Below are 52,409 nucleotides of genomic sequence, written 5' to 3' on the forward strand. Positions count from 1 at the left end.
CAGTGACGGTCAAAGGAGGTAATTCAGGAGTACAGGAGTCGTCGAACACTATACAAAGTACTCTCCTTAGTACGCCTTCGGTCGTCACGCATGGACTCGCTGTCCTTAAAGCATTTGAATTTTCAGATTCCTTGGAGCAAGTTTAAGACTGGAGATTCCCATGCAAATCTCCCGAAGGTCCTTTGAATGGGATCCTGCTGGGATGCAAGGGGTTAAGAGGAAATGGCCTATTAGGGTCTTGCTAATCTGAGAAGTCCAGGACCTCAAAAGTATCCAGAGCGCCACTAAAAGCCACGACGCAGAGCTAGGATGGTAAACCCGACGAGGGCCCGGAGGAGCAGAACCTAGAACGGGGCATCAGCATCCTGATGTGTCACACTGGACCCAGGCCTCGGCGGAGCGCACGGAAGACAACTCCCCAGCTCGCAGGACCAACCTAAAATACCCAGGTAAGGCGTGTCCTCACGGCGCCGTTAGTAGCCCGCCCAAGTGAGGCACTGCGCGCCGGGGGACTGCCGTCCCGAGAACCAAGCGGGAGGAATGAATTGTGCGGGAGGCGAGGTCTGCGCCCACCCGGGTCCGGACTCCACGCGGGTGGCACCCACACGCTCTGCACCTCCGGGACCGCCCGGGAGCGCGCGAGGGCCCGACCGCAGAAAGTTGGGACGCTCGCGCCGCCGCCCGCGCGCTCCGGGGCGCCCCCTCCCACCCGAGCGCCACGTGCCGCGCTCCCCCTGCTCCCAGGCCGCGGCGGGACGCCCCCGCCCCCACCGCGGCGCGTAGTGCGCAGGCGCCTCCCCGCGGGTCCGGGCGGCGGGAGCGGGAGGCGGCGGCGGGAGCGGGTTCGGCCTCGGCTGGAGACTGAGGCGAGGGCGGCGGCGGCGAGAGTTGGAGGAGAGGCGCGGGTGGCGGCGAAGGCGATGGCGACGCGGGGCACATGAGGCGGCGGCCGGCGGGACGGGCCGAGGCCCGGCGGAGGAGGCGGCTCCGGGGGAACACGCCGCCCGGTGAGGGGCGGCCGCAGGGCCGGCTGAGAAGCGGGCAAGGGGCGGGGCCGGGGGGACGGGAGAACTTGTGGGGAGGCCGGAGAAGGGGCGGGGGAACGCGGGGGATGGGGGTCCCGGGAAGAGTGCGGTGGGAGGGGGGTGCTGCCGAGACTTCCCGCCGATCCCGGAGGGGCGTCTGCCCCGCGGCCCGCCGCTGCCCCCGTCGCGCCCTCCCCCTTTGTCCCTGGGCGCGCGGTTCCCAAATTGGGAGGGAAACGGCCCGGGGGTGGGCCAGGGCGGCGGCGGCCGCGTCGGGCGGGCGGGGAGCCCGGAGGACCCCGGGCGCGCACTTGGGCGGCGCTCGGCGGTGCTCGCAACTCCTCGGGGCGGTTAGGGGCGCAGGGCCGCGCCGGGGCCGCCCCTCGCCGCCGGGGCGCTTCGCGGGCTGGTCTTTGTCTCCCGACGCTCGGTGCCTGACATCTCTTCGGGCGGCGTGCGGTTCGTTTGACTCCTTCCTCTAACACCGCTGCCGGGACTCCTGCCTCCCATCAGTGTTTCAGACAGGATTTAGTTCGAGGGCTGGAAGGAGGGAAACGGGGGGCGGGGGGAAATGGCGCGGTCGCCTCTTGATGAACATGTTTCCTTTACTTAAAATGATTTTTTTCCACTTCGTGAAACTTTGGACGACTTGTTTTGTTTTCCCCTCGATCTCCAGATTCAAAATTAAGAGAAGGCGCTAAAGCTGTGATTGTGGCCAATTGTGTGGTTGGTGGCTGCGTTTGGAGCTGAGTTGAAAGGATTTACGTGAATGTGTGGTTTAGAATTTGCGTTTTTTCCCTCTTCCCCTGCGATTGTTTCAAAGAGTGGGATTAGTTTTTCTTTGCGAAGCGGGCGAGTTTGGATTATCATTTGAAGGAGTATTTGTTGATTGAAAACCTGCAGTGGTACAGATTTCATTGTGCTCACGCTTTATTTTGTTAGCCTGAAGACTGCACTTTGTGGAATCGAGTAAATCGAGTTAGAATAAGTTCTGAATTAGCCTTATCTTGTGCCTGAGTAGTCCAAAATTATTATATACGTTCCTGTTGTGTATACTTTCAAGTGAGTATATGTGAAAGCTCTTTAAAAATCAGGTTGTATAAATGAAAGGGATTTTAATTCTGATAAACGGAGAACAGTATATCTCAAATACATCACATATGTGTAGAAAAGGGGTTTAATAATGTAATTTAGGGATCAAATTCTTTACCCCCTAAAAAGAGTTTAGGTATTCAGATTAAGAATGCGGAAAATTAAAAATAAATAAATAAATAAATAAATAAATAAATAAAATTTTAAAAAAGCATTCAGAAAAATAAGCTTAATTCCAGAGCTCCTGACTAAATACACTGTGAATTGTGGTTCGTTTCCTGGAGTTTTTGTTGGTTTTATTTTTTGGAATTTAGTATAGTATATTACAGTTGCTTTGGATTTCTTAAGTGCTATATAATGGGAGAATTCAAGAAACATGAACTGACTCTTCTGGGTAAAATGTAATAAGCTGTGGTAAACAAATGTGCATCATTGTGTTGGCCAGGTCTTTGTGAGCAGAGTGTTGTAAGCAAAAGACATTTTGAAGAGAATACATAGGAGCTATATGGAAGTTCTCTCTTTTTCAGTTGTCCTGATTTGTAATGGTTTAATATTATATACTACTTGTCTTAAACTGTTGTGCACTTTTCCAAAGCATTGCAGACATCCTTTCTAAAAGTCAATGCTTTTAGCTTCTTTAGAGGTTGTGTGACTTCAGAATTGGTTTTCCATCTGTGCTAGACCACAATTCTCTGAAATAGGAGCAGAGGACCCAGTACCTTTCTAGTCAGTTAACGAAGGTAGAATTGACTTTTAGTCTTCAATCTGAAGGATTTAAGAAATTAACATATCTTCAGCATAACAATTTGACTTAAATACTGTTACCCCTTAACTTTTTTGTCCTTCTTTTAATTATTTGTATAAATTAGCCAAAGGGAAGGGATGGAGGGCCTGCCTCTGGTTAGCCACACACCTCCCACTTTAGCTCCAGGCTCTCCTGTCAATTCAGTAATTGGGATTCTACAATACAAAATACGTAATTAAAATCCGTAGTATCATTCTCTTAATAAATGGATGGTTTGTTCCATGCCTAATTCAATGCAGAGATGAGTTCCAAAAAGCTGGGGTTTTTTTTATTTGAAGTTTGTTCACATTTCAAAATAAATGAGAGGTGTTCCCTTTTTTAAATTATTATGAGTCTGAATAGTTAGTGCAACTGGAAGCATACTTATTTTTTTCTGAATTGGTGCTTTTTTTTTTTTTACTTGCAAATGTATTTATTTATTTTTATTAATTGATGCTTTACTTGTAGCATAGAAACGTGCGGCTCCTATCAGAAATATTGGATAGAAATTTAGGCAAAGAGGGGTGCCTCAGTGGCTCAGTCTGTTGAGTGTCCTACTTCGTCTCAGGTCATGATCTCACAGTTCGCGGGTTCGAGCCCCATGTCGGGCTCTGTGCTGACAGCTCAGAGCCTGGAGCTCGTTTCAGATGTTTTGTCTCTCCCTCTCTTCCCCTCCCCTGCTGATGCTCATTCTCACTTTGTCTCTCAACAGTAAATAAAAATGTTAAAAATTTAAAAAAAAAATTTAGGCAAAGAAAAATGGGATTACGTTTTTTGAGAATACATATGATAACAGATCTTAGCTGATACCATTAACCTGAAACTTAACAGTTCTGAACTGTTATCAGCTAAGTGCCAACAATTTTCATACATACTACTGCAACTGATGAGTTTAGTTTTTGTGGAAGTAAGGATCTATTAAGTCTGAGCATTGCTGTTTTCTACAGGTCTTTAGAATGAATGACTAGAGGGGCGCCTGGGTGGCTCAGTCAGTTAAGCATCTGACTTTGGTTCAGGTCATGATCTCACAGTTTGTGAGTTCGAGCCTCACGTTGAGCTCTGTGCTGACAGCTCAGAGCCTGGAGCCTGCTTCAGTTCTGTGTCTGCCCCTCCCCTGCTCATGCTCTATGTCTCAGTAATAAATAAATGTTAAAAAAATTATTAGAATGAAGGACTAGACAGGCAATACTGGCTGGCATATGGTGGTAGTACATTCTTGAGTCTCGCCAACATTGCAGGAGTTGACTGCCCTCAAGTTTGATATTTAGACCTATATGTGTAATGTGTTGCCCAAAGCAGTTTTTTTCCCCTAGGGATGAGATCTCTTTGCAGATAGCATTTTATTTCTGAAGAAAAGAAGTGTTCTGTGGAATGAGTAGAACCCTCAGTTAAAGCTGGTTTTTTTGAAGCTGTAGTGCATGTAGCACCAGCACAATTTGGACAAAAGTACTCTGGTGGCCATTCATTCTTCTAGTGAACTTTTTTTCTTCTTTCATTCAAGTATTTATGTTAGGCACTGAACTAGGTGCTGAAGATGAATACTATGTGGGTTTTGCTCTCAGAATGTTTATATTTTGAGCACTTTGAATTTAACATGCTGAAAGGTTTAGCAATTTGGAAATTATCTAAAATCTTTGGAACAAAAGAAACATATAGGATTTTGGAGTAAGTTTTTTTATTTTTTTCTTTTATAGAAATGGAATAAACTTCACACATCCTCATTACCCTCTAATCTCTAACTCGTTCAAGACTCATACTTACAGAGATTATTTTCATCTACATCTTTGTATAGTTTATCAGTTTTGACTGAATTCATTGTTACTTAACAGTGTTACAGCATTCTTTTTGGGAATGTTCAGAATAAAGTAGATCTGGACTTCTATTTTTATGGAATTCCCTTTGACTCATTCTTGGACCTCAGATTCCTAATTGCCTATTTCAGAATAGGTGTTTATTTGGATTCAGAAATGTCCTTTCTGAAGTACTCTTTTCTCTTGGGTTCTGATTTTCCCTCCTTGCTCTCTGGCTATTCAGGTTTTTGCCCCATCCTCTTCTACCAGATCTTTAATTGATGGTTTCTCTCAAGTCTTGATCCTCTAATCTAATCTGTTCTGTGGCTTCAGTTACTCCCAAATTTTTGCCTGTAGTTCAAACTTATTTTCTGATCCCAGCTGCCTACTCAACGTCTCCACTTAACCACTCTCAGAGGTACTTTGAATTGAGTTGCCCAGACTGACCTGTTGATCTTGGCTCCAAAGCTAGATCTTCATTGTACCATTTCATTAAATGGCTCTATCAACAACTTACTGAGGCTCAACTCTTGCGATTTCTCTTTACTTTTAGCCTCCCCATCCTAGTCTAGGCAGGCCACCTTGTCCTAAGACTGTTAGAATCAATTATAAATGGTCTTTCCTCATTCACTCTTGTTTTTAAAGGGGGTCAGTAATATGGGATATTAATACAGAAAAAGTAGTAAGTAATACTACAATAAATACTTAACCACCTTGCAGCTTAGGAAATAAAACATTACCACTACAGTTGGGGTCTTCTGTGTTTCCTTACCTGCTTCCATCTTCCTTCTTCCAGCCTCCATTGTGGGCCTCCTTACCAGAGATAATCACCAGTTGAATTTATTGTTCCTTTGCATTTCTTTATACTGTTACTACATATAGTATGTAACCTAAGCAGTATATCCTCATCTACTCTTCTCACAGCAGTTAGAATTATCTTTATAAAACAAATTTAGTCAAGTCACTTACCCGAAAACTTCTGTTTTCCCTCTAATCTTCATTTAACCAGATGTGATCTGGCCTTGCCTACTTCTCCAGCATCGTTTCTTTGTACTTTTTTGTTATGAATGGTCTAGCTTGCTGACTTTTTCCCCCCCTATTCCTTAAAGGTTCAAAGTTGACCCAAGGACTTTGTACATGCTGTAGCTAATTCTTCTGCCTGGAAAGCAGCTCCTCAGTTCTTCAGAATATGCTTAAATATCAATTTGGGGATAAATCTTTTCTGATAATCCTAGATTTGTGTAGGGAACTCAATGTATTCTGCACGTCTCTTTTATAGGATTTATCACAGTTTTAATTAATTATTTGTATGATGCCTATTTCACCATTAGACTCTTCTGTATATTCCATAAAATCAGAAGTAATAATCTAGGGGCGCCTGGGTGGCTCAGTCGGTTAAGCGTCCGACTTCAGCTCAGGTCACGATCTCGCGGTCCGTGAGTTCGAGCCCCGCGTCGGCTCTGGGCTGATGGCTCAGAGCCTGGAGCCTGCTTCCGATTCTGTGCCTCCCTCTCTCTTTGCCCCTCCCCCGTTCATGCTCTGTCTCTCTCTGTCTCAAAAATAAAATAAAAACCTTAAAAAAAAAATTAAAAAAAAAAAGGAAGTAATAATCTATCTTGGGTAGCCCAGTATCACAACACCTAGCTTATAGCTTATAGTTCATTTCTGTATTCAACAATTATTTGAGTGCTTTCTAATTTCTTTTTTAATTATAATTGCTGATTGTAGTAAAGTAACTTCTAACAAAGCTCTTGTTCTTCTAATTAGAAGCCTCATTGTGGTATGTTGTTTTTTGCATTATTAGTCTAATAGGCCAATATAGTGCTAGTTCCTTGGTAAAACTTACTTTTGTAAACTTACTAATAGCCATGGCCTGAGCAATCTTCAGCAGTTTTATTTATTTGTTTATTAATATAATTTATTGTCATAATTTAGCAGTTTTAATAGACCAAAAATACAGTGGTCACTAATGGTATAATGTACACAAAAGGGAGTTCTTGCCTCCCCAGAAAATAATCCTAGCCGGTTTAGGCAGACTGTCAGATGTAATAAAGAACTTGAAGATTAGTTTTTTTCTTTGACATCCTATACCTAGTTCTGATTTTCATTTCTTCCTGGGCCAAGGGTCAGTATAATTAGTGTCCCAAGACACTAGGACAGTTCTACATTAAGGCCGATGTCAACAGTTTTATACTTGAGAATTTCACTTTGTTGACTTTTTTTGGAGTAGGTAATACATTATGTAGTATAAAATCTGAAAGGTATAAAAGGATTTGCGGTGAAAAGTAAGTCTTCTCTTCGTATTCAGTCACTCATTTTTTTTTCTGCTGAAGCAATTATTATTTACCCTTTTTTTGTGAATTCTTCTAGAGGTACCCATACATTCAGTATGTCCCTACACACATACATAAATGGTAGCATACTATACACACTGTTCTTTAGCCTGCATCATTCACTAATGTATCTCAGTTTATTTCATATCATTAGAAATAGAGCTGTCTCATACTTTTTGCCTACCAGATGTGCTGTAATGTCTTTACCCAGTCCCTTCCTGATAGACTTTTAAATTCTTTCCAGCACATTATCAGCAGTGCTGCAGTGAATATTCTTGTACATTATTTTGTATGTCTGTGAGTGTTATTTGTTAGATAAACATTGAGAATTAGCATTCTGGCTCAAAAAGTATGGGATTCATGTACCAGTTCACCCCACCACTTGTAGTAAAGCACAAAGAATGACTTTATACATCCTTCCTTGCCAATAACCTGTTAGCAATTCTTATCTCTTTCCAGTTAAATATAAAATGATATATTGGTGTAGTTTTAATTTGTGAATCTTTAATTACAAGTGATATTAAATGTTTTCTCATGTTATTAAAAACCATTAATATGTTTCTGAGACCTCCATATCCATTGCATATTTTTCTTTCTTTTTTTTTTTTTTTTTAATGTTTATTTTTATTTTTGAGAGACCGAGTGCAAGGAGGGGAGAAGAGAGAGAGGGAGACACAGAATCAGAAGCAGGCTCCAAGCTCCGAGCTGTCAGCATGGAGCCCCATGCGGGGCTTGAACCCATGAACCGTGAGATCATGACCTGAGCCGAAGTCGGATGCTCAACCTACTGAGCCACCCAGGCGCCCCATTGCATATTTTTCTATTGAATGGTCTTTTTATTATTGATCTGTTAGAATTCTTTATGTGTTAGAGAAATTAACCTTTTACTCAGAATTGCAAATCATTTTAATTATTCAGTATATCTTTTTTTTTTTAAGTGTATTTGTTTTGAGAGAAAGAATCCCAGGCAGGCTCTGCAGTTGTCAGCGTGCACTTATCAGCATGGAGCCTGATGTGGGGCTTGAACTCTTGAACCCATGAGAGCAAGACCTAAGCTGAAGTCAGGAGTCTGACGCTTAACTGACTGAGCCACCCAGGTGCCCTACCTTTCAGTATATTTTTTGAGTTGTTTACAGTATTTTTTTTTTTGTTTTGTTTTCCAAAAATTATACTTTGTATAATTGAATTTGTCATTTCTTTCATTTGACCTCTAGGCTATATATCATTTTAGAAGTCTTCTCTACTCAGTTAAGAAAAAAAGAGGGGCACCTGAGTGGCTCAGTCGGTTAAGCGTCCAACTTCGGCTCAGGTCATGATCTCGCGGTCCGTGAGTTCGAGCCCCACGTCGGGCTCTGTGCTGACCGCTCAGAGCCTGGAGCCTGTTTCAGATTCTGTGTCTCCCTCTCTCTCTGACCCTCCCCCGTTCATGCTCTGTCTCTCTCTGTCTCAAAAATAAATAAACGTTAAAAAAAAAATTTTTTTTTTTAAAAAAAGAAAAAAATGGCCATGGCTTTGGCTAACTTTGAGTGTTTTGTTTTTAATTTTAGATCCTTGATTCATCTGGAATTTAAAGATCCAACTTCTAGGGGTGCCTGGGTGGCTCAGTTGGTTAAGCGTCCGACTTCAGCTCAGGTCATGATCTCACGGTTTGTGGGTCAATCCCCGTGTTGGGCTCTGTGCTGATGGCTTGGAACCTGGACCCTGCTTCACATTCTGTGTCTCCCTCTCTCTGCCCCTGCCCTGCTCGTGCGCTCTCTCTCTCAAAGATAAATAAATACACAAAAAAAGTTTAAAAAAATAAATAAAGGTCCAACTTCTAATTTTTTTCAGATAGCTACCCATAGTAATTCGTTATAATTTATTGAATATTCCATCATTTTTCCATTTGTTTGAAATGTCACCTTATCATACATTAAATGTCCAGATGTAGTTTGATCTTCTGGACTTTCTATTCTGTTACATTCATTCTATTGATCTGTTGATCTTTTTGCCAATTTCACCTTTTAAATTATTAGAACTTTACAATGCATATCTAGAGAAGCTTGTATGCTCTCCTTACTCTTTCAGAAAGTTCTCTACCATTCTTACTATTTGTTTTTTAACATTAAATTTATTTATTCATTCATTCATTTAAGTTTATTTTATACAGTAGTAATCTAGGGGCGCCTGGGTGGCTCAGTCAGTTGAGCGTCCAACTCTTGATTTCAGCTCAGGTCATGATCCCAGGGTTGTGGGATAGAGCCCTGCATCTGCCTCTGCACTGAGCCTGGGGCCTGCTTTGGATTCTCTCTTTCCCTGTGCCCCTCTCCCCTGCTCATGTGCACTCTATCTCAAAAAAATAGTAAATTAAAAAATAATAATAATAATCTCTACACCCAGTGTGGAGCTTGAACTCACAATCCCCAGATCAAGAATCTCATGCTCCTCCAACTGAGCCAGCCAGGTGCCATTTCATGTTAATTTAGAATCAGTTTGTCTGGTTCCTAAGAAATCCTTTTGGCATTGTATTTTAGATTACATTACATTTTAGATCAATTTAGGGAGAACTAATATCTTAAGATGGCTTTTGTATCCAAGAACATGGAATGTTTTGTCTTAAGAATTTAAGTTTTTGGTGTTCCTTGGCAGTAATATTTAAGTGTTCTTCATTTAAAATCTCTGTTTCTTGTTAGTCTTTTCCTAAGTATTTCACCTATTTGTTGCTATTTTATTATTTAATACTTTTTTAAGTTTATTTTTATTTATTTTGAGAGGGAAAATAGCAAGCAGGGGAGGGGCAGAGAGAGATGGAGACAGAATCCCAAGCAGGCTCTATGCTGTCAGCACAGAACTCAGTACAGAGCCCAGTGTGGGGCTGCAACTCAGGAACAGTGAGTCTAACTGCAAGATCATGACCTCATCCGAAGTCAAGAGTCAGATGCTTAACCTACTCAGCCACCCAGGCACCCCCTTTTTTTTTCCTTAATTTTTATTCATTTATTTATTTTTAATATTTGTTTATTTTTGAGAGAGAGACAGAGACGGAGTGTGAGTGGGAGAACGGCAGAGAGAGGGGGAGACACAGAATCCAAAGCAGGCTCCAGGCCTGAGCTGTCAGCACAGAGCCCAACTCGGGGCTCAAACTCATGAACCACAAGGTCATGACCTGGCTGAAGCCAGACACTTAACCAACTGAGCCACCCAGGCTCCCCTCTTTGTTGCTGTTTTATTTATTTATTTATTAAAAAAAATTTTTTTTTAATGTTTATTTATTTTTGAGACAGGGAGAGACAGCATGACGGGGGAGGGTCAGAGAGAGAGGGAGGCACAAGAATCTGAAACAGGCTCCAGGCTCTGAGCTGTCAGCACAGAGCCTGACACGGGGCTCGAACTCACGGACCGCGAGATCATGACCTGAGCCGAAGTCGGATGCTTTAACCGACTGAGCCACCCAGGCGCCCCTCTTTGTTGCTGTTTTAAATGAGAATTTTCTTCAGTTATATTTATATTGCTTGTATATTACAATCAGCTTTTTCAGTGACTTTATGCGTGGTCTGAAAATAAAATTAAACAGTACACCCACATAGTATAGCAAAAAGATCATTAGGTCCCAAGTTGTATTCTAGGCTTTGCAGCTTATTAGTTGTGTGATCTTAAGCACATTATCCTGATCTTTAATATCCTCTTAGGTAAAATAAGGATATAGCCTCATACTCAGATATCAAACAATGGGCCACTGCAGAATTATTGAAAGATAACCTTACAATCCATGCAGGTATTATCTGTGAACTATATAAATAGTGTCTTACAAATATATATGACCTTTTCAAATGTATATATAAATAATATTTTAAATAAATTACAAGTTTATTTTAAAACTTTAACAGTTTATAGTAAAGTTTTATCTTTTTGTGTTTTTTCCAAAATCAGATACTATATGTATCGCCACTATTATATAGGGCTCTAGAAACTCTTGTAATTACTACATAAAGTCTCTCAGACCCTAAAAATGAGGGGCTACTGGCCTAGCTGATCTTTTAACACTAATAGTGTGTGAGCCTATGTAACTGTAACTTAAAAAAATTTTTTTTTAATGTTTATTTTAATTTTGAGAGAGAGAGAGAGAGAGAGAGAGAGAATTGAAGCAGGCTCCAGGCTCCAAGCTGTTAGCACATAGCCCAACCGTAGCCGAAGTCGGAGGCTCAATGGACTGAGCTACCCAGGAGCCCCAAGATAATGATGTTTAAGCTTAAATGTCAAAAGTGTGTTCCTGGGATCTTTCTCTCTCTCCCTCTTTTAAAAAAAAATTGTTTTTTAATGTTTATTTTTGAGAGAGAGAGACAGAGTGTGAGTGGAGGAGGGGGGGGAGAGAAGGAGACACAAAATCTGAAGCAGGCTCCAGGCTCCGAGCTGTCAGCACAGAGCCTGATGCAGGGCTTTAACTCATGAACTGTGAGATCATGACCTGAGCTGAAGTTGGACGCTCAACTGACTGAGCCACCAAGGTGCCCCTCCCTCTTTTTTTAATAAAAATTTTATTTTTAGGTAATCTCTGCAGCCAACATGGGATTCAAACTCCCAACCCCGAGATCAAGAATTGCATGCTCTTCTAACTGAGCCAGCCAGGCACCCCTTAGGATCTCTTTTTAATAGACCTGAAGAGTAGCCTGTCTAGATTTGTATAGAAAATGCTTTCATGAGAAAAGACATGTAATACTTTCTGAAAGGGGTTTTATTGTTCATGTGTCTAACTCGACTAGCTTGCTTTGACCTTACATTCTAGTTCAGTAGTAGATGTTCATGTTATTCAGAGTAAAAGCTTTGTATATATTTATTGTATGTTGAGCAGGTCAAGCAGATGTGCACTTCTCAGATTGACTTAGGAAAGTTTTTCTTTGAGGTTGGACAAATTGTTAGGAATTGGGAGAGTGTCTCAGAGTGTCTCAGTTCTATTGAATTGTGTATCTGAAGCCATTGTATCCTATTATACTTGAACTCAGAAAAGAAGAGGATGGAAAAATGTGTTTATGATTTGAGGTATATCCTGGGAAGGAAACTATATATGCATAGCTTGCAAAGCATTCTACTGAATAGATTTATTTTGGCTACCAGTTAATTATGGTTACTAGTTCAATGAGAAATTTAAATCAGGCTTAGTATTTATTTATTTGTTTGTTGTTTATTTATTTATTTAGAGAAAGAGAGAGAATCCCATGTGGGCTCCGCACAGACAGTGCAGAAGTGCAGAGCCTGGTGCGGGTCTTGAGCCCACAAACTGTGAGATCATATCCTGAGCTGAAACGCTGAACTGACTTAGTCACTCAGGTGCCTGAAAATATTTTTAAAGTAAGCTCTTTGTGTAACATGGCACTCGAACTCACTACTACCTGGAGATCAAGAATAGCAGACTCCATAGACTGAGCCAGCCAGGTGCTCCCTGCCCTGCCCTTAGCATTTTATTTATTTGTTTGTTTTTTAAGGTGATTTATTTATTTTGAGAGAGAGAGAGGAAGAGAGAATCCCAAGCAGGCTCCACACTGTCAGCATGGCCTGACACATGTCTCGAACCCATGAATGGAGAGATCATGATCTGAGCTGAAACCAAGAGCCTAACGCTTAACTGACTGAGCCACCCAGGCACCCCAGAAAATGCTCTTTTAAAAAAAAAATGTTTAATTTTTTGAGAGAGAGCAAGCCAGGGAGGAGCAGAGAGAGAGAAAGAAACCCCAAGCAGGCTCCATGCCGTCAGTGCAGAGCCTCATGTGGGCTTGAACCATGAGCCATGAGATTGTGACCTGAGCTCAACCAACTGAGCCACCCAGGCACACCCCTACACACCCTGGAAAATGCTTTTAATAGAAGTTTGTTTCCTACTGGGGCCTTAGAGCTTACTTTTTTTAAAAAAAAAAAAAGTTTATTTTCTACAGTTTTTTATTTATTTTGCCTCAAAACTGTCATTTTTTTTCCTTCGTGGTTTGAAATTACGTAAATATCAGCATGGTTTCTCAAAGTAAGGAAATGGAGATGAGATCAGTGCTCAGAATAGTGATCTTTTAAGATTCCAGTTTAGCTAATCTTCAAAGCGTTAAAGTAACATGATTTTGGTTTAAATAATTTACCTAGTGTAGTATATTAACATTTAGTATTTTCTCTCAGAAGAAATGTCCCTTGGGTTTGTACTGAATATTATGGGCATATTCTTGTCCCAATAGAAGAATCCTTGATACAAAGTAGAGAAAATTAAGTAGAGTGATTAGGACAGGAAGTAAGAGTTTTATAACATTTTCACATGTCAAATAAACATTTAATAGAACTCACTTATAATGGAGACTGGTAAGTTTTTGGTGGCTACTTGAATAATCATTTTCTACAATAAAGGTGTCTCTTTCCAAATACTCAGTCTCAGATACTCAATAACCAGCAGGTAGCAATTATAACTATATATTTCAAGGGAATGTTGGATATGTTGATTTTCTATGTTGCTTCTGGACCATTTTATAGTGAGTTTCTAAAGGAATGAGAGGAGCAACAGTATGATAGTAAGCTGCTATATAAGCCATCATGTCAGAATACTACTCTTTTGGGGCACCTGGCTCGCTCAGGGTGGTGAGTTTGGGCCCCATGTTGGGTGTAGAGATTGCTTAAATAAATAAACTTAAAAGAAAATCTTAAAAAATATACTACCATCTTGTGATACACTCTTACAAATTAAGAATTACCCTCTAGACTCTCTTTTACTCTGGAGTAGAATTTTATATAAGTTCTGTCTTGGACCCCTGTATACGGGGGTGGGTAGTAACTGTATCAATGGCTCTATGAGATCGTTATACTTTTCTGTGATCTATCCATTACTTAATTAGGTCTTTATGAATGTATGCAAAATGAAATTTGTACCCGACCTACTTTTTAAATTTCCCTCAAGGCTTTTGTTGCATAGGAAAGCTTTGCCAACTCCATTATTACATGTTTATTGTAGAAAATACTGAAAAAGCAAATTGAAGAGAAATCGTTCATAGGCCATTGTTAATGTTGGTGTATTTCCTTTCAAGCATATTATGTTACTGGAGGTTTTTTGTTTTTTGTCTCTTTACTACATGTGAACATTTTCCCATATAATGAAATATTCTATTTATTTTAAAAAGTTTATTTATTTTGAGAGAGAGAGAGAGCGTTCATGCACGTGAGCCTGGGAGGGGCAGAGAGAGAGGGAGAGAGAATCCGGAGTAGGCTTCATGCTTTTCAGCAGAGCCTGATGTGGGACTCCATCTAACAAACCACAAGATCATGACCTCAGCCAAAATCAAGAGTCGGATGCTTAACTGACTGAGCCACCCATGTGCCCCTGAAATACTCTTTGTAAACGGGTCACAAATTGTCAGGGTATATATATTCAGCTATAAGATATCTGACTCAATATTATTTAAGTTTCTTTTTTTTTCTATTGCTAGCATGAAAGAAAAGGAGACAAGACTGTAAATTGATACAACTCCCTTTGGAAAAGTACTAACTTATTGAAGCTGACATAACAATTTTGCTTCTAGGTATTCAACAGGAATTCATACATATATTCACCAGAAGACCTATACGGAATGTTCATAGTAGCATTATTCATAATATCCTCAAACTGGAAACTGCTCAAATGCCCATCAGCAGTGGAATGAATAAATTTGTGATATAGTCACACAATGGCAATATAATAAAGCAAAGAGAATGAACAGACTGGAGCTAAATGCAGCAGGATTGGTGACTCTCAACAGATGCTGAACAAAAGCAGTCAGGCACAAAAGAGTATATTCTTTATGATTCTGATACAAGAGAGTCCATTTTGTAGGATTCCATTTATATTAAGCTCAAGAACAGGGTAAACCAGTGGGTCTCAGTGTGGTGTAATATTGTTCCCCAAGGGGCATTTGGCAGTGTCTGGAGGCATCTTTGGTTGCCACAACTGGAAGAGACCAGGGTTGCTTCAGAGCACCCTACAGTGCACACGACTGTCTCATAACAAAGACCTATCCCTGGGCTAAAGTACTCTGTACTGTTAAAGGTAAGGGTGGCGGTTTCCCTTGGGTAGGAAGGGTGTGATTGGTTTTGATTTTAGTGCTGGTTACATAGGTGTATTCAGTTTGTGAAAGTTCATTGAGCTGCATGCTTCTGTTTATCTTCCTGTAGGTATTTTACACTTCAATCAAAAATTTGTGTGAAAATCAGACTTCACATAAAAATCCAGGTCAAAGACATCTTGTTTTCATTTTTTAACCTTTATTTATTTTTGAGAGACAGTGCCAGCAGGGGAGGGGCATAGAGAGAGGGAGACAGAAACCAAAGCAGGCTCCAGGCCCTGAGTGGTCAGCACAGAGTCCGATGTGGGGCTCGATCTCATGAACTGCAAGATCATGTTCTGAGCCAAAGTCAGACGCTTAACCAACTGAGCCACTCAGGCACCCCTCGAAGACTTCTTTTGAAAGATAGGACAGTCTGATAACTCCCATAGTTGTAGCTAATAAGCAGTAGGCACCCCCCACCCCCACCCCCTGCCCCACACCCTTTGGTTGGTGCCTGTTTTCCAGGCCCCATTTTCTTGTTTCAGTTACTTGTATCCCCTCACTGGTATCTTAAACAGCTTGAGTGAGATAGAATTCATACACACCATACAGTTTACCTATTTGAAATGTACAATTCAAAAATTTTGTTATATTCACAGGGTTGTGTAGCCATCACCACAATTTAATTTTAGAATATTTTCATTCCTCCAAAAAGAAACCTCATACTTACTAGCAGTCACTCCCTCCCCCCACCCCACCCCACCATCTCTTTCAGGTCTAGGCAACCGCTAGTCTTAGTTTTTGTCTTTAAATAATTGTATGCATTTGAATTTTGTGGTCTCTTTTCTAAAACAGGATTTATAGTAGTTATGCAGTATTTCATCATGAAGTTATGTCATAAATTGTATAAAATTTATCTTATATTGGGCACTTATTTAAGATAAGTTACTAGATGTGGAATTACTGATCAAAGGACATAAACATTTTTAAATTCCTGATAAATATTAACCACAGTGCCTTCCGGAAAGGTTGTATCAGACTGCCCTCACCATCAGTGGATGATGGTATTTTTTTGCAAATTTTATGTTGTCATATTGGACAACATGTAGTTATACGCAGTCATATTGGAAATGTTACACATTTTTTATTTTGTCTTAGACATGTTCATTCTCCTAGACTGATGATTATTCAGACAGTTGATTTGACCTAAACTCAGGCTGTTTTGGACAAGTGTACCAATATTGTCCTTTTTTACATGAAGACAGTACCACTTAGGATGTGAATGAATGCATTATCCCAGGTTCCCCTTACTTCTCCAGCTGGTTCCTGAAGGTTCTTACATTTAAATAGAGTGGCTTTTTGCCAGCACAAATTGACACTTCAGCCCATAGTGATGTACTTTGTTTCCTTGTTGGTTAATAGAGCCAAGATTTCAAACTACTTTCCACTAGGTTTTATAATTTGACTCACAATAAATTGAATTTTGTGTTTCTCCAATAACGTCCATAGCCAAGACCTCTTTTGAAAACAAGTTGTTTGTATGTTTGTAATACATAGATTACTGTTTGCTAGTGAGCTGCCATGATGCTTTTGCTTAGAAATTGTCACTAGCTAGTTATTAAACCTCTATTATCGCTCATGCAGAATTAACTTCCACTTAAAGCATTCCAGTTAAACAAAACTTCATTGTAAACCCTTTAATTGATGCCTTGTCTCTGCACATAAAGCAGTCTCATTCAGGAGTGTGAGTCACTAGCACGATTCTTAGTGGATTGCTCAGCTCATGATCTGGGATGCCCAGATAGTTAATACTTTAGAATCATGGTGAGTCAATATTACATTTTTTTAGTTTTATTCAACCATAAATTTTCTGGGGGGATGACTTTGGGAAATGCCTTTTTGAAAATTTGACATCTTGTCATTGTTTCATTTCACTGCAGTTACTTCTTTCCTGCTCCTTAGAGTTCTGAATGCCACATAATTTGTTGGTTGTTTTATGAATTTTATTCTGCCTGAGGTTATTTTCATCAAATGTTAATAGCAAGACCTTAGAAATCATCTGATATTCTCCACTTATTTCACAAATGAAAAAAAAAAAACGGCGTGGGGTGGGGAGAAATAGTCCTGAAGTGCCTGTTAGAATCTCTTACCTCCAAGTTCAGTGTTTGCTCTGTCTTGTCATAAAATTCAAGGTTAGGAATCACTATTCTAGAATATTAGTTTTAGTTCATCCTGGACTTTGTTTTTATTAAGACACATTTTTTTTTCAATATATAAAATTTATTGTCAATTGGTTTCCATACAACACCCAGTGCTCATCCCAAAAGGAAGACACATTTTTTTAATGTTTATTTTATTTTTTTTTTTTAATTTTTTTTTTTCAACGTTTATTTATTTTTGGGACAGAGAGAGACAGAGCATGAACATGGGAGGGGCAGAGAGAGAGGGAGACACAGAATCGGAAATAGGCTCCAGGCTCTGAGCCATCAGCCCAGAGCCCGACGCGGGGCTCGAACTCACGGAGCGCGAGATCGTGACCTGGCTGAAGTCGGACGCTTAACCGACTGCGCCACCCAGGCGCCCCTTTAATGTTTATTTTTGAGAGAGTGAGAGACAGAGTGTGAGTGGTCATGACCTCACGGTTCGTGGGTTCAAGCCCCACGTTGGGCTCTGTGCAGACAGCTTGGAGCCTGCTTCAGATTCTGTGTCTCCCTCTGTCTTTCTCTGCCCCTCCCCCACTCACATTCATATTCTCTCTCTCTCTCTCTCTCTCTCTCTCTCAACAATAAATAATAAAAAAATTTTTTTTCATTTATTAAGGATTTGAGAGAGCTGGCCGACTGCGTATATGCCCAGAGGGCCAGAGACCAACCCCACTGGGGCAAGTCTCCAAGAGACTCCTGCTGGCATTAGATCACACTGTGGCTGGGCCCAGGACCCAGAAGCTGGGACCCCTGAAAGTTGGTAGCTCTCCCTTGCTCAGTCCTGCTCTCCCCAGAGCAGACTTTGCCAGATCCTTCCTGCTCTCCATGGAATTACTCTTGATGGTGCATCTCACCAGCAGAGCACACACAGATCACAGGCCTGACCCTCAGTTTCGAGGAACTCTGAGAAAATGAGTTGGGTTTCTTTTTATTTTAATTTTTTTTAATGTTTGTTTATTTTTGAGAGACAGAGTACAAGTGGGGGAGGGGCAGAGAGAGAGGGAGACAACAGAATCTGAAGCAGGCTCCAGACACTGAGCTGTCAGCACAGAGCCCAGTGCCGGGCTCGAACTCATGAACTGTGAGATCATGACATGAGCCGAATTTGGATGGTTAACCAACTGAGCCACCCAGGCGCCCCTGTTTTTAATTTTTAAAAGAAACTAAGATTTTAAAATCTGGTTTGTAATAGGCTTGGAGTGTTTTTTGTTTGTTTTTTAATTAGAGGGAGATTAAAACTTGGCTCTGACCCATTTGGACTTTGTTGTTGCATTTGTAAAACATTTAGAATTTAGCACTACTTACTTGAAAATTTTTAATTTCCTGTTTATTATAGTTTCGTTTAGATTAAAAATTGACAAGGGACAAATTATTGGGTTTTTTCGTTGTTGATTTGGAACCCTTGGGAGCTTTTTTTACATGAGTCTATTCCAAAGATATATATGAAAGTGGTATTTTTGGATTAACTTTTTGTGGCCAACGTTATAGTAAAGAGCTTGCAATGGAAAAAATGAATCAGATAAACTGAAAAGTAAAGCATTTCCCTGTAGTGTCACTACACTATAAAATATGTTGAAAGTTAACAGATGATTTTAGTTTGCTTCTTCTAGTTCTCTGTTGTTTAGCATATATAACTGTATAGTAAATATCTCTTGAATACAACTGTAGTTTTTAAAACGTGTTTGTAAATATCCTACAAACTACTACATTGCAAGCTTCTTGATGATAGATAAGTACCAATTGCATGAATGAATTTTAGTCTAAAACTTTTTTATCCTTTTGTGGTATTAACCTAAAATTTATCATTTTAACCGTTTTCTAAAGTGTATAACTTTGGGGCACCTGGGTGGCTCAGTTGGTTAAGCGTCTGACTTCAGCTCAGGTCATGATCTCTGGTTCATGAGTTTGAGCCCCACATCAGGCTCACTGCTGTCTGCACAGAACCTGCTTCAGATCCTGTCTCCCCCTCTGTCTGCCCCTCCCCCATTCATGCTCTCCCCCCTCTCTCAAAAATAAATGAACATTAAAAATATATTTAAAAAAAGAATTAAAAATAAAAAAATTAAAAAATATAATGTGTATAGCTTTGGGGCATTAAGTAAATTTATATCGTGTATGACCATCTCCTGAACTTTTGAATCTTCCCGGCAGAAACTGTACCCATTAAACACTAGTTCCCTGTTCCTCTCAGCCCCTGGCAATCACCATTTTATTTTCTGTTTCTATGAATTTGACTATTGTAGGTACCTCATGTAAGTAGAATCATGTAACATTTGTCTTTTGTGACTGACTTCTTTCACTTAACATAATGTTGTCAAGGTTCATCCATGTGTCAGAATTTCCTTCCTTTAGAGGCTGAAAAATATTCCATTGTATATTACAAAATCTCATGTTTTGTTTATTCATCTGTCAGTGGACAGTTGGGTTGCTTCTACCTTTTTTGGCTCTTGTGAATAATTCTACAGTGAACACGAGTATACAAAATCTCTTGGCATCTCTGCTTTTGTTTCTTTCACTATATACCCAGGAGAATTGCTAGATCATAAGGTAATTGTATATTTAATATTTTGAGGAAACTGTAACCGAACTGTTTTCTATAGCAACTGCACCATTTTAGATTCCCAGCAGCAGTGCTCAACAAGGATCCAGTTTCTCCATGGCTTTGTTGACATTTGTTCTTCTCTTTTCTTTTCTTTTTTGGTAATAGCCATCTTGATGGGTGTGATGTGGTATGTCATGGTTTTTGTTTGAATTTCCCTAGTGATTGTGATAGTCTAAAACTTCTTATAATTTAAACTCTTATTAACCCAGACTTTGTTTCTTAAAAAATATATTGAAATCATTGGTGAGGAAATGAGGGAACCAGATTCTCATACTCTGATAGTGGAAATATAAATAAATAGGTACCAGCTTTTTGGAAGGGTAATTTGGTAATACAAATCAAAAGCTTTAGAATTTTTGGAGAGCTAGAGGGCAAAGAAATTGACCTTTTTTTGTAAACATGCAAAAATATCTTTCGCAATGTACAACTGTTCACCAGCAATTCTTTTAGAAATGGGTGTGTGTACCGAGTTGAGTATTACAACAGACCACTATAAACAACCTACATGTTCAACCATAGAAGCTTGGTTAGATTCTGATTCGGTAGGTCTGGGAGTGGGAGTTGGGTAAATAGGATGTGAGAATGAGCGTTTTCAACACGCACTCTGGGTAATTCTGATGAAGGTGGTCTGTGGACCACATGTGAGGTTCCTTTATTCATCACTACTTACATGCTTTAATTTGAGGTTCCATGGTATGCTAAGACTCTCTTGCAAACTGGTCTTGGACTTCCCTGTTCAGCCTTCTCTATGGCTACTTCCCAAACATCCTTCATCATATTCTAGTCTAAGAGGCTTCTTCTTTTTTTTTTTTTTTTTAACTTTTATTTATTTTTGAGAGACAGCATGAATGAGGGAGGAGCAGAGAGAGAGGGAGACACAGAATCCAAAGCAAGCTTCAGACTCTGAGCTGTCAGCACAGAGCCTGATGTGAGGCTCGAACCCATTAACTATGAGATCATAACCTGAGCCAAAGTTGGATGCTCAACCAACTGAGCCACCCAGGCGCTCCTGACATTATTTTTTTCAAGGTTCATCCATGTTGTGTAACATTTTTAAGGGGAATTTGTTGGGGGGGGGGTTGCCATGGAATGTCTGCTTGTGTCCCTTGCCCCTCTCCTTTTGGATTGTTGGGTGTTTTGGGGGGTAGGTTTTTGTTGTTTTTGTTTTTGTTCTTGGAACTCTTTGTATAGTAGAGAGATTAGGTCTCTACCTAGGAAAGAGTTACCAAGGGGGTACCTGGCCGGCATGCCTAGTAACTGAGTTAGCCAGGCACCCCAGGGGGGACATTTCATTAAGGAAGTGACTTTTGAGCAGACTTGAATGAGAGAGAAAGTCCTGCCAGTATTGATGAAAACAGTGTTCCAAGCAGTGAAAATAGCAAGTGCAAGTGCAGAAGTCTTGGGACAAAAGCATGGCATATTTGTCTTTTCTTTTTCTTTTTTTTTGATGTTTACTTATTTTGAGAGAAGGAGAAAGAGAATCCCAAGCAGGCTCCACCCTGTCAGAGCAGAACCAGTTGCCAGCTCGAACCCATGAGTCCTAAGATCGTGATGACCTGAGCCAAAATCAAGAGTCAGACGTTTAACCGACTGAGCCACCTTTTTAAAAATTGTTTATATATTTTGTTTATTTATTTCTGCACTGTCGGTGCAGAGCCCGACTTGGGACTTGATCTTACAAACTGTGGGATCATGAACTGAGCCAAGATCAATAGTCTGATGCTTAACTGACTGACCCACTTAGGTGCCGCCACTTTTTTTTCTTTTTCTTTTTTTAAGAATATATATTTACTTATTTTTAGAGAGGGGGGACAGGCAGAGAGAGAGAAAGCATGGCATATTTGGTGCAGTCTGAGGAACAGTGAGGATACAGGTATTTCTGAGTCAGAATGAGCAAGAGGGAGGATGGAAGGAGATGAGACCAGGAAGTGAACTACGGTCATATGGGCATGTTGTAGACTGTGGTAAAGATTTTTGATTTCATTCCAATAGAGTTTTGAGCAGGAGAGGGACATGATCTGCCTTACTTTTTAAGAGCTTTATTGGGGTTACTTTTTGGAGAATAGATTTGAGAGGGATAAGAGCATAAACTAGGAAACCAGTTAGAAGATTTTGCTTTTACAGTAGTCCTGGTTAGAAATGAAGGTGGCTTGGGGTGCCTGGGTGGCTCAGTTGGTTGAACGTCCGACTTCGGCTCAGGTCATGATCTCACAGTCTGTGAGTTCGAGCCCCGCGTCGGGCTCTGTGCTGATGCCTCAGAGCCTGAAGCCTGCTTTGGATTCTGTGTCACCCTCTCTCTCTGCTCCTCCCCTGCTCACGCTCTCTCTCTGTCTCAAAAATAAATAAAAACATTAAAAAAAAATATGAAGGTGGCTTGAATCAGAGTGGTAGTAGTGGAGGCGGTAAGGAGTGGTTGGAAGGATTTGTCAATGGTTTGGCTAGGAGTGAGGCTGACTTGAAGGTTTTTGACCAGAGGAACCACATGAATAGTGGAGCCATTTACTTAGATTTGGAAAACTGAAAATGGAGTAGGTCTTCGGAGGATGGGAGGATTGTGGTATGAGAAATGTGGGGCCTATTAGACATCCAGGAGATGTAGAGTAGCAGTTGAATTTCAGGCCTAAAGTTCAAGGGAAATGTTGAAGCAAATGGGACATCATTTACAAGTTGAATTCTGGCTGGAGGAACGTGCAAAGAACACTGAAAAAGATAGGGTAACAAGATAGGATAAAAATCAGGACATGTATTTAGAAGTTTAGAAAAGGAGAAGTGACACTGAAATAGGAACTGAAAAATAAGAGCCAGAAGAGTATGGTACCAGGGAAGCCAAGTGGAAAAAAAAAAGCATTTTGGAGAGGAGGGAGTAATCAGGTATATCAAATACAGCTTAGGAGTGCCTGGGTGGCTCAGTCGGTTAAGCATCTGACTCTTGATTTCGGCTCAGGTCATGATCTCATAGTTCTTGAGTTTGAGCCTTGAATCAGGCTCTCTGCTTTCAGCACAGAGCCCGCTTTGGATCCTCTGTCTCCCTCTCTCTGTGTCCCTCCCCTGCTTGCTCACATGCTCTCTCTCTCTAAAATATTTTTAGAAATTTAATTTTTTTAAATCTTTATTTATTTTTGAGAGAGAGAGAGCATGAGCAGGGGAGGAATAGAGAAGGAGACACAGAATCCGAAGCAGGCTCCAGGCTCCGAGATGTCAGCACAGAGCCCGACGCGGGGCTCGAACCCACGAGCTGTGAGATCATGACCTGAGCTGAAGTCGGACGCTTAACTGACTGAGCCACACAGGCGCCCCTATTCTTAGAAATTTAACAGAAACAAATTAAACATTTAAAAAATATATATAGCTTAAAAGGTTGAATAAGAATTGACCATTGAATTTGGCACCATTGAATTTGACCATTGACCAGAAGTTATCATTGGCAAGTAGTTTTGGTAGATTGGTGGTATCTAGGCTTATTGATATGTGTACTGTTCCATCACACAGATGTTACCATAGTTTATTCACCACTCATCATCAGTTATTAGCCATTTAGGTAGTTTTCAATTCTTAAGGTATTTTACATATGCAGATTCAGATGGGCATGCTGTATTTGAGAGCATTGTGAAGTAATTTATAAATCAATGCCTTATTGGATATTGGAGTTAAGAAAATACTGCATAGCAAAAATAAAAGACTTTGGAGTTAAACTAGCCTGTTTGAACCAACCTGAGCCAGTAGCTGACTTTGTCTACATTACTCAATTTTCATGAACCTGATTCTTATCTAAAAGATAAGATTTTATGAGGATTAAAATAAATGAGCACTTTGTATGCTTCCTAGCACATGTGTGTTCAGCAATCCTAAATTGTGTCTTATTCTTTTTTTTTAAGTTTATTTATTTATTTTAATGTTTATTTTTGAGAGAGAGAAAGCGTGGTTGTATTTTATGCAAGCGAGGGAGGGGCAGAGAGAGAGGGAGGGAGACAGGATCTGAAGCAGGCTCAGTGCGCTGAGAGCAGAGAGCCATATTCTGGGCTCTAACTCACAAACCGTGAGTTCATGACCTGAGCTGAAGTCGAACGTTTAACCGACTGAGCCACGTGAGTGCCCCAAATTTGTTTATTTTTGAGAGAGCATGAGTGGGTGAGGGGCAGAGAGAGAATCCCATGCAGGGTCTGAGCTGTCAGTGCAGCACCTGACACGGGGCTTGATCTCACAAACCATGAGATCATGACCTGAGCTGAAATCAAGAGTCGGGCGCTTGAACCACTGAACCACCCACTGAACCACCGAGGCACCTCTTGTTGTTTGTCTTATAGGGAAAATAAAACTTTCTGAATAAAACTTTCTGAAAAAAAGTGTTAGTAATTGGTCTTGGAAATGTAAGGAGGTGTATTTTGAGGGTGGAGAAGAGGAAAAGAGTTCTTTTGGGTCATTCCTATGGAGATTTTTCGATGATAAGAGAGAGAATAGGGGAAGATAGTCAATTTGAGTGATTATCCAATTTAATTCTATTGTGATCAGAGCACATACTTTGTATGATTTGAATAATTTTAAATGTATTGCAGCTTTGATAATGGCCTAGAATATGGTCTATCTCAGTACAAGTTCTCTGTGTCCTTGAAAAAATTGTGAGTTCTTTTGCTGTTGGGTGGAGCATACTTTAAATGTCAGTGGTTTTGTGGTTTAGTGGTTGATAGTAAGTAGTATTTGTTTTTTATATGCTTACTGTTTATTCTGTGAGTTATTGAATGAGCGGTGTTGAAATCTCCAACTATTAATTGTGGATTTGTCGATTGTTCTTAATTCTATCAGTTTTTGCTTCCTCTTTTGAGGCTCTGTTAATATGTGTATAAATGTGAATTTTTATGTTGTATTGATGAATTGACCCCTTTATCATTGTAAAAGGACCTTTATTTAAGGCTATTCATTGCTCTGAAATAAACTTTTTCTGGTAATACATAGTTACTTCTCCTTCTTAATTAAATTTTTAAATAAAGTTTATTTATTTATATAAAGAATAGGTGGGGGAGGGGTAGAGAGAGAGAATCCCAAGCAGGCTGCACACTGCTAGCACAGAGCCCAATGTGGGGCTCAATCTCCTGAACCGTGAGATCATGACCTGCGCCACCCAGGGGCCCCTCCTCTTTTTTTTTTTAAAAACATGTTCATTTATTTTGAGAGAGAAAGTGAGCAAGCAGGGGAAGGGCAGAGAGACAGGGAGAGAGAATCCTAAGAAGGCTTTGCCTGTCAGCACAGAGTGCGACGTGGGGCTCAATCCCACAAATCTTGAGATCATGACCTGAGCTGAAATTAAAAGACACTCAGGCATGTCATTTACTCCTTCCTTTTCTTTCTTTCTTTCTTTCTTTCTTTCTTTCTTTCTTTCTTTCTTTCCTCCTTTCTTTTTCTCCTTCCTTCCTTCCTTCCTTCCTTCCTATTTATTTTTGAGAGAGACAAAGAATGTGAGTGGGTTAGGAGCAGAGAGAAAGGGAGACACAGAATCTGAAGCAGGCTCCAGGCTCTGAGCTGTCAGCACAGAGCCCGACACGGGGCTTGAACTCACGAGCTGTGAGATCATGACCTGAGCCGAAGTCAAATGCCCAAGGGACTGAGCCACCCAGGTGCCCCTCCTCCTTTCTTTTGATTACTGTTAACATGCTGCATCTTTCTCCATAGTTTTGCATTTAATCTCTTTGTGGCTTTATACCTAAAGTGGATTTCTGTGTAGGCAGCATATAGTTAGATCTTGTTTATTTAGTCTGACAATTTCTGCCTTTTATTTATTTATTTATTTATTTATTTATTTTAATGTTTATTCATTTTTGAGAGAGAAAGAGAAACAGAGCATGAGCGCGGGAAGGCCAGAGAGAGAGGGAGACACAGAATTTGAAGGAGGCTCCAGGCTCTGAGCTGTCAGCACAGAGCCCAATGCAAGGCTCGAACTCATGAACTGTGAGATCATGACCTGAACCAAAGTCAGGCACTTAACCAACTGAGCCATCCAGGTGCCCCAATTTCTGCCTTTTAATTGAATATTTAGCCTGTTTACATTTAATGTGATTGTTGATGTCATAGGGTTTAAATCCACTATCCTCCTATTTATTCTGTCTCATTTATTTTTATGATTGCATAGTATGTCCTTCATTGGTTTATTAGCTGTAACATTGTTTTGTTATTTTAATAGTTGATTTTGGGTTTACTACAGCCATCTTTTAAGTTATTACAGTCTACTTTCAATATTAAATCACTTCTTGTATTATATGATAACCTTACAACAGTATATTTCCATTTCCTTTCTCTCTGCTTTTTGTGATATTGTTTTTACTTCTATTGTTTTACTATTTTTACTTCTATGTAAAAGAAGTGTGATAATAAATATAAATTCCAGGGGCTCCTGGCTGGTGCAGTTGGTGGAGTATGGGACTTTTGATCTCGGGGTTGTTAGTTCAAGCCCCACATTGGGTGTGGAGATGACTTAAAAATAATTTTTTTTAAGAAAGAAAGATCACTCCTACAATAATTGGTTGTTGCCATTTTTACTTTAAACAGCCAGTTATCTTAAAAAAATCTTTTTTTTTTTGTTTTTAATACAGCACATGTAAGCAAGGGAGGGGGCAGAGAGAGAGAGAGAATAAGAATCTCAAGCGGGCTCCAGACTCTATCCCACAACCCTGAGATCATGACCCGAGCCGAAATCAAGAGCCGGATGCTCTTGTCGGGAGACAACTAGGGAGAAAGCAAATGGTTTTCTGAAAGGTGTTGAACAGAGATTAAAAACAAAAACTTTGAAGTGAAAATTCCTAATTTCTAGTCCAGTGTTTTACCTGACACCTCACTCCATACAACAGCCCATTTTCTGCTTAAACTGTCCTGTGAACCAAGCAAGGTTCATTGCCTCATGAGGCTGCTTATTCTTTTTATGGACAGGCTGATGCAGTGGGAATTTATTTTCTAGGAGAAAAAAGTGGAGAGATTGTAATAAGTATAAAGCAGGTCCCATAGGAATGCATTTATTCATCTGTTTGTCAAACATTTATTTAACACTTAAAATGTGCCAGTTATTGCTAGAAGCTAGGGAAGCAGAGGTGAAAGACACAACATCTAGGGGCTCCCGGTCTGATGCAGTGACAAACCCAAAAGTTGCAGCAGCGTTGGGAGTAATGGTGCTTGCCTTGAGGTCTGGCACAGCTCTTAGCTCCGCGTATGTCCACCATTTGACTGTCTCCCATTGTACAGGACACTGGCACATCAGACCCGGTGTCTACTGAGTGGAGTTTATACCAACTTCTCTTGTCCCTATTCTCAATGCCCGAGTAAGTAATTAACTTATAAACTTATTAAATAAGTAATTAAACCATTTCTGTTGGAGATACCACTTTTCTAGTTTTATTCTTCCTTCCCAACTGCCAAGAAACCTGAGTTCTTTTTGTTTGACTTTGAGTTCATTCTGCACATAAGATCTTAAACTCTGAAATTTCCCCTTTTGATCTTTGTGAATTTTTTTATTAAAAAAATTTTTAATGTTTATTTTTGAGAGAAAGAGCACGAGCAGGGGAAGGGCACAGAGAGAGAGAGAGAGAGAGAGAGAGAGAGAGAGAGAGAGAGAGAGAGAGAGAATCTGAAGCAGGCTCCAGGCTCTGAGCTGTCAGCAGAGAGCCCAACACAGAGCTCGAACTCAAAAACCGTGAGATCATGATCTGAGCCAAAGTCGGACACGACACTTAACTGACTGAGCCACCCAGGCACCCTGATCTTTGTGAATTTATTCTGATCCCATGGATTCAGCCACCCCGGCGCCCCAACCACTTTAATAACTGTATGATCTTGGGCAATTTTGTAACCTTTCTAGATCTCATTTCTTCATCTTTAGAAGGGATCTAATCATGTGATCTACCTCCTGGGATAATCCAAATAATATGCTTTGTATTTAATCTTCAAAAATCCTGTGAGTTCTGTACTACAGAAAAATGTGGTAAACTTTGGATCCTGTTAGGGTGTAACTGTAGAAAACTTCAAATACAAAGAATTTGGGAGGGAATTATGTAATTTATTACCATGTTTATGCCAACTAATTTTTAAAATTCTGTTTTCTAGTACAAGAGAAGGTAGATTTGTAACCTTAGTTATTTGGAAAACGGACTAAAAATAACACATTTGGTTTGTGTCCAATAAATGTTATATAAGCAAACATTTTTTTTTCAGTGTGTGTTATTTTGTTTGTGTGAATCCTTTTGAATTATGGGCTACCATGAATTGTAGTATTCTTTACTTAAAAAGTCATCCTAGAAGGAATAGTTTTTCCACCTTTGAATTTATTCAAGAAATTGATTGATGTGACTCTATAGAAACAAAATTTGAGGGACACCTAGGTGGCTCCGTCAGTTAAGCTTCAGACTCTTGATTTTGGCTCAGGTCATGATCTCAACAATTTGTGAGATAGAGCCCCACATCAGGCTCCGTGCTAACAGCCGAGAGCCTGCTTGGAATTCTCTCCCCACCTCCTTCTCTGCCTCTTCCCTGCTCGCATTCTCCTTCTCTCTCAAAATAAATAAACGTTTAAAAAAAATAAAAATTAAAGGAAGACAATAAAGTGAAGTGTTATGTTAAATGCCAAATGATTAATGTCTATACTATATTACAATATATTCTGCATGGGGCGCCTGAGTGGCTCAGTTAAACATTCGACTTCAGCTCAGGTCATGATCTCACGGCTCCTGAGTTCAAGCCCTGCGTTGGGCTGTGTGCTGACAGCTTGGAGCCTGGAAGCCTGCTTTGGATTCTGTGTCTCCCTCTCTCTTTCTCTGTCAAAAATAAACATTAAAAAAATGTTTTTAATAAAAAAAGAATATATTCTACAAATACATGGGCAAAAGGCTAGAAATAGTCCATGAAGTGGGGAAGGATATGGGGGAAGTATGTCTTGGTATATTAAAAACATAAATTGGGGGCGCCTGGGTGGCTCAGTTGGTTAAGCATCCGACTTCAGCTCAGGTCACGATCTCACGGTCCGTGAGTTTGAGCTCCGCGTCGGGCTCTGGGCTGATGGCTCTGATGGCTCAGAGCCTGGAGCCTGCTTCTGATTCTGTGTCTCCCTCTCTCTCTCTGCCCCTCCCCCGTTCATGCTCTGTCTCTGTCTCAAAAATAAATAAACATTAAAAAAAAATTTTTTTTAAATAAAAAAAAATAAAAACATAAATTGAGGGGCGCTTGGCTGGCAGACTGTGCGACTCTTGATCTTGGGGTTGTAAGTTTGAGCCTCATGTTGAGAAAGAGATTACTTAAAAAATCTTTAAGAAAAACGCATAGTGGCGCCTGGCAGGTTCAGTCGCTTAAGCGTCTGACTTTGGCTCAGGTCAGGTCATGATCTCACGGTTCGTGGGTTTGAGCCCTGCCTGGGGTTCTCTGTCTCCCTCTCTCTCTGCCCCTCCCCTGTTCATGATCTGTCTCTCAAAAATAGATATTTAAAAAAAAATTTTTTTTTCAAGTTGGATGACAGTGCAAAGCAAGAGCCATGCAGATTTACATTTCCTGTGACCTAATATTACTGCTTCCTAGAATTTGTCTATAGATAAATTTAACCAAAGCATAAAGAATTATTTTTTCAGGAGGATAATAAGTACATATGTACATGTAAATCAATTGGGCTTTCTTAGAAAAAAACATTTAACAGCTTGCCATCCCCCTCCTGTCGTGCTCCCATGTGCTCCGCTCGTGCTCCACTCATCCTGTGCTCCCATGGCACTTGCTTTAAAAGATGAAGTATGGAAATGATTTTTATGTTTCCATGAGAGCCATTCACAGAGTAATTGCACACACTCACTCCCCATTCTGTATTCATGTCTGTTTGCTGAAAAAGGGAAGTCAGAGAAGATTATGTCCTGAATTTTAGGTTTCTGATAGGAGAGCAAAAAATGGTTCAGAAGAAAGGGAACTGTAGTGGAACATTTCTAAAGAAAGAAAATTTCCCATTACCCATTTTATGAGATGCTGGAGTTAAGTTACTAAACACATCACATATACTGAAGGTATGGGTACAGGGTGCTGTGGCATTTGTGATTGCCCTTGGGAAGCCAGGTTCTTAGGGTTCAACATTTTCTAAGTCTAGACTGTATCTTAACCAGTATACAGTGCCTACTTCTATATGTGTATGAATTGCTGCTTTATAAGCTCTGAAGGACATAGGACTAATTCCTCCTCCCCCCAGAAAAGGTAGATTATTATATGAGATGCTGAACCGTTGAGAACTGTTTCATCACATTAATTGCTAAAAAGATACTTGTCTTTGGTATGGAGAGAGGTGTAGGGGAGGAGTTTTCTAACAGTCACACTGTGATTTTGACTAATTGCAGTAAATCGAACTTCAGGCTTTAGGGAAAATGCTTTAGATGTGGTGTTTGGAAAAATCTGAGTCTGAACTTGGGGGTGTGAATCATTACAGGAGTTGTGTTAGAAACTTGACTATGTCACCATTTAAAGATTGCGTATTACTCTTGTGGTTTTATAACTTGTATTCAGTGAGAGAAGTGGTAAAATGCTTGTGTGGTCAGATTCTGCATGTAATCTTGATACTTCCATGTTCTGTAGGTGCCAGTACTATCTGTCTTTTTTTTTTTTTAAGTTTATTTATTTTAATAGTGCAGAGAAGGGGCGGAATGAGAGGGAGAGAGAGAATCCCAAGCAGGCTCTGCACTGTTAGCACAGAGACCTACTTGGGACTCAGACCCACAAACCATGAGATCATGACCTGAGCTGAAACCAAGAGTCAGACACTCAACCGACTGAGCCACCCAGGCACCCCTTTTCTTAGTTTTTCATTGACGTTTTGGAAAATTTTCCAGGTTTTTCCCAATATCTTACCCCCATCACCACCAGTTTTTCTTATTAAATTACTACGAACACATAACACTTAGAGATTGTTTTAAATTTATTAAATTAAATGATAGCAAATGAACAAAGTTGGCACCTTATGGATGACTCCTGGCCATGACTATTCAAAGTTGGCAGAACTTGATAATAAGTAATAATTTGGGGGCTCCTGAGTGGTTCAGTTGGTTAATAAGCATCTGAGTTCGGCTCAGGGCATGATCTCATGGTTCGTGAATTGCAGCCACACATCAGGCATTACGCTGGCAGTGCAGAACCTGCTTGGGATTCTCCTTCTGCCTCTCTCTGCTCCTTCCCCACTTGTGCTTTCTTTCTCTCTCCCAAATAAACTTTAACACACACACACACACACTAATTTGTCCTGGTTTTATTTTGAGAGGCAGAGTATGTATGAGAGGGGGAGGCACAGAGAGAGGGAGAGACAGAATCCTAAGCAGGCTGTACACTTTCAGCACAGAGCCCCAGTGGGGCTTCAACTCACGAACTGTGAGATCATGACCTGAGCCGAAGTCACACACTTAACCAACTGAGCCACTCAGGCACTCCCCGCAAGATTTTATTTTTAAGTAATCTCTACACCCAGTGTAGGGCTTGAACCCAAAACCCCGAGATCAAGAGTCACATGCTCCACTGAGTCAGCCAGGCACCCCGGTGTTATTATTTTTTTAAAATCACAGTACAGATGCAGGTGTTTTCTTTCCGTGAGCAGTTTCTTTGTGTGAAGCTGTAAATCACCTCCAGTGTATTCAAGTGTCCCAGTGACTGAGAGCCAGCTGTTGGGTGTTTTAACTAAACAGCTTGCTCATTGTTGGCCATTCAAATCCCAGTGAGAGGTATTAGCTGCTCCAGGGAATAGAACGGGAATAGAGTATCCAGGGTGAAGATTTTCGCAAGGCCTTTAGTGATCCAGCTTAAATCTGTTGAGATTTTTCTGCTTTGGCTTTTTCCTATAGGTGCCAGAGTTGATCTGCTTCAGATTTTCATGAATGACTCATCTTCCTGTCGTGTTTTCTTTTCTTTCTTTAAAAAAATTTTTTTTTAGTGTTAGTTTATTATTGAGAGAGAGAAAGAGCATGAGCATGGGAGGGGCAGAGAGAGGGGGAGACACAGAATCTGAAGCAGGCTCCAGGCTCTGTGCACAGAGCCTGATGTGGGGCTCGAACTCACAAACCATGAGATCATGACCTGAGCCGAAGTCGGACGCTTAACCAACTGAGCCACCCAGGCACTCCATCCTGTCGTATTTTCTTAGACTACAATAACTTAATCTTTGGGTCACTTTAAACATAGTTTCTCCTATCACATGTATTGGGAGGAATATACGGAGGTATTCAAACTCAAGCATGTTTCTTCCTCATGCTGATTAATTCCTCTGCTCCATAGAAAACTTGTTTCTTCCTGAAAATGACATTTTAATGATTATTTTCTGTAGGAGGAAGCTTGTGACCTTCACTTGTCTTTTTTCCTTCCAGAGGGAATCTGGAAAAGTTATAAGCAAAACATCATTTCTCTAAGAAAATTCTGGATAACAGAAGTTCTGAGTAACAGGTAAAGTATATTTAAACTTCTTGGATGCTGATGATCACCTATAATCTACAAAAGTAAACTGGGAGTGGGAAGAAGAGAAGAAGGAGAGAGAAGTGTGCTTTGTGTCAAGGGTTGCATTAGGAATTGTATATACATCATCTCATTTAGATGATTGTTACCCAGATGCTGGGCGTATAGATCTAAGAATCTCAGAATAAAACTGCCCTTCAAAATGCTGTTTTGAATGGATTTGCCTATGGATTGGATTTAATGTCCTCACACCACAGTTTGCAAATGTAAATCTACCATAGACCAAATACAGCGGTACACAGAATCCTGGAATCTGCTATCCTGTGCAGTCTAGCCAGTTCCTAGTCTTCCTAGTTCTTTTCTGTCTTTTGTTTTAGTTCTTGATCATTGCCAGTTATTTGCAGCTGTATCATCTCCTTGATTCTTTTTAATACTTTGTCACCAGGTCCAAAATTTAAATTTCCTAATAAGGTACCTCTTCACAATGGGGTCCAACCCAAGTGTCCCCATTATGTTCTCGGTGAGAGTCTTACCATGACTGGAAAGAATAGCTACACCTCTCACACTATTTTCTTATTTATATCTCACAGAGAAGTTTATGAAATAATAGTATGCATAAAGAATCTAGTATGCTGGGTCTGAGAAACACATCTCAGATGTTAGCTACAATTTTACCTTTGGAACTAGGGAAGACATGAAAGCTAACCAGACTTCTAGGATTCTGTAGATCCAAAGATGTGCTCATAGACTGAGGTGAATTGTCCTTCCTGGGGGTAGTAGAGAGTGAGATGCTCTTTATTCTAATTAGCACTCTGGCATGAGCCTTTAAGTTAGATTTCAAGTATTCAAAAAAGTAGTTCCTAGAGATACCATCAAAAAATTAAGTTCAGATTTTTGTATTTGTTGATTTTCCTTTGACATTTTTCATTTTTCCATTTTTATCAGGGCAAACCAATTCCATCACCATGAGTTGGAGCTTCCTGACTCGCCTGCTAGAGGAGATCCACAACCATTCCACATTCGTGGGGAAGATCTGGCTCACTGTACTGATTGTCTTCCGGATTGTCCTTACAGCTGTAGGAGGAGAATCCATCTATTATGATGAGCAAAGCAAATTTGTGTGCAACACGGAGCAGCCAGGCTGTGAGAATGTCTGCTATGACGCCTTTGCACCCCTCTCCCATGTCCGCTTCTGGGTATTCCAGATCATTTTGGTGGCAACCCCCTCGGTGATGTACCTGGGCTACGCCATTCATAAGATTGCCAAGATGGAGCATGGCGAAGCAGACAAGAAAACAGCTCGGAGCAAACCCTATGCAATGCGTTGGAAACAGCACCGGGCTCTGGAAGAAACAGAAGAGGACCATGAGGAGGATCCCATGATGTATCCGGAAATGGAATTGGAAAGTGAAAAAGAAAATAAAGAGCAGAACCAACCTAAACCCAAGCACGATGGCCGCCGGCGGATTCGGGAGGACGGGCTTATGAAAATCTATGTGCTGCAGTTGCTGGCAAGGACCGTGTTTGAGGTGGGTTTTCTGATAGGGCAGTATTTTCTGTATGGCTTCCAAGTCCACCCATTTTATGTGTGCAGCAGACTTCCTTGCCCTCATAAGATAGACTGCTTTATTTCGAGACCCACTGAAAAGACCATCTTCCTTCTGATAATGTATGGTGTTACAGGCCTTTGCCTATTGCTTAACATTTGGGAGATGCTTCATTTAGGGTTTGGGACAATTCGAGACTCGCTAAACAGTAAAAGGAGGGAACTGGAAGATCCGGGTGCTTATAATTATCCCTTCACTTGGAATACACCATCTGCTCCCCCTGGCTATAACATTGCCGTCAAACCAGATCAAATCCAGTACACCGAACTGTCCAACGCTAAGATTGCCTACAAGCAAAACAAGGCCAACATCGCCCAGGAACAACAGTACGGCAGCCATGAGGAGAACCTCCCAGCTGACCTGGAGACTCTGCAGCGGGAGATCAAAATGGCTCAGGAGCGCTTGGATCTAGCAATCCAGGCCTACAGTCACCAAAACAACCCTCATGGTCCCCGGGAAAAAAAAGCCAAAGTGGGGTCCAAAGCTGGGTCCAACAAGAGCAGTGCTAGTAGCAAATCAGGGGATGGAAAGACCTCCGTCTGGATTTAATCTTGGCTGGGATTAAAACTTGTGCTCTTCCATAGTCCGTGGTAAGCAGCGGCTCACTGAATAATGGCCTCCGTTGAGTAAACATTTGGCTCTGGTTATCTTCAGGGATGCTGTTGGCTCATGATCCACGCTCAGGGGACTCTGAAAGCGGGGCCGGGACAAGGGGGAGAAAAGGGGAAACACCATGTTCGTGGGCACATATTTCAGCAATAATACTGTTACAGAACTTTACATTTGTGTCTTCCAGATCTGGAAAAAAAACAGATATATTTAAATCATTCTTGTTGAAAAGTTTTTGTATGTACAGTATTATGGTACATTTTTTTAGTATGAGTACTTTTTTTTGTATTTGTATATTGGACCGCTGTAGTTACACTTTTATATTAAAGGAAAAAAAATCCTTAAGGTAATGCCTATTAGGCCAGTGTTATTACTTTGTTCAGCAAATTCCACCCTGGGTTTAAAGTTTTAATAGATGCTACACCTAATAAAAGTGCCTCTCGTGTTGCAGGGAAGATTTCGGATATGTCAGGAGCCGGAGGAGGAAGCATCAATTTTCAATCTTGGAAAGAAAGTCCACAGTAGAAGGGGGCTGAGATCTTTTCTCCTTTACTTAAGAAATCTTTGAATCTCATTCACCTACCCAAACCTATATCCAATCTTTGAAAACCTGTTTGTATTTTCAAAGGATATAAATGATTAACTGCAGGATTTGTTTAATTATCAAGCATTGCTAGCATATGCCTCGATGGTGTGCACATAATTTAAGTTCTCCCAAAAGGCTGATACACAAAAGTGTCCTCAGTCTGGTAGCAGCGTGGAGACCCTGACCAGAGGTGTTACTAAGATTCCTCTATTGCAAAGCCATGCCTGGAAAATGAGCCCTACTACAATGTTTAGTTGTGGACCTATTTGATTTGCCTTAAATCTCTATCCAGAAACCTGCCTTTCTGGTTTCTTAAGAAACCAGTGGTGGATATTTTCTTTGGATGTTAACATTAGAAATAAAAAAAATTCTCTTCTCGGCTAAAAATACTCAGAGCCATTTGTATTGCCTGTGGCAGAAGGCCTAAATCCAAACTCCTTATTTTTTTGTAATTTGCTGCGTAACTTTTATAATTTCTGTACTTCTGCCAATGTAGATTTCTTTCTGTATAGAAGACCAGTCAGAATGGGGATTCTATCTGTAAATAGACCTAAAGAGAATTTCAGAATTTATTCCCTCAAGGCATATCTATTTGTTAATGACAAGCATTGATGTTCACATAACACTTACAATTTGCAGTATTTTATTGATATTTTCAGTCCTGTATTCTGTGGGAGAGCTTTGCTCTCCCAGCCCATTCACATCGTTTGTCTTACAGTTTATGAGCTTGTAAGCAAGAGCTTGGTAAGGATGTAAAGGAAGGGGCCTTTGTTTCCCATGGAGCTTTTGGGTTTGAGTGTCTCACTGTTTTCTAATAGAAAGCGAGCCACCTCTGACTTTGAAATTGCAAAAGTATTATTTTTTAGGTCTTAATTTTAAAATGTCCATTCTTTATTATTTAGGAGAATCCTGGAACAGCACCCTTTGGGCATTTCTTTTTCATTTCTTTCTTTGTTCTACTCAGAAAATTTCAGCTTATCTTCTAGCCATGCATTAACTTTTTTTGCCCTTTTTTTTTTTTCTTAATCTATAAATTTTAGCCTAGAGAAGCTCCTTATAATCTCTAAACATCTTAATCAGAAAGTAAACTCAGGAGAGACTGAAGGGGAATTTCAGAAAACGATAGACCTGACATGTCCTGGATCATTAGCAGACTCGTGCAGTTTCCTTCATACCAAGTGTTTTATAAAGAAATTCAAGTGCTTATTAGAAAACAGGCAAGCTTTTAAACACCTAAGCTTATTTAAGATGAAGATCTATCAGTCCCCTCTGGTGTCACTAGAGATTCAAGGAAATTTCTTAACCAAAGGACAGAAGATACGTACACACTCAATGCACATCTACACAGAGCCTGAAGGAGACAGTGGCTTCGCCAGAGGAAAGGCTGGGGGCTCGAGAGTGACAGAGAGGAAAGGAGTCAAGCAGAAATGCCAGGCCTTTGCCTGTGTGATGCCAGAAGCATCTACTTAGTTCCTACAAACAGTGCCCTCGGTGTTTCCTCTTGGCTTGTTCCGATGAAAATGTTATTTTGTGTCTGGATAATTCTTCCAATATCTTAAAGTATATAGAAAAATATTCTAAGTCACTTCACATGTGCAAGTCTACTCTCTCACCAAAGTTTTAGCTGTGACATAGAGTTCCCAACTCTCACTGCTTTCTTGGTACATTTCTTCAGCCTTTGAACCATGGGAGTTTGCCAAAGCCATTTCCCCATAATGGCATGTCATGGACCTCCATTAGGAAAATGGCCCTATCAGTGTCTAGCTTAACCCATGAATTGGGTCTACATCGAATCTATAAAAATATCATTCTGGTTATTCTGGAACTTACAGGTATTAGTATAAAAAGCCTGTCCGCAGGTTTTTTTTCCCCCTATCAAAATTGTATTCCTTGGAACTGCCATAAAGTCATGTCTGTCCTATGACATTTGCTTCTCTAAATAGTTGAGTGCTTAGTGCTTCCATCTACTAGAACCAGGATATGGTCAATATGTTTATATTTCTTAATATACTATTGGATCTATTCCGATGTGTTTTTTGCTCATTTGTGTTAAAATGTGTTACCAGGAGAGATTTATAAAACAGGCTTTTTTCTTAATTCAAATTTGAAGGGAGAATTAGATAACATTTTCTCCTAAAGAAGTCTTAATGTTCACTTTGTGGCTTCATCTTTGCCTTATGACTTAGTTTTTCCTGTTTCTATATTTGCTCATTGAAAGCCACAAATATGTTATCTCATTTGAAGTCCATTTTTCTGGGGATTTTCCTTGACTAATCTGCAAAAAACTACTTTTGATAAAAATGAACTTTGTGATCTAAAATGGTTTTCACACCCTGACAACTCCCACATATCTGTCTTTTACAAGGACACCTATGTCTTTAAAGAGAAAAAAAAGTCCTCATTCGGTACCGTAACTCTGTCATTTCTTAATGGTGTAAAATTAAGCAGTTCACCTGACTTTCCCAAGTTTCAGGAGCTACTTCTTGGAAGTGTTATGAAGTAGTTAGAGCCTATGGTAAAAGGTATTCAAAGACCAACTATTTATTGGTCGTGTGTCTGAACTTGGGTCTTCAAGAAAAAAATAGTTGACAAAACTACACAATGGCAGTAGTAAACCATCCTCCAGTGCTCTTGATCACAGGAGTCGGTGATGGCTTAAAACACTTGGCTTTAAGCAGTTTATACCAAGAATGGACTTAAATGTCATTCCCGTTAGTCATACTGATGCTTTACCCTTTCAGCTTATAAATGTCCATGCTTTATTCCTTCTGTCTCATTTAGGAGACCGTATACCTCTAACATCTACAGTTTATGATAAATTTTTGGCCAGCTAGCTTGCAGTAAAGGCAAGTATGTTATACTTGAACCTACTTTAAGAAATGCCTTTTTATAAAGGAAGGGTCTTTCTTGACTGAAAGGGACCTGTAAGTCAAAGATACACAGTTGTGGGTCATTTTGATTGGAAGATTCCAGGTATTAGGTTAATTGTATCTGTATAAAAATCATGTAATCTCATGAAGAGCCTTACCACCTGAAAATAAGAAAGCCCCAGCGCCTCTACAGTGTAGAGTTTGGAAATAAAAGTTACATTCTGGCCACACATCATGGAGAGATTAAAAGATTTTATTTGTTGCCCCTAATGCAGTTGTGTTGTTTTTAATAATAATGTTAAGTGAGTTTGGTTCATGCACATTCCACCTTAATAGTCATACTTTTTAGAAAGAGGCAATCCAGGGGTGCCTGGGTGCCTCAGTCAGTTGAGTCTCCGACTTCGGCTCAAGTCATGATCTCACAGTCTCTGAGTTCGAGCCCCAGGTCGGGCTCTGTGCTGACAGCTCAGAGTCTGGAGGCTGCTTCTAATTTTGCATCTCCCTCTCTGCCCTTCCCCTGCTCATACTCTGTCTCTCTCTCTCTCAATAATAAAAAAAAAATTTTTTTAAAGAGACAATCCATAGTATTCTAAAATCCAGGAGTCCAAACAAAAGAAAGTCTTACTCCCATGCAAAGTCCCTACAGAAATAAAAGGAGTAAGTGTTTTACATTTCAAGGTTGGCTTGTTGAACCAGCAAAGACATTGGCTATTTGCTTCCAAGATTGGAAATTTTTCTTCATTGTACTTTCCAATTGTGTTTTCTTTAATAAAGCTCTTACAGAAGTCTCTACCTCAGGCACTAAGTATTAGATACAGTTAGCATATTGATACTGAAAAACTTAGCTAGGACTTCTAGCTTTTTAAGATAATTGAAATATAATTTTCAACTGTTAACCAGCAATCTAATGTCATGTGTGGCTTGGATGTTGTATGAACAGCTAAGGAATTACCATTCTAGTGCCAAAGATCACTCATTGCTAATTTTGTTCTGTACAGTTAATGTAAAACTTTTATGGTGGGGACAGACTTCTGTGCTCGGGGCCTTGTCTCTAGGAAGATTTGTCAGTTCCAAATGTTTTGTGAGTTCCAAATACAGTTTAGAAGATTCATTTGTGGTCTGTGCATCTTTTCCCAAACTTGAGAACTCGGCTGCCAGTAAATGTCATATTGAGGATTTTACCCCATTCTTTGTGTAAAATAGTACCTGATGGCTTAATGGTTTGTACAGAAAACCTGATATGAAAATCTCTCCTAGTACATTCACCTGTAAACTGATCTCAGTGGGAATGCATGAGCAGAAAAACTTCCAAGCAGGTGACTTGGGCTCAAAACATGCCCTTGTTCATAGCTGAGTTACACAACTCCTGATTACTGTGGCTACGCGGATTGGCATATTACTGGCATCCTAAATCTGGGAAGGGGATGTGGCCTTGTGTAAAGGAGTGGGTGGGTCTGGAGGCTAAGCACAGAAACTGGGAACACAGCCTGTCTCGCTCCCTGTAGTTCTCAGGGCCTTTTTTTTCTCCAAAAGGGGGGCCTTCTGAGAGGGATGTTCCCTGCAGACCCACACTGGTCTTGGTATGGCTAACGTGCCTTTTGGGCAGGAAGTGTGGGAGGGGGTTAGGAGAGGGTAGCATGTATTGCAAAAGTGCCCTGTGTTCACCCCACCCTGGGCCCGGACACAGAAGGCTGGCTGGTAGGTCACGCAAAGAGCGCACCCTCAGCAGCAGAGTGTAAACTGGTCAGCCAGCCATATTTGGTAATAAACTTGTGAGCCGTTCCAAGCTGTTGGAGCAGTGAAGGCACCCTGTTAGTTTTGAAAGTGGATTCTTTGGCAGATTGGCCATCAGAACAGAGACTAATACCTGGAAAAGGTGTCCTCCCTCCTCGAAGTTAAAAATCTTTGCTGTGTGGAGTTTAAAACTACTTCTAAGACTTCTGTGAATCTTAAAGTACAATATTTTTAGGGTTTCTCTCCTTTAGTTACCCCAGATTGGAAGCCTGTCACCCACGGGCGTGAAGACTGTTAGAGGTTGAGGCAGAGTGGAGAACAGATCCGGGCCTGCACCCTTGACTCCTTTCCCGGAGGAGTGGGCGGCAGCTGCTGGTGGGGAAGGCAGCGTTGCGGATCTTTGCTGGGTGGACCTTGCTGTACCTGCCGTGTTTTTTCCAGATGTGACCATTGAGCTGCCTGTGTAAGAAGAGACAGGGATGCCTGTTAAAATGTTGGTTCCTTGGACCCTTCTCAGATCTGCACATTCAGAACTAAGTTCCCTAGGTGATTCTTAAGAAATCTTTTATTAAGGTATAATTTACATGTAAAATTCACCCTTTTTGTTTAGTAGTTACCAATGCATACAGTTGAGTAGCCTCCCCCAGAAGACACAGAACACTTGCTTCGCCCAACAATTTTCCACATGTGATATCACATATTAAGTTTTGAGAACGACTTAGCTTAGGGAAAAGAAAAACTTGAGGAGGCGCCTGGGTAGCTTAGTCGGTTAAGTGTCCGACTTCAGCTCAGATCATGGCCTCGTGGTTTGTGAGTTCGAGCCCCCTGTCTGGTTCTGTGCCGACAGTTTGGAGCCTGCTTCTGATTCTGTGTCTCCCAGTCTCTGCCCCTCCCCCGCTCGCACTCAGTCTCTAAATAAATAAATAAGCAAAGAAACGTTTAAAAAAGAATGGGCCAGGAGAAAAAGGGGAAGAGGGATTATTTTGAATGATCTCTGTTTCACAGAGGTTTAGACCCTGGCATAGCACAGGAGTATCTTCTCTGACAGCCCAGAATGACTGATGGCAGCCTGGGGGGAGGGCTGTAGAGGGATGGGCAGAATAATCCAGAAGTGATGTGCAGGGGGTGGGTGCCGGGAAGCATGCGGTCCTTGACTAACTGTGTGTACGGGAGTTTTCAAACCACGATCCAGCGTGGATTCAGGACTTCCTTTCCAGGACTGACCAGCCCCATGTAAAGAGAAGTATCTCACCTTCTATGTCAGTGAGTTGGTGTCATTACTGAGAAACTTCTCCGCCCTACATCCAATGACATCTTTGAGGAAATCAGAAAGAGGAAGTGACTCAGAAGTGGAAAGTAAGAAAAAGAGAACATGACATGGTGACAAGCATTCGCCAGCCACTGGTTTTCTGCTGCCCTCTCAATCCTGAGGAGGTAGCACAGCATTTCCTTGCCCTGCCCTTGACACGCCAGGCCGGTTTTCAACTAGACTCAGGGACTGTGAAAGAAAACCTAAGGAAGCCCCCCTGCTAGAGCCTCGAGGAAAAGCTGACCGGATTCCCTCTTTACCCTCGGCCGAACCTTCCACAAGTATCCTTGTCTGCTCTGCTCTCCGGGGCCATCACAGAGGGCATGGCTGGCTGACAGCCTCAAACCCCGGGCAAGGCAGAACCGAGCAACTGTTCATAACCGATTTCCGCGCACAGCCAGTGACCTGAATGGAACCTGACCATGGGGAAAAATGATACAGAACTAGATCGCTTTTTTTTCCCCTCAATTTTATTTTTAGTTTGTGTAGCCCTGTGAAAGTGAAATTTTATCTTTGCACTGGGAACATTAAAAAGCACTGACAGGGAGCCCCTTTGGCCTGGCCCATTTTTCTGAAAGCACGTTGCAGCTGTGGCTTGTGCCCAGCAGGCAGACTGACGGTCGATCCTGTACCCAGGTGCTGTTGACAGCGTTGACAGGACGCGGTCTCTGCAGAATGGTCTGCGCGAGGATTTGGGCTCCTCGAGGTGCTTTTAAAGGCAAAATCCTGGAAATAGGGTTGAACGCAAGTGGTCAGCGGATTGTTTACTTCACGTTCCAACGGGAAAATGATCGTGGACAGAGGTCTGTGGCACACTCGGCCCCCCCCCCCCCCCCCCGTCTCGATTATAGACCGGCTTGTGATTATGCTGTTTGATTCCAGTGGCCTGCTTTTGGGGGCTTGTTGGCCTAGAAGAGGGCGTAGGGTGGGGACCTCTTTTTCTTTTATGTATCTCTTAAAGCGGTGAGTGGCCATTCAAGCCAGCTCTGGAGATAGCTGGGAGGAGGAAGGGCCCAGCTTCCAGCATGGGGCATGGGGGGGGGTGTTGTGTGGTCAGGAGGAATGTGAAACGCCAGAGCACAGCTAAGAACCATCGGAGAAGGCTGTGAATAGATCAGAATAAGTTGGCCTGGAATAGATGCCCATTCCCTTTGATTTAGGATTGCCAGATAAAATACAGGATGCCCCTGGTTAAATTTGAAGTTCAGATCAACAGTGAATCATTTTTTTTTATGTATTATATCTTATATATGGGAAATCCTGTTATATTAAAAATTATTGGGGGGCACCTGGGTGGCTCAGTCGGTTGAGCATCTGACTTCGGCTCAGGTTCGTGGGTTCGAACCACACATCAGGCTCTGAGATGACAGCTTGAAGCCTGGAGCTTGCTTCAGGCTCTGTCTCTCTCTCTCTCTGCCCCTCCCCCTGCTTGTGCTCTCGCTCTCTCTCTCTCAAAAATAAATAAACATTAAAAAAATCATTTGTTGCTTATCCCAAATTCAAATTTAACTGAGCATCCTGTATTTTTATTTGCTAAAACTAGTAACCCTACCTTGATTGGACTCAGATGTAGATTCTGAGGCCTCGTAACAGAGAGAAGATAGAAAAGGCTTTAGTCAACTGTTAGAAAAACTGTGAGCATAAACTATGTGCTGAGTCTGAGCCACTTCGTGCAGAAAGACAAGAAATCATGCTCCCAGCACGGAATGCGTTTTGGTCTTCCCTGTTTATAGCCACTCTCCTCTAATGCGAGCCGTTTTTTGGTTCTATAATTTTATCCGTAGCAATTTAAATAGTCATGTCAACCCAAACTCAGGCCAGCAGCCAGCCTGCTTTTTTAAAAACTCATTCATCTATCAACCCCACTGCTGGGTCTATCCAAAAGAGTTGAAAGGAGAACCTCAAGGAGATGTTTACACACCCACGTTCATTTCATCATTGTTCACAATATCCAGGAGATGAAAACAGCTCACATGTCTATCGGCAGGTAAATGGATAAAGAAAATACGGTATGGGAGTGCCTGGGTGGCTCAGTCGGTTGGGCGTCTGACTTCGGCTCAGGTCATGATCTCGCGGTTTGTGGGTTCGGGCCCCGCATCGGGCTCTGCTGACAGCTCGGAGCCGTTTATGAAAGACTTGGAAAATTCAGAAACAAAGAGAAAACAAAAGACGTCAATAATTGCCCCATCCCTAAAAAGTCATTCTTAACATTGTCTCTTGTTAAAAGCACACATGCATTTATTCACCTTCAAACACATAAAAGTGTGTGGGGCATAAAAATAGCCCACAACCTCCCTACTCAGATAATCCTTGCTGACACTTAAAGGTGATATACACGCACATCTTTAAAAATTAACATTACCACCCCTAGTGCCTCGGGCATGGAGTGGCCTTCCGCAGTCTCCCCTGTCCCCGGGGGGCCTAGCGTCCCCGTCCCCACCACCCGGAATCACGTGCTGTGACCCGTGAGTGGTCCCCGCCAAGGTTTCCACCAGCCCACAAGTGACAGCATGGCAGCCATGCTCCAGCTGCTCGCTCATGCTCACCCGCGACTATCACTGGCACCCCCGGGGTTCCGCCTCCAGTAACAGCTCCCGAACAAGGGCAGAGCGTCCCTGGGAAGCCATCACTGGTGGGCAAGCTTCTCTTTTCGGGAAGTCACCCTCCTGTCCGTGGCCACCGTGTTGGAGTCCCCAGAACGGCGGGCCCACCTTCCCGGGGGCCAGCGTGGGAGATGGGGGTGGGGGGGGGCAGCCTCTCCAGCTGCACGATCGCCTGTGACTTGGCTGTGGAAAGCCATGAAGAAGCAGCCCGGTGGCCAGCCTGGCCAAGCCAACAGCAGGCCCCAGACCTGCGTGGCCACCGCCAGCCAGCAAGCGAACTCGGGAGGTTGGGAGGGGAGGCTGGAAGGGGGAGCCACCACTCAGCGTCAATCACGGGAACAACCGTCGGTTCCAGACCCAAGATTAGAACCCTCCACAGAGAGAACCACCAGGCACAGACCCCACCAGGGGAAGGTGTGCCCTGCGGCTCCTACAGGAAACCCACCGCCCCTGCAGCTTGGCCATTGAGACACCTCCTCGCCCTGAACCCCTGCTTTCCTGCGGACTTTCCTTCAAAACCACCCTCCCAACTTCCTCTTCTCCAGGCTTCAGGAGGCTCTAGGCGCATCAGAGCCCCTCCGCTTACCGCGGACTACAGGCTGCAGCAAGCAGAAGCCGCGGGGTTCTTTTCTACCCAAACTGCAGAACCCCAAAAAGGAAGTTGAGAGAACCCCACTCTTTACCGTCCAAACTGCGTGCGAGGCTTCCTGACAGCCTGTAACCGTGTACCTGGCCCCAAGTGGCCAATAAACTCTAGGCAGCCAGTAAATTAAAATGACCAAAATGTATTAAATGAATGAAAAATAAACATCCCTGTCCCAGCAGTGTTTCTCCCCACGGGTAACCACTGGTCCATTTTTGTGAATTCTCCCACAGTGTTTTCCTGGGCACATAGCAGCTGACATGTCGGGTGCCCGCCCACAAGCACTCCTGCATTGTGCATTGTGGTTTTCATTTACATCTGGGAGTGTTTCTTTTTTTTTTTAATTTTTTTTTCAACATTTATTTATTTTTGGGACAGAGAGAGACAGAGCATGAACGGGGGAGGGGCAGAGAGAGAGGGAGACACAGAATCTGAAACAGGCTCCAGGCTCTGAGCCATCAGCCCAGAGCCGACGCGGGGCTCGAACTCACGGACCGTGAGATCGTGACCTGGCTGAAGTCGGACGTTTAACCGACTGCGCCACCCAGGCGCCCCTCTGGGAGTGTTTCTCAAGCACGCACTTAGACCTACCTCGCTGTTTAAAAAAAAAAAAAAATTTTTTTTTTAACGTTTATTTATTTTGGGGGGAGAGAGGGAGACACAGAATCCGAGGCAGGATCCAGGCTCTGAGCTGTCAGCACAGAGCCCAATGCGGGGCTCGAACCAACAAACTGTGAGATCGTGACCTGAGCCGAAGTCGGACGCTTAACCAACTGAGTCACCCAGGAGCCCCTGTACCTCACTGTTTAAATGACCACCGGGCTGGATGGCACAGCTGTGGATGCCTTCAGCTTCCCATTTCCAGCTACCAGTAACGTGGCGTCACCTGCCTCCATGTTGTCAAGAGAACAAAGAGCGATCACTTCACAGAAGTGAATTTGCAGCACTTACCAAAAGGAAAAGACCACACAGATCCTTAACCCTGGGTTCTCAGCAGTCTCTCCAAGCATAATTTCTACTGTCTACATGTAGTAAGTTCTTTGAACAAGGATTGACATGCAGTTTCTGGTACCTTCCTAAAAACTAAAAGCTCTATTAGAGGCAGCTGGTTGGCTGAGTCCGTTAAGTGTCTGACTCTTGATTTGGGCTCAGGTCATGATCTCACAGTTTGTGGGATCGAGCCCCGTGTCGGGCTTTGTGCTGACAACGTGGAACCTGGTTCAGATTCTTTCTCTTCCTCTCTCTCAAAAAGGAAAAAAAAAATAAAAATAAATAAAAGCTATCTTACATTTAATTCAAAGAACTTTCTCAGGGGCGCCTGGCGGGCTCAATCGGTGAAGCCTGCGACTCTTGATCTTGGGGTTGTGAGTTTGAGCCCCACGCTGGGTGTAGAGATTTCTTAAAAATAAAATCCTAGGGGGACACCTGGCTGGCTCATTGGGCTAAGGGTCCGACTTTGGCTCAGGTCATGATCTGACAGTTTGTGAGTTTGAGCCCCGAATCAGGCTCTGTGCTGGTGGTACTGAACCTGCTTGGGATTCTCTCTCCCTCTCTCTCTGCCCCTCCCCCACTCACGCATGCATGTTCTCTCTGTCTCTCTCTCAAAATAAACTTTTAAAAAATAAAACTTTTAAAAAATCTTAAAAATAGCAATAACTTTCTCACATTTCAGGTCTACAGATTTAGGCCAAATCCTGGTAAGATAAAGGCCAATAAATACACATTCCTGATGTGTCTGATCAAAGCACAGTGGCTACTTGCACAGAAATAAGATTTCCTCATCAACGAAGGAGACAGACCCACGGCCCCAGCCCTTCTGGGCACACTGTGCAAGGTATTCTCTGTTTCTGGGCAGCACACTTAGGAGACACGAGGGCAGGTTGGGGGTGCCCAGAAGGCAGCGGAGGGACAGGGAGGACAGGGAGGAGCACTTGAATTCGAAGGATCTGGAGCCTGAGGAAGAGAAGACTTGCCTGGGGTCGCTCCCAAGGTGTTCATGTACTTAAAGGACTGTCCTAGGGAGAGGACACCAGTGCGGAGAGATTGGAGGGAGGCCGAACTTGGTTACAGCTTAAGTTTTCAGGTAAAGAATCTGTTGCTGGGGGCGCCTGGGTGGCTCAGTCGGTTAAGTGTCTGACTTTGGCTCAGGTCGCGATCTCATGGTTTGTGAGTTCGAGCCCCGCGTTGGACTCTGTGCTGACAGCTCAGAGCCTGGATCCTGCTTCAGATTCTGTGTCTCCCTCCCTCTCTGCCCCTCTTCCACTTGCTCTCTCTCTCTCTCTCTCTCTCTCTCAAAAATAGATAAACATTTTTTAAAAAGAATCTGTTAGTTTTTGAAGTGTTCCATGTGAATTCCAGTTCAGGAATCTATACAGGCCAAATTGGGGGTCTGGCAGGAGGAGGCGGTTGGGACGTCGGACAGATACTTTCTTGGGTCCGTGGTCTCCAGATTCTGCAATTCTATCTGAATAAGCAGGATTTCGGTCTCCATCCCCTTTGCGATAACACCGGTTATTAGATTTTTTTTTCCCTCACATCTTTCTTCTTTCCCCTTAAGCTCCTGGAGATGCTGGGCAAGTATTTTAACAAATAAGCCCTATAAACCTTTGACATTTATGAAAGACTCGGAAAGGAGAAAAATGCAGAAAAGTCCTTCGAAGGGAGCGATTGGTCCTTGTGTCGGGCGGCAGACTTGGCCCTCAAGGCTCCGCTGCCCCCACTCTGGGCTGCAGGGATGGCACAGGGTGTCATTTGTCCTCACCAACGAGGACGTGCTGAGTGTTCCTGTGCAGAGGCTCTGGGGAAGACATGAGGAGAGTCCTGGGTGGCAGAAAATAGGACCTTTCCATAAAAGCAACAGTGTCAGATGAATTTTCTAGAAACATAGTGAATTCAGGGGGGTGTGTCCGCTAAGGCTGGGTTTCCTTATCCGTGAAGTGGGGCTGGTGACGGCGCTGCCCTATTTGGTGAGTGACGGTCGCGGGAGATGCTGTGCCCACGGGGGGCCCTCGGCTGGGGCTCTGACTTCGAAGGTTCTTAGAAGGGCGGGGGGGGGGGGCCTGGTGCTGGAAGCAGGCTGTTTCTGACGATCCATCTAGAGAAACTAAGAGGGAAGCTGGGTGGGGACAGGAAGGATTTGCAAATAGACTCTTCTAATTCTCTTTTAAAAGCAGCAAGTCAGTTCTTTCTATTGTGCATTGGGAAAGAAATTTCTACCGTGACCACATGCCATGGGGTATGTCTCAAGTGAAACCGTTTTGCTCCCACATCCCAAAGGTCGCTCAAATTCCAGCTTAAACTCCAGTTAAACAAACACAGTGGTGAGCCAGCCTGGATTTTCAGGTCCAATTTTATGTTTCCCCTCTTCCCCCTAGCCCAAGACACAACCAGCCAGCCTGCTGTGGTCTGTGGATGGTCCTCCTTTTTTTCATTCAACAAACATCTGCTGAGCGCCAGGAATGTTGCGTGTGACTGTGAAAGGCAGACCCGCCCCCCCCTTCATGGAGCTGATGTGGGGGACCACTCAGGCCAGCAGGCTGAATGTGGATTGAGGACCTAGACCTAGCGAGGGCTTGAGAGCCTGCAGGGGAGACATGCAACCCAGGCTGGCCTTCTGGAGCAAGCCACGTAAATTAAGAGCTAAAGGTTGAATAGGAATTATCCAGATAGGGGCACCTGGCTGGTTCAGTCGGAAGAACATTCGACTATTGATCTCAGGGCTGTGAGTTTGAGCCCCATGTTGGGTGTAGAGATAACTTAAAAAAAATTTTTTTTTAATTAAAAAAAAAAAAGGAATTAGATAAAGTGGGTGATGAAGTCGTGAATGGGGAAAAGGTCCAAGGGCAACCATTTTCAAGCAACCAAAAGCCATTGGAGCCGAGAGGGGAAGGTGACCCTGAAATGAGCTGTAGAGGCAAGGAGGGGGCAAACGCGTGACCCAGAGCTCCAGGGGTGAGGCAGAACTGGAGAGGGCAGGGCCAGAGAAGTGGAGGTGGCCGTTGCCGGGATCCAGATGTTGAGGTGGAGAAACAGATGCATTTGGAGTTGGCAACCTCCGCCGTTTGCTCGAAGATCTGGATGGACGGTGAGGAAGCAGGGCAGTGGGAGCAGGGGTTTCTATCAACAAGTGTGGTTGTGAAGATGTGAGGCCCGTGGCGGGGGCTGGTTTTGGTGGCCGTGGTTTTGTTTTTAAGGACAGAAACGTGTTGGGTTATGGGAAGGAGGAGTAGAAGTTATCAGAAGAGAGGATTGGTGGGGCGCCTGGGTGGCTCAGTCGGTTGAGCGTCCGACTTCGGCTCAGGTCACGATCTCGCGGTCCGTGAGTTCGAGCCCCGCGTCGGGCTCTGGGCTGATGGCTCAGAGCCTGGAGCCTGCTTCCGATTCTGTGTCTCCCTCTCTCTCTGCCCCTCCCCCGTTCATGCTCTGTCTCTCTCCGTCTCAAAAAAAAAGTTAAAAAAAAAGAAGAGAGGATTGGTGAATGGCAGAATGAGGTCCTAAGAAGATTGGAGGGGAGGGGGCTCACAGAGGAGTCGATGCTTCCGGGGAAGGACCCAAGAACAACAGTAAGAATGCCAGCGGCGGGCAGTGGGGAGGGGAGCGGCGCAGCCGGGTCGCTCAGGTGGTTGCCTCCAACTCTTGGTTTCAGCTCAGGTCATGATCTTGCAGTCTCGTGAGTTCAAGCCCCTCATCCGGCTCTGTGTGGACACTGCAGAGCCTGCTTGGGATTCTCTCTCCTCTCTCCGCCCCTCCCCAACTCACGCCGCCTCTCTCTCTAAATAAACTTAAAAAAAAAGAACGCAAGTGGGGTGCTGGCAAGGCCTTAAGAGGGGTGTTCTGATTAAGTGTGAAGTAGGAGGAGAATGCGGGGCAGGGGAGCATTTTGTGATGAGCAAAGGAGGAAAAATGGTGGGGAGAGGGAGAAGCAGCCACCAGGTGAGGGCAGGTGCACCTGCGCCATTGCCGTGAGCGCCCAGTTGAGGCTGGAGACCACGGTTTTGCACTGGTGCCAGTCTGAACAACCTGGGGGCTCGCTCTCCCCATACAATCAGTCCTGCTCGCAGCACCCCACAACTGTGCTTCAATCCTCAGGATGACCTTCAGACCAGAGGAGTGACAGGTGACAAAACGGAGTTTCCTGGGATGAGCTTTGTAGGGTCTGCCCTCAGCGGAAACGCTAGAGCGTGTTCCCTGAGGTGGCGAGGTGGTGGCCCCATATTTGCAGAGGCAGCCAGGATCAGGCTCAACCCGGAGGCAGCTCCTGGGTCAGGCAAGCAGACAGTGAGTTTATTTTTAAACCCAAGTGGGCACTACAGCTGCCAGGGAGAAGCAGACAGCTCTTGGGGAGAATAGAGATTGGCATCTGGTCAGACACTTGTCAGGACGCCTGCAGGCTGCCAAGCGGGCAGGGGTTCAAACTGTCTGAAGGCCAGGACTGTGCATGAGGGGCCAGGGTGGGGGTGAGGGGAGCAGCAGTTAATGCTTCGGAGCCCAACGAAGCATCGCCCAAGAAGGCAGAGGGGGCTCAAGGCCTGAGCCCCGAGGCCCGGGCTGCCCCCCAAGGCAGTTTGGGGCCAGTGAGTATAGAGAATACAGCTGTCATCCCTGAACTTGGAGGCCGAGTCGGACTTGGTCTCAATTCTTAATTCATGGTCAGATGGACCGCGTGAATGGGGAGAGCAGAGGGCAGGCGAGCATCAGGGGCATTGTGTCAGCCGTCTGGAGGACCAGGTGGTACCTTGTCCCCTTACAGCTGACCTGGAGGGCTGTGTGTGACCGAGTGGAAGGCTCTCGTGGGGCTCTGCGTGGACGATGTTATCCGTGGCTTCACAGCCTCGTCAATCTCATAGAGCAGGGAGACACTTCTCTCCCGAAGGGTCAGGTGACGACGGGCCCCCGCTGACTCCCACGTCATTGCAAGGGCTTCCCGGGCGCGCTCTGGGACTTGTCACCAGGGATGGTCTTTAGGCTGTAAGACCTTAGACCTCTTACACAATAGCCATAGCTGAGGCCCAGCCCCGACAACGCTTGTTTCCTGCCTTTTCTTTCAACGCCAGAAGGCCTGAAGGGCCCCCATGGAGGCTGGAGCCCGGCCAGCGGTGCAGAGGGTTTCAGGGGCTGGTGGGAGCGCCTCGGGGATCTGTGTGCGGGTGGGATGCAGCTCTTACTCCCTTACTACCTCTGTGGCTTCTCAAGAAATGAGAATGGAACTCCAGCTTCAAAGCCCAGAAGTTGATGCTCAGCCGCTGCTGGACAGCCCTTTGCCTGAGAAGCGCTTTGGGCCAGAGGAGGCTTCCTGGGCATTGAGCCTCCGGGCCGGGGCTGCCCCTGGCTTCCGCTGTGCTCCTGAAAGGGTGATAGAAATCCCACACTCCCTGCGGCACGTTCCCCAGGGCCGGAACCGCTTCCAGGGCCGGAAGCATCTAGCTCTCTCACTCTAGATGAAGTTAAAATTCCCCAATCCTTCCAAGGTCATCCTGCCCTCGTTCATTTCCCCTCTTCTGGCCTTGCCTTCTTTCAGTTTCCTGGGTTTAGAGAGTGATACTTAGTAATTCTCGTCTAGACCTGTGCCGTCCAGCATGGTAGCTGCCCGCCGCAGGTGGCTTTGGGGCACTTGCGGTGTGGCTAGTGTGGCCTTAGGTCCAAAATACTCTCCTGATTTCAAAGACTTAGTACAAACAACAACAACAACAACAGAACAATGTAACATCTCAATGATCATTTTATGTCGATTACATGTTGAAATGAGAATATTTTGGACATATTGGATTTGCTTAGTAGTATTAATATTCATTTTACCTACTTCTTTTTTTAATGAGGTTACTAAAAAATTTAAAGACACATACGTAGCTAGCCTTCCTGGGCCGCCCATTTTATTCTATTGGACATCACTGGTCTAGACACTGGGATGAGCTATAATCAATTTATAGTCATTCCTTCGTCTCAACGAACACACTCTTGAGCACCTCCAAAGTGCAGGGTGGGCTTAGTGACCCCGGCTGTCCATCGTGGCCACCTTCAACTCAGGAGGGCACCAAGGAGGCCCACACACAGAACTGGGAACTGAAATCTGAACCCATGATCCATCCAGAAATTCTGAACAGGTGAGGGCCGGGTTCGGGAGGGTGACTCAGAGACAGTCCGGGGTGGTGATCCTAATCCTATCAAGGGATTTTCGACTTTTGAAAAAACACGTACCTGGGAATTCTCACAATAGTGGCCTTTACAGCAAATTTTGAACTTCTGGTCCCCCTCCACAGTCTTTAGGAAACACTCTGCCAGAACTGCCTGTGACATGTTCTGAAACCAAAGTAAGTACTTTTCCAGACTGTTTCCAGATCTGATATTCCATTCCAGCCCATGGAGCCTTCCACCACGGCAGATAGGAGGTATGCAGGCAGCAGAGGGCAGCAGAGGGCTGGGGCTCCCTCCCTAGACTTCCCATGGCCAGCCATCCTCGCGCACCTCTGGGCACTCACACAGGTGACTTCTCAAGCTCCGGGCTTCGGCCTGAGGCTGAGAAGATGTCGAGAGTGAGCGCTGACCTTCACGAGTCACCAGTAACAAGCCTCACTCATGCCCTCTTCCAGAAGCCGCATCTTTCACTACCTGAAGGGTCAGCCGTGTGACGCCTCAGAGTCTGAAGGTCAGGACAGACCGAGAAACAAGAAGGGAGTGGACATGAGGAAGGAGAGTGGAGAGGCAGCAGCAGGAATGAAGAAAAGTTAAAAAGAAGGTTTCCCACCCAGAGCAGACAGGGCAAGTCTAGAGGCAGGCAGTGACTGGTGGGTTTGAGAGGGATTCCCCCGGGGCTGCCTGGTCAGCTAGGGTGAAGAGATGGGGGGGTAGAGTGTTCCCGAAATCCTGGGGGGACTCAGATGTCACCACAGGGTGGGGACCAGGAACCGGGGCTGGCGCTGCCCTGAATCCTACTCTCTCTGCTTGTGAGCTGCCGTGGTCCTGGGACACCTGCCCTTTCGGCAGTGGGAGGCTAGGCCTCTGGGGCTGCTCATTGTCTCCAAGCCCACGACCGCTGCTGCTATTTCCTGCTCCCGTGACCTCTACAGTATCTTGGCATCTTACGTTGCCTTCATTCCCTGCCGCCGCCTCGCATCTTATGTTTCCCCTGAATAAGCAGGACCTCCAGAGCCAGACACCTCCAGGCCCAAAGC

General features: G+C 43.2%; 1 protein-coding gene across 6 annotated transcripts; it reads left to right on the plus strand.

Annotated features, from left to right (window-relative positions):
- The first annotated feature begins 303 nt into the window (after positions 1-303).
- On the plus strand, positions 304-39,048 carry GJC1 (gap junction protein gamma 1). Of its 6 annotated transcripts, none has more exons than XM_047845305.1 (3): positions 304-449; positions 32,196-32,271; positions 33,226-39,048. In XM_047845305.1, exon 3 carries the CDS (start codon positions 33,246-33,248, stop codon positions 34,434-34,436), a length of 1,191 nt encoding a protein of 396 aa, XP_047701261.1. In that variant the 5' UTR covers positions 304-449; positions 32,196-32,271; positions 33,226-33,245; the 3' UTR covers positions 34,437-39,048. The 6 variants fall into 6 exon arrangements, with proteins under 6 accessions (XP_047701261.1, XP_047701258.1, XP_047701259.1 ...); XM_047845302.1 differs by lacking the exon at positions 304-449 and adding an exon at positions 873-1,007; XM_047845303.1 differs by lacking the exon at positions 304-449 and adding an exon at positions 990-1,007 and having other exon boundaries at positions 32,156-32,271.
- Positions 39,049-52,409: the final 13,361 nt, after the last annotated feature.

The sequence above is a fragment of the Prionailurus viverrinus genome, unplaced genomic scaffold, assembly GCF_022837055.1.
Source record: "Prionailurus viverrinus isolate Anna unplaced genomic scaffold, UM_Priviv_1.0 scaffold_35, whole genome shotgun sequence".
NCBI classification, from domain to species: domain Eukaryota; kingdom Metazoa; phylum Chordata; class Mammalia; order Carnivora; family Felidae; genus Prionailurus; species Prionailurus viverrinus.

Excerpts from the sequence above, each read along its gene's own strand:
- GJC1 (XM_047845305.1), top strand. The coding sequence starts at position 33,246 with ATGAGTTGGAGCTTCCTGACTCGCCTGCTAGAGGAGATCCACAACCAT.